Source organism: Erigeron canadensis, chromosome 2 (genome assembly GCF_010389155.1).
Source record: "Erigeron canadensis isolate Cc75 chromosome 2, C_canadensis_v1, whole genome shotgun sequence".
In the NCBI taxonomy this organism is placed as follows: domain Eukaryota; kingdom Viridiplantae; phylum Streptophyta; class Magnoliopsida; order Asterales; family Asteraceae; genus Erigeron; species Erigeron canadensis.
In genome coordinates, this window is record NC_057762.1 from 36589749 (window position 1) to 36645027 (window position 55279).

At 31.3% G+C, this 55279-nt stretch overlaps 6 protein-coding genes and 2 non-coding genes across 9 annotated transcripts; 4 read left to right on the top strand and 4 right to left on the bottom strand.

The window, feature by feature from the left end:
- Positions 1-6435: 6435 nt before the first annotated feature.
- On the top strand, positions 6436-7872 carry LOC122587408 (transcription factor AS1-like). The gene has a single exon (XM_043759570.1). The coding sequence runs from the start codon at positions 6553-6555 to the stop codon at positions 7747-7749; it is 1197 nt and encodes a 398-aa protein (XP_043615505.1). The 5' UTR covers positions 6436-6552; the 3' UTR covers positions 7750-7872.
- Positions 7873-22663: 14791 nt separating this feature from the next.
- On the top strand, positions 22664-25883 carry LOC122588192. Its single transcript, XM_043760316.1, has 4 exons — positions 22664-22668; positions 23968-24594; positions 24995-25173; positions 25288-25883. The coding sequence occupies exons 1-4, from the start codon at positions 22664-22666 to the stop codon at positions 25881-25883; spliced, it is 1407 nt and encodes a 468-aa protein (XP_043616251.1).
- A 1062-nt stretch (positions 25884-26945) lies between these two features.
- LOC122588635 (multidrug resistance protein 2-like) lies at positions 26946-29610 on the top strand. The gene is made up of 4 exons (XM_043760791.1): positions 26946-27312; positions 27479-28105; positions 28196-28368; positions 28874-29610. Exons 1-4 carry the CDS (start codon positions 27239-27241, stop codon positions 29488-29490), a joined length of 1491 nt encoding a protein of 496 aa, XP_043616726.1. The 5' UTR covers positions 26946-27238; the 3' UTR covers positions 29491-29610.
- A 301-nt stretch (positions 29611-29911) lies between these two features.
- On the bottom strand, positions 29912-33330 carry LOC122587177 (multidrug resistance protein 2-like). Its single transcript, XM_043759271.1, has 4 exons — positions 33046-33330; positions 31398-31979; positions 31157-31329; positions 29912-30667 (listed from the first exon to the last, which is right to left on the bottom strand). Exons 1-4 carry the CDS (start codon positions 33051-33053, stop codon positions 30069-30071), a joined length of 1362 nt encoding a protein of 453 aa, XP_043615206.1. The 5' UTR covers positions 33054-33330; the 3' UTR covers positions 29912-30068.
- Positions 33331-37056: 3726 nt separating this feature from the next.
- On the bottom strand, positions 37057-37138 carry TRNAS-AGA. The gene has a single exon. It is a non-coding gene; the product is annotated as a tRNA-Ser (tRNA).
- A 1074-nt stretch (positions 37139-38212) lies between these two features.
- TRNAS-AGA lies at positions 38213-38294 on the bottom strand. The gene has a single exon. It is a non-coding gene; the product is annotated as a tRNA-Ser (tRNA).
- A 3989-nt stretch (positions 38295-42283) lies between these two features.
- Positions 42284-47595, top strand: LOC122586639 (G-box-binding factor 1-like). Of its 2 annotated transcripts, none has more exons than XM_043758622.1 (12): positions 42284-42582; positions 42733-42780; positions 45091-45225; positions 45306-45350; positions 45452-45538; positions 45615-45704; positions 45800-45972; positions 46082-46185; positions 46276-46472; positions 46621-46698; positions 46894-47019; positions 47206-47595. In XM_043758622.1, exons 3-12 carry the CDS (start codon positions 45169-45171, stop codon positions 47290-47292), a joined length of 1044 nt encoding a protein of 347 aa, XP_043614557.1. In that variant the 5' UTR covers positions 42284-42582; positions 42733-42780; positions 45091-45168; the 3' UTR covers positions 47293-47595. The 2 variants fall into 2 exon arrangements, with proteins under 2 accessions (XP_043614557.1, XP_043614558.1); XM_043758623.1 differs by having other exon boundaries at positions 46894-47041; positions 47206-47296.
- An 844-nt stretch (positions 47596-48439) lies between these two features.
- Positions 48440-50435, bottom strand: LOC122586638 (scarecrow-like protein 15). Its single transcript, XM_043758621.1, has one exon. It carries the CDS (start codon positions 50377-50379, stop codon positions 48841-48843), a length of 1539 nt encoding a protein of 512 aa, XP_043614556.1. The 5' UTR covers positions 50380-50435; the 3' UTR covers positions 48440-48840.
- Between the last annotated feature and the right edge of the window lie 4844 nt (positions 50436-55279).

The window sequence follows — 55279 nt, forward strand, 5'->3', positions numbered from 1 at the left end:
AAGAATATTGACAAATATTACTTTTGATTTTACCACATTCTTAGAAACCAAATTTGAGGAATTTTGTAATAAATTTAAAAGGTTTTGGTAGTGACAATTCAAAATGGTGTTAACTTTAAGTAATTGATTGCATAAAAAAATGTATTTTAAGAGGCAGGGATACAATGTCAATATTTGACAAATTGACAATTTTTTGCTTGTTTTTAAGCCAATCGGAGTCCGTTGCTTGTCGAGCAAAAAACTTGTCAATTTTTACCAAATCTTGCCAATTTGTAGGGTGTGGTGGCAATTATTCCTAAAGGGGGCCAATGTTAGTTTTAAGAAATTCAAAAAAAGAAAAGAAAAGAAAAGAAGCTAACAAAATATTTGCCAAAAAGCTCGCAATGTTCACTATAATCGGTCAAAAAGAACCGCTATTACTTGCCAAAAAGGAGCCAATACTTCTTGCTAAATACTTGCCAATGGAGGGAGTGCAATGAAGCCAAATTGCCAATTCTTGATGCTATTTGTCGATACTATTTGTCGGCTGATACACCGACTGATACACCCTTGCCTATAAGTAATCTAAATGTGAAGGCATTTCGCAACCATTATACCTTTGCAGGGGAAGTATGATGGGTACCAAATGATACACCGGATCAAGCTAGTGTTCCTACCAATCTACACTTTTTTTTCATAGTTGGTATTTTATGTATAAAGTAAAACATTTTATGTATTTTTTTTACAAGTGCGAATCGAAAATCATAATTTAGGACATGTATCTAATCTAATAACGTATATATTAGTGATAATCTATCAAATATTATAGATAAGGATAATGATAAATAGACCTAACTGTTATACCTAAAAGCAAGGGTGTAAATGAGTCAAACCTGCTCGCAAATTATTCGAATTCAATTCGAAAAAAGCTTGTTTCGAGACGAGCCTAAACGAGCTCGAGTCGAATTCGAGTTTAAATATTGACTCGTTTACTAATCGAGCTCGAACTTCGAATACATAACTCGAATAAGCTTGCGAGCCTAAACGAGCTTTTATATATAATATAATAATATAGTAATATATATGCATATTAGTTAATATATTATAGACTAACGAGCTTTTTTCACGAACTTTTGATAATTGAGCATAGTTAACTTACCGAGCTCAAGCCCGATCTTGAACTTGTAGAGTTTTTTTGATAAACGAGCCGATCTCGAGTCGAGCTCGAGCTTTTTTAACACATCGCGATCCGAGCTCGAGCATAAACAATAAGGTTCAATCGAGCTCGAGCTTCTAAAACGAATTCGAGCTCGACTCGGCTCGTTTACACCCCCAGCTAAAAGTATGTCTATGGATAAAATCATGATATATTGCATAACAAGTGATAAGGATTAAGAGAGATAAAACACAATACATATGCCAAACAGTTAATCCATTGGACATATTTTTAGGTATATTTTTTAGACATATCAATCATTTATTGATGATTAATTGTCAATAATTTGTGTCATGTAAACGTTACAAGTTATATCTTTGGGAAGAACTTCTCAAAGCCACATTAATTCATCTGCTACGACTCATGGCTGATAAAATGAGTCGTAAAAAAAATATATAATTCAAATTCAATTCTCAATAACCAACATGATAAAAAAAAATTAAAAATGGTTGATACATTTATATAAAAATTTGATGTAGATATTACCAACCTTATAAAAATGCATATCAAAACAAATACAAAAGTTTTAATACAAAAGTTTTAAAATAGTCAGCACATCAAATATACTCATAATGTTAGTTTATCTTGTTAATTACAACAAACTATTTAAAGTAATTATTTTATACTTTTCGATCATTTATATATGTAATGTAGTAGAATTTATAGATAGAATTTCTATTTGAACAATAAAGTAAGCAGGTCGTAGTATTTGGCGATTTGGAAGAGCAGTCGTCTGTGTGTGGTGTCGTATCAAACTCCCCAAGGTCTCAACCAACGCCATCCAATCCGATAATCTCTGGTTCCTTCTTTTTCCCACTTCTTTCTTCAATATTTTACCCTCCCATCCCATTAAACGTGTGATGCTAAATTTATTTTTGTATTCGATCATATATTTATTCTTGTACATTTAATAGCTAGCATAATTAGCCTTTTTTTAAAAAAAAATAATGATATGTGAATTTTGTAAGTCTTTTTTTTTTAAGGAATTCTATCTCCTTGACTAATAGCTTAAAAATCATCTTAATAATAAATGGTATGAGACATCCTTCATGAAAGGGGTCTTCCGACATATAGCGCCAAGTAAGCAAGGAAGCATTTCAACAAAAATGGTGGTATGAGGCATCTTGACACATAGGTTCTTGTCATGTGTCAAGACCAAATGATTTTTATTTATTTTTTACTCTTTATTTTTATATACACTTTTATTTACACACTTTTAGTTATATACTTTTTCCTATACTTTTAAAATAACATAAAGTAAATAAAAGTTCATTAAAATCCATTACATAAAAACTAAATAACATAAACTAAAAAAGCACATAATTAAACTAAGGAAGTACATAATTAAAAAACACATAAAAACTAACACAATTTTTAAAAAAAACTACTAGTTGTCATAATACTTTTGTCGAATTTTCTTTTTCATGTCCTCCATTATAGTTCGTTCGGGTTCCTCAAAATAACTAAAATATTTCTCCAACATCTTCAACAGATCCCTTTTATCCCATTTCACTTTAAGTAACAATCTTCTTTCACCCACGTTAGTAATTACTTGATTCCATTAAACCATGTAACTCGTTAGTAACTTTCTCAAATACCTCCATGGAGTCGATACGTCGTGCCAAACCCGAAGCCGACCCCGATGCAGCTGCCTTTTTGGCCGCGTCTCGACCTATCGGTTGAATATACCGATCCTCAACCTCCTCATCCTCGTTTAAATTAATGTTCACCCTAGCGTTGGACCTTTCACTTTGTGGATCAACGGATGATGAAGTTATTGACCTTTTGGCGGTTGGTTCACCGCGTGTTGTCTTTCCATCAAACTCGACAATAATATGGATCCTTGAACTTTTCTTAACGAGTTCCCAAATATCTTTGTACAGGAACGGTTTGAGCATTGTTCCTTTGTACTCGGCCAAAACTCTTTCCAAAATTTAAGCATCGTTATTCCCACTTTGATAGTTGTTTTTGTCTTTGTGATGAGCGTAAATTTGGTTGAACACATAAACTTGGGTCTTTATCTTTCGCCATTTCGAGCCGATCTAGTCTTGGTCACGGTAGTCATTTCCTTTATTTTCAAGAATGCGAAATTTTTAGGTAATTTTTCGCCAATAAGTTTTGTCCTTTTGATAGTTTGCTAAAAAAATTAAAATAAATCCGGGTTACACAAAATACTAATAAACAAAAAAACATATAAACAATTTTAAACAAAAAAAAATAGAAAACATGTTATTTAAAAAAAACAGAAATCTAAAAATAATATAAAAAAATGGTTTTAAACAAAAAAAAAGGAAAACAGGAAAAAAAAAACAGAAAACGTTTTTTTTACAGAAAAAAATAAAAAACATAAAACGTTTTTTTTTTAAGGAAAACCGGGAAAAAAAACGAAATAGTATATAGAAAAGTACTAAACTTAAGGTCCTCCGTCACCTCGAGCCGAGTTTTGGCTAAGCTAAGTTGTTCTTCTTGTGTCCAAGGGATGGGCGTCGCTTTCGCCCTCGGTTCGTCGGGTCCTTTCTTTTTATGATTTCGTTTTTTTTTTGTAATGGACCACATTGCTCTTCTTGTACTTGTGTCTCTTGTACTAATTCAATATCCGACGAGTGTGGTCTGGGTGATGGAGTCTTGACCATCCTTTGTCATTCTAAATAAAAGTGTACAAAAATATATGAGTATATAAATAAATAAAAGTGTACAAAAGATATAAAGGTATATAAGTAAATAAAAGTGTACTAAACATTTGTTGTGGACTATTATAGAATTGTGGAACGGGTTGTCTTTGTCCAAAACCGTACATATCTGGTTGCATTGGCATCGGTTGCATCGACATTGTTTGCATTTGAGTCATGTACGTCATAACCCTCGGACTATTCAAGATGTTTGGATCGTTAACATCGGGTGAAGCTTGGGTGTTTGAACGTGGAAACCCATAGTTAAAATTGTTGGGATACATGGTAAAAAAAAATTAAAAAATGATAAGAAAGTATATAAAAGAATAGAAGAGAAGTAAGTGTCGTAAGAATTGTGGAGTGAAAATGGGGTTTAAAAAGAGGTAAAAGGTAACTATTAAAATTATTTTTTTTTACGGGGAATTCAATCCTAACGAGTATAAGACCATTGGGAAAGGGAAAAATGGACTTGGTGGTGAACGGTTAACCGTGAAGAGCAAAAAAGAAATTTGGAACGCCCTACGGGACAATGTTCATCGCGTCCTAGACACGTTTTGGGGGGGGGGGGGGATCCGGCGTTTGAACGCCTCATACCACTCGGTCTAACTATTAGATGATGATACGTGAAAAAATTATGAGACAAGATTACAAAAGATAATTAGTGAATATTATATGTTACCTTCTTATAATTTAAAAAAAAAATTTAGGCTAATATTTAAAAATGTTTATCATTTTCCTTTTTTTTAAATTTGATCTTTTAATTAGTCTACATGTTATCTTGTGATAAGTAAGATTTTTAAGTTATCCTTTCAAAAAGAATTATCATTTTCCTTAACTTATATGTACATGTATGATGATTGTAAGTTATTTGTATGGATAACCTATACCTATAACTATAGGCATATAAGTTAGGATTCCTTCAAATTATACCAACTTATTTGGTTAATTACTTGTATTCTTATAGATACATTATCAGCCCTTAATGATCAAAATTTAAATATCAAATTTAAATCTTGATCCTTAGTATTAATTAAATGGCTGAGGTTATCCTAACTTAACAATCTAACTTGAGACAATTTGCGAAAATCTTCATCTTAACTAGGTTAGGGATTAATCACAAGAAGACAAACGTACTTTTTCATTTGTACACAGTTGCCCATTATATTTTTTTATTGATGAGATTTACCCACAAACTTTTTTTGTACACGGTTGACCCATAGTTGACCGGTTTACCGGTTATAGTCGGTTAATGAAGCTTACATGGATTCACAATGACATGTTTAATCTTTGTATGATTAATGTACTTTTTCTTTTGTATGTGGTTGGTCATTGAACTTTTTGAATTGATGTGTATTACCAACAAACTCTTGAAATTTATACATAGTGACCAAAATCTTCAAAACTGGTTATTTCTAATACTGAAATATTCAAAATTGTTTCTCTAAAAATAAAACCCATAAATTTTAATTAAAAAAAAAAGCAAAAGATTTTTCTAAAAACAATTCCAACAATTATATACATGTTGGTAGAAAACGTTTGATTCAGAAATTTGTCCCATTTGGTTAACAATCTGGTAGATAATCAGAAATTTGTCAAACAAATAGCTGACTAATTCGGTATTTACATTGTCAATTTCAAACTCACATTCCTAACTCAGATAAAAAATATCTTATACACTCACCTTTGTTAGCCTGCAAGAATTCAAATATCTCGCCGGAAAACTCAAAATCGACATTTCCTCTCTCGTTTCTTCGAATTGAAACTCAAAATTTGTACCAAAACACTCAAAATTGGTAATAATATGAAGTAAATTTGATATTAGAACATGGATATTAAAATATGATCAATAAACATTCGAATAGTATGTCGAATTTATCGTTAACACTACATTCTCGAGTTTATAATTGAAAGAAAAGAATTGATAAGATTGGATAGGAGAGGAGAGGGAAAGAAAGTATATAGATATAATGCATTCTTGAGTTTAATAAAAAGTGAAAGAAATGAAAAGAAAAGAAAGAGTTAATTACATTCTTGAGTTTTATTGGAAAGAAAGGAAAAGAAAAAAAGATATAATTTTAAAAATATAGCCTTTTTGGAAGAAATATTAGATGTGAAGTGAAGGGTGAAGTGGTAATTATATATATATATTCTTTCCTTTCTAGCCAAATCATGTCAAATTGACAAGAAAATTTTTAGTCTTAAAACATCTAATTTTTTCCTATCATCTCCTATCCTTTGTTTTATAATATAAATTCAAGAATGAAGATTTGATGGAGTTTCTTACTTTTTCTTTTCTTAATCTACGGGAAAAAAACTGTAAGAATAGAGTGTAAAAGAAAGAAAGAAAAAGAAAAACAGTAAAAGGCTCAATGAATGTAGCAAAAACAAGAATAGAGGTAGGAGGGAGTGAAAAATATGAAGTGACTAAACCAGCGCGTGCATGTCGATTAGAAAAGTCCCCTCCTATCATCTGATCCATGTCTTGTCACTATCCCCCCCTTCCCCACCACCATCTTTCTTTCAGCTTTTATATCTCCGATCCCCATTTCCCCTCCTCCCCTTACCATTACACACATTTTCCACATATATATATATATATATCTTTCTTACTACCTTCTTATTCATTCTCATTATTTCTCTCATACCACTACCTGATCATCACCTAATTAACATGGTGTTCCAAAAGAAATGAAGGAGCGTCAACGATGGCAGCCTGAAGAAGACGCCCTTCTCCGTGCTTACGTCAGCCAATACGGCCCAACCCAATGGAATCTCATCTCTCAACGCATGTCCAAACCCTTAGACCGTGATCCTAAATCCTGTCTCGAACGTTGGAAAAACTACTTAAAACCCGGTATCAAAAAGGGATCCTTGACCCCACATGAACAATCTCTAGTCATCTCTTTACAAGCTAAATACGGTAACAAGTGGAAAAAAATCGCTTCTGAAGTCCCCGGTCGAACCGCCAAACGTCTCGGCAAGTGGTGGGAGGTTTTTAAAGAAAAACAGCTCAAAAAAAACAACGCCGCCGCCGCATCCGGTGGAGGTGGTTCGGTTTCAAACACATTAGTCCCGCCGCCGTTGGCTGTCGCATCTGTCGTCTCGGGTTGTTGTTCTTCTCCCGAAAAAGCGGTTCAAGGTACTTACGACCATATTCTAGATACTTTTGCTGAGAAATACGTTCAGCCGTATTTGAATCCCGCAATGTCTAACATCAATTCCCCGATTTTATCTCTTGGTTCCGGATCCGGTTCGGGTCATGTACCCGATCCGAATGTGACGTTGCCTGGACCAGTGGCGTTGCCACCATGGATGAATATGAATGGTGCTGGTGGAAGTACTATGACGATGACGTCATCGTCTTCTTCAAAGTCAACAACGCCATCTCCTTCTGTTAGTCTGACGTTATCTCCGTCTGAACCGGTGGTGTTGGACCCGGTTCATACTGACCATCCGGTTCATTCCCGGTTTTTCCCGGTTCAGCAAGTGGGAACTTTGGTTCATTATTGTAAAGAGGTTGAGGAAGCTAAGCAGAACTGGGTTCAGCATAAGAAAGAGGCAACGTGGCGGTTGAACCGGTTGGAGCAACAATTAGAGGCCGAGAAAAACCGAAAGAGGAAAGAAAAGATGGATGAAATTGAAGCGAAAATTCGGAGTTTAAGAGAGGAAGAAACGACGTCGTTAATGAGGATGGAAAGTGAGTATAGAGAACAATTGAGTGCTTTACAAAGAGATGCAGAAGGAAAAGAAGTGAAGTTGATGGAGGCTTGGAGTAATAAGCAAATGAAGTTGAGTAAAGTTGTTGAACAAATTAATGGTGGCTTAATTCAACATCAACACATGATTAGTGGAACTAATCATAATCATCATCATGGGTTAAGTTAAGATTAAGATGAATAATGGTGGATTACGATCCATTTTAGTATGCAGAAATTTGAGTTTAAGTGTGTTTTTATGAGATGTAATGAATGCATGGATAATTAATCTTATAATTTTGTTTTTTCTTAATTTGATTGATCCATGATATTATGCATTGACTATATAATACTCAAATATAGATTATTAATAATCCATGATATAAAAAATTGGTTGACTAAATGTAAAATATTAGTTTTCCCACTGCTTTAGTGTGTGGAATTATCTCTCTTTTGAGTGAAAGTCACACAAATTTTGATATATTTTTTATATTGCATTAATCAAAATTATGACATGTTTGACAAATGAGAAGTTAATTTTTTTCAAGTTCAAATGATTACATATACATCATCATCTATTATATGTTGCCCATCTATACGAAAATTTTATGTTTGTGAAAGGGGGAATGCTAGAATTCATTCAGCACGATACCAGAAACATGTTGGTTATTCTAAAACAAAGATTTTCATTGGAAAGCCTAATTCGATTCATTACTACGCAACTTTTTTTCATGACAGTAAATTTTGAAATGTGTCATACATAGTCATGATGTTACTCGTTTTTGTTATGAGATGCATAACAACCAACACTTTTCAAAGGTCTCATAAGTTCTTAAAAGTAACTAAATGCAATAATAAAATAAAATATACTATAATGTATTTAATTGCAATTGTTATTTAAGGTATAGAGAGTGGGGATGGGATACATTGGAGTAAGTGTAAATGATGGTATGCAGTGTGGTGTCAAGAACTGTTTGATCATTTTTGTGACAACAATAACACCTACCACTTTTAATTTAAGCCTTTTTCTCTTTTATATGTTTTTCTTCTCAATTTTACTCCTTTTACTTTTTTTTTACCTTTTCCAGTTTTGCAGGCAGGAGCGAGTGAATAAGTGATGCACAGATCACCTGTTTTTTCCATTGGTGGTAGGGTCGGGGGTATTTTGGACTTCTACGCTTAACATATTCGGCCCACTTGGCCTTAGATATCATCTCGTGAAAAATAATAGTGAAAATGGTTAATTATCAATTCTCCTAAAAAAATTGTGACATGTGAAAAATCTAGAGGTGAGATAGGAAAGAAGATTTGTGGATTATATGTGTTAGCAAGTAGATATATTATGAGGATTGGTTAGAAGTATTTATCATTTTTCAAAATAATATGTTGGTGTAATATTGTAATATCTCTATATAACTAAAACTAAGAGATGATATGTTTTTGTTATGTAATAATTATCTTTTATTTGTCATCTAAGGTTTTTGTTTAAGTGTCATTTTATTATATACATCATTTTTGTAAGAGTTAAAGATAAACAATAATTAAGAATTTTGGTAAAAAAATGAGATCATTGTCAATTATACAACTAAAGTTATTTTTTTCTTTAATAAAGTGTTATTAGATTTGTTATTTGTATGATTTCTTTTAAGGGTTTTATTTAAAAAAAAAAAAATTGTTTAGTTATTTTTCTAGTGATGAATTTACAAATTCAAAATCATTTACCATTTCTTTCTATATAACTTATGTGACATTCCTCTTATTCTGGTAAGTAAAATTTTTACTATGTAGCGTTTAGTTGTCAAGACAATTTCTTTTAAGTTATACATGTAGCTATACGTGTAATACAAAATTTCAAGAAATTTAATAATCATTCTACTAAAATAATTTTTAATAATCTATAAGTATTAAAAGTAACCTATATTATCTACTAATTATTATATTTCTTCTTAATTATTATAATATTATCGTTCAAATAACGGGTTTAATTCGTACATGATGATAATTAAATAAGATATAGTTTTTGGTAATGACTCTCAAGTTTGGTTTAAAGAAACCAGAAAGCTTTCTAATGTATCATTTGCCTTTTTTATATGAAATACTTTAATAAATCCATATTTTTATAAATAGTTAAGTTATAATTAGTTAATAATAACTTATATGTATTTTAACTTATGATAACTAAATAATTATAAAGAAAAAAAATAGATATAAGTTCAATAAATATGAAAAAAAATAAACTAATCTAGTACGTAGAGGGATAAAATAGATGATTCACGTATTGTATTTTTTTAAAAATTCAACAAGTAATAAAAAAAAATGTCTTTTAAATATGGGTAATATCTAGTTATCTACAACAACTTTTTGCCATTCACAACAAATATACACATTATACTGCATAGTGTACAACTGTATAAACCAACCATTATTGTAAATAACTAAAAATTGTTGTAAATTTATCACTTCTCTTTGAACACATGTTCAATTAAGAATGTCTGAAATTGCTTTTTCTTTTAAAAGCTCTATTTGTTTATTGTAGAGCTTTTTAAACATTTAAGTAATATAAATACTTTTTAAAAATTGTTTATCTACTAATTGTACGTGTTTATTTTATAAAAAATGCTTATATGTAAAATAAAATAAATTTTAAACACCTAAAATGGCAATCATACATAGCAGGAGAGAAACTAAAGATATTCCCATATTTAAAGATTACGAGTATGGTGCTCGCGCAATACGACAGTGGTAGTGGGCACGACTGTCTAGTTTTGTCGGTGACGGTATTATTTTTGGTGGTGGCGGTGTCAAGTCTCAAATGGTGTAGGTTGAGTGGAATATTTAAAAATATAAGGACTTAAAGTATTAATTATAAAAATAAATGTTAAAGGCAATTCTGATACTTAGAAATTACTAAAAATAAAAAAAATCTTTTGCTTTATAAGGGAGTAGAAATATGGAATCTATTGTCATCACTCATAAAGTCATAAGTGATTTGGAATAGGTATAATTACTTAGATAATATATATGGGGTAGAATATACATATAGAGATTTAAAATTATCAAGTTGGCTGGTTAAATGGAAGAGAACAATTGAAATATGTCATGTCGATAATGCATTTATACTTATGAAATGAAAGTTTACATAAAACTTATTAGTTGGAAGGGACCAAATACCATTACCATTACACACACCAACATAAGATTAATTATTGTCCTAGAGGAGATAGGGTCAAAAAAAAGAGGAGCATAAGCAGCTCGCTTGTTTTATTCATTACTAGTTTTCAGGATCATGCTTTGCACGGGTAGACTCTAAAAATATATAAAAAAAAAATTATGTCAAAATGATTATAAAAATAAAATAAATAAAAGTTGAACCGCAAAGTAAAACCATAAACTATTAAAAGAAAAAAAAAACACTAACAATCAATTCATGAAATAAAAACAAAAAGAAAATTTGAAATTTAATAAGCCTAATACACTAATCCTTAGGAGATAAAATAAGTATACAAAACAATTAAAAGGGATAATCACCCAAATAAAAGTTGAACCGCAAAGTAAAACCATAAACCATCCGTTTTGCCTTTTTTATAAATCGCTCTTATGGTTTAGTTCGTAGTTTTAAACTTTTATCAAACCGGTTAAACCAAACCGGACCAATTAGTTATATTAATGGCATGTTTAATATATATACTAATTATTATAATTTATAAATAATAAATTATTAGTTAACTTGAAAATATTCAAATGCTAATCTTAACTTTTTCAAAAATACTCGGTGTCTATTGCTGTTTAGATATGTTATGGGATAGCCAGAATAAATCATTTTCACATTTTATTTTCAGTTGTTTATTTATTTTCAATTATTATTTTCAAAACACTTTGTGTTTCAGGTATGTGTGAAACATTTGCAATTTGGTATTTTTAAAAGCTTTTATATATTGATTGTCAAAAGTATGACAACCGTTGAACCGGACCAAACCAGACCGGTAAAATGGTTTTGGTTGGTTTGGTCTGACATAACACTCTAGACGGATTGGTTTGAAAAATCGTTAAACCATGAGATTTTTAGCAAAAATCGGTCAAACCGGACCACGCACATTCCTAGTAAAGATACATACTTAAAGAAATATTTTTGATAAGGACGACATAAAAATTACAAGAACATATATACAAAGTGGCAAGAAGGACATGATAAATTGCAACAACTTACTTTAATGAGATATTTTTAGCATGTTCTTAAGAATATGGCGTATAGAGTTACATGTGTCATTTAATATGCTTGAATCTTGCTTATATTTGTGTGATTGTGTGTTTATTTGTCGTGCTTTATGACATGTCTATTGGACGTGCTTATTATGTGTGTTGGAGACTTGGACTAAGGCAGGTACCGTAAGGCCGGACTTTGAGACATGAATCATTGAGACTTTGGACATAATATGGCGTAACTCTGCTCGTTTATATTGAACAAATGCTTGTTTAGACTTAAAAGAATCGACAAATCACTTTTATTTATGACTAGACTTTTTGACTAAAATCTATGAACTCACCAACCATTGTGTTGACACGTTTTAGTATACTTTTCAGGTACTCAGACAAATCAGGGATAAAGCTTCCATGCTAGAAAAAAGTTGTCTTTTCCCGGATGAAATGCAAATTGGATTCATGGAACTAGAGAAGGTTTTCCCATTCCTTAGCCGGAAAAATATCCAATAAATTTTTAGATGCAGTAATGTTAAGAACTCTGGACTTTCTATATTAATTAAACAAACTACCCTCATTTTTTTTCAATTTTCTACCTTTAAAATACAAAAAATACATTTATTTTTCACCACATTCATAACTCACACATTAAATCTATCAAATATATCCCTGAAATATTTTCCAACCATATTTATCTAAATTATCTATTTCCTTTATTCATTAATCTAAATATTTTCAGCTAATATCTTTATAATACTTTTAATAAAAGATATATCTTTAACTATAAAATAGATACACTATTATTTACATCGATTACTTTTACCAAATAACCACATTTTATATTATATTCTATTTTGAGCGGGAGTTTTAGTCCAAGAAAGGTTGTGAGTAGTGCCATATATGAAAATAGACCCTTCTTTTAGTTAGAGGATAAATGTGGTGGGGTTATAGGTATTTTGGAAGAAAAAAAATCCCCTGCATTTTGATTTTCGTTTTCATATATATATATATATATGAGATATGTTACCCGGGCGTTATCACCGGGAGACATTATATTTATTGTGTTCCGTACTATGTAAAAATTATTACATGTTTTTAGAAATATTATATAGCTCAAAACCTGAGTTGATATTGATTTTTTAATGAGTAAGCAATTATAAATTAGAAAAAATCGACAGTGTAACTTTATAACAGATTAATATATTATATAGATTCCAAAAGATAATAAGTATGAAAGTAGAATATTTAAAATAAAAAAACAAATTAATAATACAAACATAATTAAATCTAATTTTCTAAATCATTGAAAATAGAAAGTGAAACAAAAATAATTCATAATAATAAAACATCAACCAAAATAACATTGAAACTAATAAGTATTGCAAACAAAATTTTCGGAGATGGTTAAGTGTATATATTCTAAACATGCACCATACTTTTATGTGTATATATACTATGTAATAGTTCACTTCTAATAAGATTAGATAATCTTAAAAATGTTACAAGCTTAAAAAATAATAATATACAATTAAAATAAGTGATCTTTTGTAAACATATTGGAAGCAATTTAAAATATCAAAACATAATTTGTAATTAAGAATATAAGATGGGTTCAAAAGAAAATGAAGGTGGCCCATTAAGAAAATGAAAACAGGCCCAAAGAAAGAAATTGACCCGTTACTATTATTTACACGCATTTCCGTACCTTTCTTTTTAATATATATATATATATATATATATATTAATAAGTGATCTTTTGTAAACAAATTGGAAGCAATTTAAAAGATCAAAACATAATTTGTAATTAAGAACACAAGATGGGTCCAAAAGAAAATGAAGTGACCCATTAAGAAAATGAAAACGGACCCAAAGAAATAAATTGGCCCGTTACTATTATTTACACGCATTTCCTTACATTTCTTTTTAATATATATATTAATATGTTAGATTATATTCCTTCGTAATACGCGAGATAATCAACTTTTTGTAATAATATAATTAATAATTAAAAATATTTTGATCGAAGTTATATAAATGACATTTCTATTTATATCGAAATTGGTTAATTAGTATCTAAAGTTAACATATTATCTCTTTATACACTATCAAAGATCAAATTACTAACTTCATACTATAATACGTATATATTTTTATCTTTACTTTTATGTAAACAAACCTCTCATCTTTTTTTAAACTTTTCTATCTTTAAAATATTTAAAATGTCCTTACTAATGTAATTAAAATTAACCATGCGCCTATTGAATACCAAATTTCTCTCTAGATAAGAAAAAAGTGTACTTCCTAATAAAGATACGGGATAAGGAGCATTTTATGGTAATTTATAATAATTAAGAGGGGATTTTTTTATCTAATTATATAAAATATAAATATTACTATTGTCATTCAACAACGATAGTAATTAAATATATTTTAATGGTTTTAAATTAAAGATGAAATTCACCTTATTAGCACATTTTGACTATTTCATTTGTAGAAGTAATAGTTCTATTAATTTATTTTAAAAGGTTTAATCGATATATAGAGGCTTTTAGACTATGTTTTTATAATTAATTTTTTAGATCTTTTGAATTTTGGATGGTACAAAACAATTATATAGTTTGTATTTAAAGTATCAAATTCTTAACAAAGCTCAACTATAAAATATACCAATTTACCAATAAATTTTTAGATGCAACAATGTTAGGAACTCTGGACTTTCTATATTCTATTATAAAACAAATTACTCTCATTTTTTTTCAACTTTCGACCTTTAAAATACCAAAAATACCTTTATTTTTCACCACATTCATAACTCACACACTAAATCTATTAAATATATCCCTGAAACATTTTCCAACCATATTTATCTAAACTATCTGTCTCATTTATTCATTAATTTAAATATTTTTAACTAATATTTTTATAATACTTTAAATAAAGTTATTTACAAAATATATATATATTTAACCATATAATAATTACATTATCATTTACATCGATTACTTTTAGCTAATAACCACATTTTATATTATATTTATTTGGACTATAATATTTTGGGTTTCTCTTTCCTCTTTCTCTTTATCTCTCTCAACTCTTTGCTCTCGTCAACGACTCTTTCTTCTGGAACTTAGATTAGAGATTGAGCCTATGTTTTTGAGATCCAGATCGAGTATTTGAGACTTTGAGATCGAGATTATTCTCATCCGGTTAAGGCTTCTACTCCAGTGGATCTAACCATATTTTTTTCACTTTTGGGCCAGAGGTCCATTCCACTTCGGTGGATCTGGAAACAGCCTCTCTACGACTCTACCTATGAGTAAATGTAAGGTATATTTACATCATATCTCCCCCGTACCATGACTTATTCCGGAATTGGGTTCGTTTTCATTGGTACCACCACCGTCACCATCACCACCCGTTACTGTCACCGCCGCCGCATTGCGTGGGTATCCATCTCGTTTTTAAATATATTAATTTAATGTCCATGTAGGTGATATCAAATTATATTATCATCATAAAAATTTTATTTGGTAAACCAAAATTAATGATATGGAAATCAAATACACTACAAATCCGTAAAGTTGATCTAAAATGTTTTGCAATATATATATATATATATATATATATATACTAGGTTTTTTACCCGCATGTTGTGCGGTTTTAAAGTTTTTAATATTGAGATTGATAACCAATAAAATTAGTTTAGTTAACATAAATTTAATGTAATAGATAAATATATGTTAAAAAAAATACAATATGAAAAATATTAAAAAATATAATTAAGATGAATAATATTAAAAAGTAATTTACCTATGAAGTTAGAATAGGAAACCTATCTAAGCACAAGAAACGAATTGTGTAGATGTTTTTGTTTTTATATTTTTTAAATATTATTTAAGTAACAATTCATTTGTAATTATGGATTAGGGATATAAATATAAATAGTCTTCATTTTTGGTTAGTATGTGATTTAATACAAGATTAGATAATTTTCTATAATTTATTTCTTAAAAATATAGTTAAAATTAATTGAGATTAAAATTTTGTTGCCAAATCTTTTAAAATCTATCTAATTTTATTTTCTTATGTATTATAAATATTATAAAAAAACGTGAAGATGCCACATAAGCTAAAATCCTATGTGGCACGTAAGCTAAAATCCTATGTGGCAATGTTTGAACATAGCCTTGGTTTTGAGGAGTGCTTTAAAAAGCTTCATTAACTATTATTTTAATATATATATAGATAGATAGATATATATATAAAGTTAATATAAAATTTCTTTAAGGAAAGGACAAAAAAGCTAATGGTATAGTTATGAACTTATCACACATATTATAATGATTATAAGTATAAAATAAAAATGAATATAATATAATAATCATATTATTACTAAAGAATTACTATTACTAAATATATAACAAATGTAAATAAACATAAAACATCACGGAAAGTAAAAATGGATATGTAAACAAATAATACATTAAATCTTTATGAAATCTAATTTTCAAAAAAAAAAAAAAAAAAAAAATCTTTATGAAATCTAAGGAGAAATCTAGATTTTGTCTTTACGGTAAATACTTTTTAGGTAAGAAGAAATTGTATTTTCCTAATAAAGATACGGGCTAAGGGGTACTTTATGGTAACTTATAATAATAAGAGGATATTTTTTCATAAATTATATAAAATATAAGTATTAATATTGTTATTGATAAAAAATGAAATAATTAAATATTATCTAATGGTACTAAATCAAATGTGAAATCTATCCAAAAGTTTCTATTTGTATACGAATGAATTTAGTATCTTGTTATATATATATTGGTATATATATATATATATATATATATATATTACAAATATCCAATCGGTTTATAATTACCTAAAAAGGTAAGAATGCAAAAAATGATTTTCATACGGATATCAATATGACAATACGTTATTGGTACATCGTGTAATTGACAAGAATAAATGAAAGAAAAACAGAGGCAAATTGCCATACAAGTAAAGTATTGTTGTCAAAGGTAAAGTATATTCACGTCCAAAATTTTATGAAACCTATTTACTAAAAGAAAAGTAAAAATGAAATATGGCTATAAAAGGAAATCTGAAAAAAAGGGTAAATAACCAAACAATCTACCAATATATATAACAAAGTCTTAATTTTTTTTATATAAAAAACAAGGACAGTTAGATACTTAGATGAGTTCAAAGTTTTAATTATAACCCTTCTATCTATAAACCCTTATAAAGAGAATTGAATTTAGAACTTTAATAATTTTTTACAATATCCCTAAATTACCCCTAACCCTAAAATAAGTAACACACGTTCACTTCACACTACTTCTTTGTTTCTCTTTCTTTTATACTATCACTTTCCAGTGTGACAGTGTTCATCATCACCGATACCCCGACCATCATCTTCCATATCCATCACCACCACACTTAACCATCGCTTTTTAAATGGTACCGCTGCAACGCGTGGGCACCTATCTAATAGATCAAAATAGTTGTATCATTAACAAATTTATTATTTAGTTAACACAACATTAGTCCTTATACTTTATACAATTAGTCAAATATAATAATATGTATTTAATAAAGTTAAAATATAATATATTAGATACATATAAATTTGGAAATAGTTTATTCAAAAAATATATTAATGGAAGTTTAAAACAAAAAAGAAGTTACGTATGTATGAATTTTTGAGAAACAATTACAAATTATGGGCATTTTAATACATTTACATGTTCACATCTACCTTTTCATCAATTTTTCCTAAAAATTTAATTAGTTATTAAATTAGGTATACATCAAAATTTAATTAATAATTCATATATTTCCTAATAATTTAATTAATTATTAAATTAGGTATTCTTATTTATAGAAGTTTGATTAGTTTGCTTAGAAAAGAATATGAATTCTTAAACTCAAATTTGAAAAACTAATATTTGTGGAACAATATTTGAGATTCTTGATCGAATAAAAAAATGAGATAGAAATTGACATTAGTTAGCGAATTGTCGTATGATAAAGCAATAACTAAAGAATTATTAAGTTACAAAAGAATTACAAAATTCATCGCTGACTTTTGCCAATATAATATAATAACAAACAAATACTGGATTTATGATAATAACCAATTTAAAAAGTTTAAAACATTTAAAATATATATATATTATTGAACGACATATTATTCTACTCTTACTTTACACAAATGCGTGGATGAAACCCAAGACTCTACAAAATCCCCCTTAATAATCCACGTCCAGTCGTCCATTAATGTGAAAATTGAAACCTGAACCTTGTTGGATCCTTTTAAGGTCAAAAACATTATCACTGGTTCATTTGAGTCAAAGTTTTAATTGATCACAACCCTATCAACATAACCAAATGCTAATTAAGTGAGACCGAACATTTTAACAGTTAATATTTAGTTAGGAAAATTATATTATTAGTATTATATTATATATAAAGATCAAAATTAAAAGATATTTACCCGCGTATTACGCGAGACAATAATCTAGTAAAATATAGAGTACACAATTGTAAAGTTCTATGATAGTATATGTAATCAGACAATTGCACAAGTTATAAATTATAATGAGAAAAGCTAAAAAAAAATTAAAGAACACACATACAAAAACACAGATATAATATTAAAAATCTAATATGTATAACTATTCACATATAAACATATGTAATATTAAGTATAGCTTAATACGACCGTTTTTAAAAGAAAAAAAATATAAATTGATATGTTTATTTGTGAATTAATTTGTTCACATATAACTTTCACACATACAAATTTAATCAAGTTATAATTTGAAGATATTTATGGTTTTTACGATTTAAATTGTTCTTACATAAACCTTTTACTATATATAATGTATATGTGACTCATGATTTTTATTCAATAAAAGTGGTCGTTCAAAAAACATTAATTTGTACATAATAATTGTTCAAAAATAAAAAATAATATACATCACCACAATTAAATTAAAGTTCAAACACCTTAATGAATCGCGAATTAATTACTTGTTCTATTGCCGTGCGGAAGTTGAAGACAAATTACCATCGCCAATTGAACGGGACAAAAATTTTGGGTTGGCCAAATTGTCTCTAATCTCATGGACTCATTGACTCAACTAGATATGTAACATATACATGCTTTTAGACAACTGTTAGGGTGGGCCAGTGGGCCACGGCCTATCCAAGCCTGCACGTAGCTCCACACTGCTTGATAGTTGATATCATATTTTGGTAGTCTTAACGAATCATTTAAGAATATGTTTTTTAAAATAGCTCAATGGTTGAGTACCAACTTTACATTTTGCAGGTCTCGAGTTTGAAACATAGGAAAGACATTTAAAAGGATCTCACAAAAAGTACTTTACTGAAACAAGTTTGAGTCATGTAGAGGGGGCAGGGTTTTACCATGAAACAACGTAAGTTTGATCATCTGTTGCAAGCAAATGATCTATATTCTATACTTTTCAAATAAAAAATAAAAAAAAATCAGACTAACATAATCACATAGGTATTCTATACGGAGTGACCCATTGGCGAAGGATCACCCTTTAGCTGGTCAATCCAGTTGCAGCCCTTAGCCGCCCTTGGTCCGGGAAAAATCCAATAACATGTCTGCCAGTAGATACGACAACAAAATATTTGTAAAACCCGTTTATCTCATAACGCATGTCTTTATGATACAAAGTCTCCTATCTTTCAGTAATTCATATCAAAAGCATTTAACTTTAATACTAGTCACTTAGATATTTGGTGTAATACGAGGAGAAAAGTTTTACTTAGGTATACATTTTAGAAAGCATTTTAATGTTAACATATAAATGATTCATCAAAAAATTAACTATGGTGCATCATCATTTTAAACATGCTTTACATTTGTTTAGTAATATTTCTTTCTACACTTTTAAGTCAAAGAGAAGTTTCTGTTGTACGGTCACCCTTGTGGCCTTGTATATCACAAGCAATATATTTAGTTTTCGATAAACTACTGTATTAAACTGGTGGAAATTTGAAATGGAGAAACGTTAAACAGAGAGTGGTTGGACATTAAACGACGAATAAGCTTAGGCCCATACTGATTTGGGCCTCAATATTTCACTTGCATAGTCTATTCACATCTCAATACTCTGTAAGTCTCGATCACATCATTATATGGTACACATTGGTACTCGTAGTACTCGTAATATTTAAGCAAGGAAAGGTTTTGGATTCGATATATAGAAACAGAATTACATTTGTCTCTCGTGTATACATATGGCTTTTAAACTTTTAGAAATGTTTTTTACATAATACCATTTATCCTTCCTTTATAAAACAAACTCCCTCCCCTCATTAATTTTAAGAACCTGAAATGATAAATTTACCCTCTTTATAAAACAAACTCCCTCCCCTCATTAATTTTAAGAACCTGAAATGATAAATTTACCCTCATCTTAATACATTTTTATTTTTATTTTATGGATTGTGATTAAAATGCTCTTAAAAAAAATCAACATTTATCTCTCCCTCCCACAAAAACACATAGCAAAAACCCTAACTCAAAATTCGTTTCCCTCCTCCCCCCTTTCATATCCCACGCAAACGTCTCCGACCGTAATGAAATTACCTTTACATTAATAACCACACCAACCGCCGCTGCATTGTGCGGACATCAATAGTCTTTAAATATATATAAAAAAAACTTAATTCATAATTAGAAAAGTATGAAACTTTATATAAAGTGTAACTTTTAATTAGAACTATTAGATCAAATGATAATGTCATATATCATTTTTAACATTTTTAGATTCAATTTTATTTTAATAAATTTAAATGATTATTATTTTTTTATTTAACTGTGTAGACATTAATAATGTTATTAATGATAAAATTATGAAAACTAATATCTTTATATATGACATCATTTTTCGTCTTTAAAATTATTTTTTGATTTTTTTACAATAAAATTTTCTTTTTTTATGTAATATGTTTTTATTATATTATATTTTTGTATAGGACCACTAATATATATATATATATATATATATATATATTTTAGCGCTTATATCTGGTTAAATATTTATAAACTTATGATATTATAAAAATTTAACATGTCAATAATTATATATGTTTTCTAGCGTATTACGCGGGTAATAATCTAGTAACTATCATATTTCTGATACTTTTTTAAATAATAGTTGTTCGTCACTTAGGATATCCAAAACTTCTTTTTTTTTTTTTTTTTTATCATTTTTTCGTATCCATATCATATTTAGCCTTATTACATTCATATTATATTGATTTTGCTTTTATGTAATAATATAAATCAGAGATATAATGTTGTTTACAAGTTTGCCATCATATGTATTTATAAGATAAACTTAAAAGTGCAATGTTTTGTGATCTTGAAATTAGAAAATGGATGAAGAAATTAAGGTTTAAGTTGGAATCATTCTCTTATAAATCGATCCTTTATGTAAAAGATACAGGAGACAAAAATTGAAAGTAAATTGTATGTAAGTCAAATAAAATAGTCATTATTATTATATGAACAATAGGACAAAAACTAAGTTATTCGTATTATTTTAATAAGCCCTTTAAACAATGAGCTAAGTATGCAACATAAAATATTACTTGATTTTATGTTTGATCGTACATTATATGTATCACTTATCATGGAGCCCCAATACATCTTCTCGATCTAACTAGCACGGTATCCGCGTAATGCAGCGGTGATAGCCGTGATAGCGGTTGATGATGTCGGCAATGGGTGGTCATGGTGGCGATTATTGATGGTGGTGTCAATGTCGAATGGTGCAGGTTGATGTAACTGTAAAGGCGATGATGGAAATATTTAGAAGATAAAAGACCCATATTGTAAATTAATTTATTAAGGACAAAATGGTTATTTCACAACTCTTTTTTTCAACAAAGAATGTATAATTTTTATATAGTAATATAGAAGTATAAATGTAGTACATTATATTTGGAGCTTGTTAGCATAGTATTACTAGTACAAAACTTCCTTCTTCGACATTCTCCAAATTAATAATAGAGTTAGTTACTTAAACGATACCTAATATTTGCTCGATATTGCTAGTTTATACCTAACATTTAATTATTACTTAGATCATACCTAACTTTGTAAAAAGTCGACTCGGACCATACTTGGACCAAACTGTCGTTAGTTGACAGTCAAAAACCCCCCATCCTTTGACTCTACTTTCTTTTTTCTCTTTCTTTAAACTAAGGATGTTATGCAAAAAAACATGGTGGCCGGAAACTTCAACAATTCACCGGAAAACGTAGAAATTACCAATTAGATCATGCATTTGGTATGAAAATGATCTAATAATTAGAGTCCGCACAAACATTGACCAACAGTTTTCTGATTTGAAGTTTCTCGGAAAACTCACAAACACGCATGAGAATCTAATGGTTAATTAACGGCGGTTTGGTCCAGGTATAGTCCAAGTGATCCGAGTTATAACTAAACGTAAAGTATAAAAACAACAATATCGAGCAAAACTATTTAAGTAATTAACCTTTAAAAGTATGTTTACTTATTTGAATGATAAAAAACTACGAGTACTATCGAAAAACAAAAAACAGAACAATAAGTTGACACACTCACGTGGATCCTGTTTCAAACTAATACGAGTAACAGATCTTCGAACATCCAAAAAGTCAAACATCAAAAATCAAAGTCTAACCAAATACCCATAAATCTCAATTTCTTTCCTATATAAAATTCCATCACCAACTTCTATTTATGGCATCCATTTCCGATGGATATTTTTAGCACATGGTTTATGCTATGAGAATACCACATAGCATTCATTAATCTATATCTACTATCTTGTTTATCAAACATATCAAATCTATACTTCTGTACAATGAGGTGCGTATCGGTTATCTACGGTTATAATATTGTCTTTTTTTTATATATTTTTTTTGTATGTTCATCTATTTCCATCTTCTTTAGTTCTAGTTGTTTGATTAGCGTATAGAGGCCAGATTAATCTACGTTAAATTCTTGGTGACATTTGTTTTTTCTAACGTCAACTGGTTAGTGATATATGGTTTATTATTACCTCCTTGATTAGAAGTTATGAATAAATAGATTTGTCTTCTATTCTAATGTAGACTTCTATTAAACATGAAAGTGAGCTATATATTTAGAGAATGTGAATCAAACAGAAAACTGGGGTAATTGTGTGTTTGTTGGTCCCAAGCTCAAAGTTTTCGTAGATAACATTACCGTGGTATAAAGAAGAAAGAAAAATGATTACTCGACTTTACTCGAAAACTATTTTGAAGTAGTATCAACTATATATTGAAGGTTCGGTTTGGGTCAAAACTTTGGCCCATACCTAACCATCACTCCTATCAAAAGTAGTATGGGCGAGTTGAATGCTAACAAGGAATTGTATTCATAATTTTTTTTCCAAAGATACACTGTTGCCCGTTGCCGTGAAGGTTAAAACGTCAATTAACTTATACAATTTTATAATAACTAGGTATATATTGTCTACACGTTACATCAAGGTTGAAGTTTATTATTTAACTCGTTTTTGACTTTATTACATTGTTTGGTGAAGATTATAATTTTTTAGAAAAGAATTAGAAAACACAACGAGGTATTAATAAAAATCTTTATATTAAAATTAATTTGCTTATGGAATGTGGTGATTAAGTTTAAAAAATATTAACCGAATAGTTAAGGAAGAAAAGAAAACAAATATGATCAAGAAATTTAGTAGCAACCATATGCCGTGTAATTAATGGATTAGAAATGTTTTTAGGCCTATGAGTAAGACATATGTATTATTCCTTTTAAGAACATTTGGAGTATTATGTGTAAATTGTGAGAATAATTTAAGCTTTTCCAATCTTTATAATGTAAAGCATACTATAAATAAAAGATCATAAACTCGTTTATAGATTGGTTTTTAGGAAGACAAAATTACAATTGTTTGCTAATTGACAGTATGCCTTGGTTGTTAATACCGAGTTAGGGTTGTGTAAACTCATGTATAGATCAGTTAGAATTTTACTAATAGACAAAACTACAATTCACTTGTTTGCTAATTGACAATGAGGAATAATTTGGCCCTTTGAATTACACTCTGAAATAATTGCAAATTAGACCCGAGACTCTGGTGCATACGCCTTAAACGTTACATTTGGATGATCACAGGCCACGAAGAGTTTTTGGGATTTCTGTTTCTTTGATTATAATTAACTTAGCCTCTATAATGGAGCATGCTGACGAGAATCTTCTTCCATCTGTATATAAAGAAGTAAGTGAAACGTTTAAGGCTGGACCAACTAATCTGGGCTACTTAACGTTTATAAGAAACTTCGTTCAAGGTCTAGCATCTCCATTGGCTGGAATCTTGGTACTAACCTATCCCCGACCCATTATTCTTACAATGGGCACACTTTGTTGGGCATTATCTACATTTGCTGTTGGTGGTAGTCGCTATTATATCCAAGTTGCTTTTTTACGGGCTATTAATGGATTTGGATTAGCAATTGTTATTCCAGCTTTACAATCGTTTATAGCTGATACTTATAGTGATAACGTGAGGGGGACAGGGTTTGGATTTTTGAATCTTGTTGGATTGATTGGTGGCATGGGTGGTGGTGTGGTGGCTACTGTCATGGCTGGTCATGAGTTTTGGGGGGTAGCCGGATGGCGTTGTGCTTTCTTTCTGATGGCCGGGTTGAGTTGCTTGATTGGAGTTCTTGTGTTCTTTTTCGTTGTTGATCCAAAAAGGCTAACTACAGTTGATGGTGACACAAAAGAAATTTACTCTGAAAGGTATCAAAGTTTCTTAAAAATATTTATGCAAATGTCATAATATAACAATATAAATGCCTAATAAAATTGATTATTAGGAGGATATATTAGGAGTATTAATCATTTTCCAGAAAGTATTTGAAATCTATTCATGCCCATATGAATAGTTATAGCTTTATTTGACCTGCCCCCTGTCCCATTTTGACAAGTTATAATGGTAAAAATTGTGAAAACAAGGCTTTATATGGTCAAATTAACCTATAATGACCTAAATGAACATAGAAAAGGACTCGCTAGTCGCTGCCAAATATCAGGAGTTCGTTGGATACCCTTATTTTGATGTTCTAACATTACCCCAAATATTTATTAGTAGTGTTCTAGTCATTTAGCTATGAATATGTTCTAATTGTTTCTATTATAGGAATGCATTGCTAGAACAAGAGCATGAGTCTGGTTATGGTTCTATTTGGGTTGAATCATGGAAAGCCATGAAACTCGTGATAAAAGTTAAAACATTTCAGATTATTGTCCTACAGGGTGTTGTTGGTTCATTCCCATGGACTGCCATGGTATTTTTCACTATGTGGTTCGAACTAATTGGTGAGTCTGTATGTACCCTTTTTTGGTCACTAAAGTGGTGCATGATTTTGTAACTTAAAAGTACACTAATATAAACTTGATAACTTAATAAGTTATTTTTCTTTAAATTTTAAGGTTTTGATAACCAAAAGGCTGCAGCTCTTGTGAGTCTTTTCGGGATAGGAACTGCTTTTGGTTCACTTCTAGGAGGGATTATAGCGGACCAGTTGTCAAAGATGTACCCTTATTCGGGCCGAGTTATGTGTGCACAATTCAGTGCAATCATGGGGATCCCTTTAACCTGGTTTCTCTTGCTAGCAATCCCACAATCAGTCGATAATTACTTCATATATGCAGTCACACTTCTTTTTATGGGCCTTACAATAAGCTGGAATGGGCCTGCTTGCAACGCACCAATGTTTGCAGAAGTTGTCCCAACCAAACACCGAACCATGATCTATGCGTTTGATCGTGCATTTGAAGTGTCATTTTCATCCTTTGCTGCTCCCATTGTGGGGATCCTAGCAGAGAAGATTTACGGGTATGACTTGGAAACTGTAGACCCCATATCTGAGTCCAGCAGCAATGCGTTAGCGTTGTCAAAAGGGCTTTTTGTGATGATGGTTCTTCCGTTTGGTATATGTTGCTTGCTGTACACCCCTTTGTATTGGGTTTTCAAGCTTGATAATCAAAATGTAAGAATGAGTTCTATAAAAGGAGAAGTGATCTAAACCCTTATGTTGTTTTGAATGATATGTAAAATGATGTACATATATATATGTAACATAGTTGTGTCGAATGGACTCATTTTATGTTATGTATTTAGGTTAAACATAGATGAATATATTGTTTGTATTATTAATATTTATATTGTACTATAAAAATATAAAATAACGAGTTGGATACCGACTAGTTTATAGTTTTATGTTTCATACGAAAACTTATATGTAAAAGTATTTAGCCGAATATTATAGTGGACTAAAAATAAGCCTCAATGTAGCTCAGGTTATAAGTGATACGAGTAATTGACTAATTGTTATCATGAGGTTGGGTAAGGTATTATAAAACAAATATTAATGTAAGACAAATAAAATAAAATTTTAACCCTTAAATTATGGTTAAATTGATGCATTAAGATTCACGAAGTAATTGCTGTATGATGATTTTCATGATGCACAATGATTTTCACTAAAGAAAAACATATTGTTGTATTTGTTTTACTTTAATACTTATTTTATTTTACCTAAAACCATGTTATCATATATACTTTTGCCTGTTTATTTAAATGCGTCTCAAACAAGCACACAGTCGTATTTTAGCTATTGAGTTAAAAAAATAATTGGGAATGTCTTAACCCGGATATCATAAGTGGACATCATCTCATCTTAAACAAATTTTAAATTAAGAGAAAATAATAGTTTTTTTAAATTAAAAAATGAAGTGATTAAACTAAAATTTTTTATAATGTATTCTAAATAAAAGTAAAGATTATTTATCTTATTACATGATTTTATTTTCTACCTAATTATCAAAAAAACAAAGTTATGTTACTTACCAATTACCATATCATTTTGTTTTTCCTAAAAATAAAAATTCACTTTTAAAAATGTAAAAGGACAAACTCACAAAAGAAAAGAATATATTGGAATTATACCCACGTGGATTGTTTAGATCTACAATACAATATAGATTAGATTATAGATCTCCTCGGCTTAATCAACCCAAACCCAACGAAACAATAAGACAAAAGTCAACGATCAAATTAGTTTCAATCAAAAATCAAAAAGGAAATTATAACATGTTATTTTTTCTTTTTCATTAATAAATTACAAATCTTAAACAAGATTCATTAAAGTTCTTAAGCGCAATCAACTTCGTAATTAACCGGTTATACATTCCTAGATAGATAGATAATCCTTCCCGGGTCAACCACCAAAAACTGCCACCAAATCCCATCAATCTTTTTTCCAAATAAACTGGAAAAATATATACACATACACATTATATATAAATATCTTCCTAAAAATATAAATGGTTAATATTTGGTGGCCTTAATTTCAATCTCAGCTTTTGTTATGAGATAGAGATGAGAATACGTCCTAACGTTGTGAATCAATCTCAGCTTTTGTTACCTAAACCCACCAATCTGCATAACATGAAGTAAGTTGTTTTATTCATATTTATATGGCTTTATATATCTTGTTCCTTTTATTTTTATGATTACTATTTAGTTAGTTTCAGTTGCATTATTATAAAATATTTGTATGTAGTGTTTTTATTAGTAACTCATACAAAATTTACGAATATGAATTTTTGATGATGTTAGGACACGAAAACTTTTTGGGGTTTCGCTTTCTTTGATTATTATCAATTTGGCTGCTATAATGGAGAGAGCAGATGAGAATCTGCTTCCATCGGTATATAAAGAAGTTAGCGAAACGTTTAATGCTGGACCGTCTGATTTAGGGTACTTAACGTTTATACGAAACTTTGTTCAAGGATTAGCTTCTCCAATGGCTGGAATATTGGTGTTAACGTATGACCGCCCCACTGTTCTTGCAATGGGGACGCTTTGTTGGGCGTTATCAACAGGGGCAGTTGGTGGTAGTCATTATTTTAGTCAAGTTGCGTTTTGGCGGGCTGTAAATGGATTTGGGTTAGCTATTGTGATTCCTGCATTGCAGTCGTTTATAGCTGATACTTATAGTGATAGTGTCAGGGGGATGGGGTTTGGTTTTTTGAGTCTTGTTGGGATGGTAGGTGGTATAGGTGGTGGTGTGGTGGCTACCGTTATGGCTGGTCATGAGTTTTTTGGGGTACCTGGATGGCGGTGTGCTTTTGTTTTGATGGCGGGGTTAAGTTGCTTAATTGGGTTTCTAGTGTTTTTGTTTGTTGTTGATCCTAGAAGGTTAACTAGCGTTGATCGTGATGTGGGAGAGAGTTACGCTGAAAGGTAACTAAATCTTTCTTGGATTCTTTTTGGTAATGTTTATGCCTTTAGCCCTTTAGGTGTGAAATAATTATTTTTCTTTTTTCGCTTTAGGAATGAATTGTTGGATAGGGGACGTGATTCTGTATCTGTTTGGGCTGAGTCATGGGCTGCCATGCAAGCTGTGATGAAAATCCAAACGTTTCAGATCATTGTCTTGCAAGGTCTTGTTGGTTCGCTCCCATGGACCGCCATGGTGTTTTTCACCATGTGGTTCCAACTCATTGGTGAGCATGTATGCTCTTTTCTTCGTTATTATATGAAATTTTGAGCTTATGTTAGTATGACTTGACTAGAGGTAGCAATTGTGGTCCATTTACCATGAATGGGTCTGGGTTCGGTTATTACTTCTAATCAGTGAAACAAGTAAAATGGATCTTATTTTCTTTACAGGAGAATGGACAAACAGATCGAGAGAAAAAAAAAGATATTCTGATGCACACAAGATATAACCTTTTAAATCATCCTCTTCAAATCATTTGATTATTAGTACAGTTACTGTAATATATTTGTGGCCTTTGATATATTAAAATTGGACAACAGTTTAAGTCAACATAGCCCAGCCCATACAAAACTAACCCCTTTTTACCCAAACGGCCAAACCATTTGACCAATACCCAACCCATCCATGTTAACAACTTTTACCAGAACCTACATCTAAGCTTGGTCCTGTTTCAGTACCTACCATCTTACAAGATGGCATTTTATTTTTATTGTTCTTTTGATTTTTAGGTTTTGATCACCAGAAGGCTGCAACTCTTTTGAGCCTTTTCGGGGCAGGGTGTTCATTCGGTTCACTATTGGGTGGGATCATAGCAGATCGATTGTCTCAGATCTACCCTCATTCTGGTCGAATCATGTGTGCCCAGTTTAGTGCCATCATGGGGATCCCATACACTTGGTTTCTTCTACGAGTAATACCACAATCAGTAGATAGCTACCTAATATTTGCAGTCACACTTCTTTTTATGGGCCTTACAATAAGCTGGAATGGAACTGCATGCAATGCACCCATGTTTGCAGAAGTGGTTCCTGCCAAACATCGAACCATGATATATGCGTTTGACCGTGCCCTGGAAGGGTCATTTGCATCCTTTGCTGCACCTATTGTTGGGATCCTAGCAGAGAAAGTGTATGGGTATGACGTGAAATCTGTGCAAACAACCATTGGGTCTACGAGAGAAGCACTAGCACTGTCGAAAGCACTTTTCTCAATGATGGCGATTCCTTTTGGGATGTGTTGCTTGTTCTACACCCCGTTGTATCAGGTTTTTAGACGGGATCGTGACAGTGTGAGAATGGCTACCCTAAAAGAAGAAGAAATGATCCGAGTCACCAATTTGTTTTGATTAGAATGTGTACTAATAGCGTGAATGTATCATAACTATAACACAAACATATAGACAGTTGAGTTCAGTGTTTATTTTGACAAAATATATGAATACGAATGTAGTTCCCATTTTTTTTTATATAAACAAAGTGATTTGTAACTTTAATTCAAAGTTTTTTAAAGTTAACAAGGTAAAATCTAAAAACCTACAAAGTGATTTATCAACTGTATAGCCACAAAGTGATTTATCAACTGTATAGCCGCTAACAATACGTCGTTTGGCTGTCTAGTGACTGACTCAAAAACATGATTAGACATCTATTGATCCGTTTGTGCAGTTAGCATTAGATGCTGGGCAATTTAAGATCAAAAATTAGAACTTGTGTATGAGTGAAAATTACAAAGATGGAAAAACAAAAGAAACAAAATGCATAGAAACATAATTTAACTTCTGAGAGCCTTACTATGAAACTTGATCATGAGGTATTACAAATTGTTCTCATCTAAATGTAATTGGCCATTTTCAATGTTCATGTTACATCGTTACAGTTTTAGTAGACTCACTAGTGTAACATACAGTTTAACTAGAATGGTTAATCAAATCATTTCTTCTTCTTTTTGAGTAGCCAGTCGCACACTGTCTCGATCATGCTTAAAAACCCGATACAGTGGAGTATAGAACAAGCAACACATTCCAAATGGAATCGCCATCATTGAGAAAAGTGCTTTGGACAATGCTAATGCTTCTCTTGTGGACCCTGCTGTTGGGTTCACTGATTTGGTGTCATACCCATAAACTTTCTCCGCTAGGATCCCAACAATTGGTGCAGCAAAGGACGAAAAGGAGCCTTCCATTGCACGATCAAATGCATAGATCATGGTCCGGTGTTTGGCAGGAACTACTTCTGCGAACATTGGCGCGTTACATGCCGTCCCGTTCCAGCTTATTGTCAGGCCCATTAGGAAAAGTGTGACCGCAAAAATGTGGTAGTTGTCTACTGATTGTGGGATTATCCGTAGTAGAAGCCATGTGTATGGGATCCCCATGATTGCACTAAATTGTGCGCACATTATTCGACCAGAATGAGGGTATTTTTGAGACATCCGATCTGCTATGATCCCCCCCACCAGGGATCCAAAAGAACAGCCCATCCCAAAAAGGCCGAAAAGTATTGCAACCTTTTGGTGATCAAAGCCTAGAAAAGAAAAAGAAAAAAACAGAGATATAGGTCCTGAAGATTAGAAGGAAATTTTCAATTAAACAACTGTTTATCATTTATGGGAAATGATGCCTGCTACCACAAGCAGAGAACTCCCTGCTTTTCCCTCACAATCAATCCACCATAATTCCCTAATTTTTTTTTATTAATGGTAGACAACTGTGTACACATTGAAATACGGCGGATCAGTATGTACAATTTTTTCATATTATCAGTTTATCAAACATATTTAACACATCAATGCTTTTGAAATATAAAAATGGATGTAAAATTGTTTGTCATAGATCAGTTACACACGCTTAAAAAATGACTTATTTTGACCTGACTCCTGCCTGTTAACCAAACCGTCTGACCTACCCATATTATAACCTCTACTTTGAACCTGACCACAGGTAGATGATTTCGACAAGCATTTATGCACATTAAGAGGCATAAAATAATACTGAAAAACACGTACATGCTCACCAATTAGTTGGAACCACAGAGTGAAAAATACCATGGCAGTCCATGGGAGTGAACCAACAAGACCCTGCAATACGATGATCTGAAACGTCTTGACTTTCATCACACCTTTCATGGCTATCCACGACTCGGCCCATATTGAACCAGCTTCAGAAGTCCGGTCCAAGAGTTCATTTCTAAATAAAAAAGGAAGTTAAAACATCTGAATGATAAAAGACAGAAAATCTACTAAAAAACTTGGTACCTTTTAGGATCAATGACGAACATGAATACAAGACACCCAATTAGGCAACTTGATGCAGAAATCAAAATGAATGCACAACGCCATCCAGGTACCCCCCAAAACTCATGACCAGCCATAACTGTAGCAAGCGCACCACCACCTATACCGCCCACCTTTCCAACAAGACTCAATAGCCCAAACCCCGTCCCCCTCACACTATCGCTGTAGCTATCAGCTATAAATGACTGGAGTGAAGGTATCACAATCGCCAAACCAAATCCATTTACACCCTGCCAAAAAGCAACCTGACTGAAATATTGACTGCCACCCATAATACCTGTTGATAACGCCCAACAAAGCGTGCCCATCGCAAGCACAGTAGGACGATCATAAGTTAAAACCAATATTCCAGCCAATGGAGATGCCAACCCTCGAACGAAGTTTCTCATAAACATTAGGTAGCCTAAATCAGATGGTCCAGCATTGAATGCTTCACTCAATTCTTTATACACAGATGGAAGAAGATTTTCATCGGCTCGCTCCACTATAGCAGCCAAGTTAATGATAATAAGAGAAAGAGAAATCCCAAAAAAAGTTTGTGACCTGTCATCATCAGATTTCAAACAAGAAATCCATGTTAATAATAAAAACAATACGAATCATTCACTTAAAGCTTATCATAAGTGAAAACTTGAATCATATTCAGCATTTGGTTTAACAGACATGAGCCTAGCACGTAAAGCATGTATAACAGATATCAATCCTACCCGCATAACCACTTTTTTTTAACAAATAAAACTGCCTGCCCTTAGCCAACTCCAGTAAAAAAGTCTTCGGTATCTTGAGAACTATTTTTCTAACATATGTCCCAAAGGTATTCGTTAAAGCACATTCAATGACGTAACGATTCAATTAGATACGAAATCAATCCTCTTAATATGATAAGAATAAGATTTCCTTAATGTGTATTAAAGGTTACTTTCTTTAAATTCAGAATGTTTAATCAAGATTGATTACTCTACTGGTCAGTTGAGCTGACCCATATTGGCCCGTAACAGAAAAGTACTTTAAAACAGCATTATTACTCAAACCCGATTTACCTGTTACACAATCTAATAAGCGATCCGTCCTATTTGCCACCTCTAACTTTATCTTTTGCATTCAACTTATCTGCTTTTTTTTTTTTCCTGAAGCAGCTCAACTTGTTGTGTTAATTGTGACTTCGTATAGTAGGTGACCCATACAAATATTGACCCGACATGACACTAGGGAGTTAAACCTGTCCTAATTAATTAGGCGTGTGAGAACCTCTTAAAGTTTTCGACTTTATAGAGGTTCTGGCCTTACCAGGGGCCTAAAGTAACATGTAACTGGGAATATACATTTAGTCCTAACTTGGAAAGGAATATGTTGTGTCTGTGTGTGTAAAAATATCTATATATACAGTATCATTTTGTTAAACTTAACAACTACAGGAAACATATAAGCATTCAACACATAATTTGTTTCGTATCCAATAAAAGATGCAAATAAAAAGATAAACAACCTTAACATATAGCATATGGAATTCATTTCAAAGATAGTTGACTTGAAAATGTAAAGAAAGCAGCAACAGAATTAAAAGAACAATTAATATATATATATATATATTTATATATATGATACTCACTTCATCATGTCACGCAGGCAGGCAGATTGATTCAAGAAAAGATTGTTTAGATAATGATTGATGATCTAAACATTTCGTATCTCACTCTCCGTCCCAATATTATTATAATTGAAAAAAGCACACACACACGCACACTTGTTGTTATAGTTTGGAAACGTGAGATGGAAAAACGGCGACAACTGGTTACTAAATTTGCGTTGGACAATTTGATTGGGTATTCATTGACAATTAATTTCTCAGTTCATGTTTTGACTACTCAACTTGCAAGTGCCATACAAAACTTAGAGAGGAATCTATCTATATACGGAGTATCTTATTATTATTATTATAAAATCCTTATATCGAAGCACTCCACGTGACTAATTTGATTTAAAATGAATTACACTAGTACGTAATTTACATGAATTATCACTTTATATATCAAACTTTAATTTTGTGCATTGATTTTCAAATTCAATGTGTTGTATGTATCTGAGTATATATGTAGCAGTTATATTAATTGTTACTTATAAGTTTTTAATTGGTCAACTATATATAGTATACAACATATAAAAGTTCATTACATACAATACATAAAATTAAAATTCAATATAAATTATGACAATTCATGTAAAGTTATTTAAATTTTAAAATATTAATCCCTATTTAAAAGGAATTGGTTGATATACTGCATTGATACTTGTGAAAAATCAATGGTTAACTTCTATTTTTAAATCTCTTTCGTAAGAATCACATTCTCTCAAGACACAAACCCCCACGACCTCATGGTGGTCAACTCATCTAAGAGTTGGTAATCAATCTTATTATATACATGAAGAGAGTATGAAAAAATAATTAATCTTCTTAATAATTTACTAAATATTTTTCTAAATCATCAAAATATGATATGCAAATTTCATTATCTTTTCTTATTTTATCTTATATTTTGTCACATGTTATAATTTTGAAGTTAATAATAGTATCTAACTTTAACATAAACATGAGATGTTTTTACTTTTACCCCAAATCAAAAGATTGATTTAAAACAACCAGATGTTATCTTAGAGTCGGTTTTTTTCACCAAATGTAAATATTATTAGGTTTGAATTTATTAATTTTCAAAACATCTACTATATAATTTTTGCAATTTGAATTGAGACTTATATAATATTAAATTTCCAATTTAACAAAATCTCTACATATTGTTACTAGAAAATGTGCCATTGATGTACATTAGCCCAGGGGCGGATTTAGCTTAGAGGCAGTGTGGATAACTGCCCTCACTTCGATTTTGGTAATATATAATTTTAAAAATTTTTTTTAGAAATATAATTGGATATTTATCACTATAATGCATGGAAGCATATTTTATATAGTTAAATATTTATTGTTAAAGGCATAACGGGTTTCTATGGTGTTTGTGTTACAGAGATAAGATTACAGGGATAAGGGAGAGAGATGACATATTTTCAAAACATATCTTACATTTTAGCATTTGTTTCTTTTAAACTTTTAACGGGGTGTTTGGTTTGTAAAATATTTTTGAAGTAATTGGAATATATTAAAGGAATTAGAATTTGAAGGAATTAGATTTTGAAAAAGTTTTAAAACTTGTCATGTGTTTGATTGACAGAATTCAACGGAATTTAACTAAGTAATCTGAATTGAAATTATAGAAAATGACAAAATTACCCTTTATTACATTTTTATGATATCTTAATAAAATATAAATAATAACAATTATGATAACAATAAAACTTTAATTATAATAATAATATAATAGTTAAATACAAATTAAAATAATAAAATTTATATTAAAATAAAAAAATCATAATAATTTAATAATTATAATAATTGTTATTATATTAACTAAAATAAAAATACAAATACAAATTAATAAATAAAAATGTTAATAAAAATAAATAAAATAATAATGATGATAAATAACTATAAAAAATATTAATAATGATAAAATATAATTAATAAATTTTAATAACAATAAAATATTTATATTTATATTACTAAATATAATTAAATAAATAATATCATGATAAAAAATTAATATAAATATAAATAAAATAAATAAAAATGTTAATAATAATAATATAATAATGTTAATGATAAATAATTAAAAATAATAAGTATTAACAATAATAATTACAACAATAATAATAATATACTTACTAACTAATAATAAAAATGATAACATTAATAAAAGTATTAAAAAAAGTAATAAAAATAATAGTAAAAAAATAAAAGTTTTAATCTTTATAATAAAATGATAATTAATATTATATAATAATATTTAAATAAAAACAATATTAAAAATAATTAAAAAAACTAATTAATAAAATTAATAATAATAAAATTACTTAATAATAATAATAATAATAATAATAATAATAATAATAATAATAATAATAATGATATTTTAGTCAAGCATATGAATTCCAATGTAATTCAAAACTTTCCTTTGCATATATGAGGAATTTCAAATTCCATGATTTAAGGAATTTGGTGGAATGTTTTAAATTCAATTCCATCAAATATCCAACCAAACATATTAAAAGAATTAAATTCAAATTCAATTCCAGTGAATTCCAATGATTCCTTCCAACCAAACATCCCTTAAATAGTTGAATGAAGTAGTGATATTGACCTCGTGACTTTTCCGACCGACCCTTAAATGTTTTATGTATGGTTTTTGTTTTAAGAGAAAATATTAAAGTAATAACAATAATTCAACACCTTACCCTTTCTTTCTTTTTTAAAGCCACTATTTTCAAAATCTTGTTACTTGATATCGAACGCTAATTTTTTAATTTTAATAGTTTTTCTTAAAAATACAAAAATGGACATGAAAATCAACTTCTAGCTTGAGTATGTCCCAAACATACAAAGAATAATTTGGTATCTCTATACAATTTTAGTAGAGATATCTTCGAGCTACCCATTTTAGTCATCAAAAATCTAAATTCTCCCTAAGTATAACATACAACTTCTAAATTCGCCCTAAGTAGCCGAATTTGTTTTAAGTTGTTTAGCGAGAACACGTACTACGTCTAAAAGTTGAAGGTGGTAGCGTATGACGTCCATGATAGTTGTGTAATAAATGGAGTTACCAGGTATTATGTTATAAAGTTGATTTTTTTAATTCAAGTTTTTTGTTGTTACATTTATCCATATGTTTACATTAAAGTAGAATAATAGTTGTAACTATATATGAGTATTATTTACTAGTTGGGTATTCACATAGTGCAACGGTCCTTAATATTTCATGGAAGAACCGGTTGTTAATATAGTTTAGCAATTTTGTTGTTAAGACGCCCAAGATTTATGTATCTAAAAACCGAAACAAATGTCAGGAATGGATCCTTCCCGTGTAGAAACTGCTCCCGTTTGATAATGTTATAGAAGTGTTTAGTGACATCTACCAAAAAAAAAACTTTTTTAAATATGTAAACTTGATAACCTTTTAGTAAATATGTGAATGTGCAGATGAAGGGAGTGTTATACACTTTTGAATAACTTTAAAAACTTTGAACCAATATAATGGAGATGCCTTCGACTTTGCGGACACCGACGAGACTTTCAGTCGACTCTCAAGTCTTTTGTTTTATCTATAGCCCATGTTTCCTATATATCAAAAGTTAGCTTTTTCGTCAAGTTCATAACTTAATATAAGTTAAAAAAGATTGAGAGATGATATTTCTACTAAAGTTTATTTTGGTTTTCATACTACAAATGATTATTTTAGGACTCAACATAGATCAATTGTACCTCTTTAGACTAAAGTTATTTTCAATGAGCAGATTTAGTATCAATTATTTTCTTTGTATAAATTGTATTGTATGTAAACATTACAAACCAAGGGTGAAGTGTTGAACCAATATATAAAGTATTAAGTTTATATTAGTTCAACTTCAAAGGAGCAAATTAGCTAAGACTAAAAAAAATAACCACGTGATTCACAAGATAAAACAGGTGGTACCAGGTAGGAGCCTAGGATTATACATAAAAGTAAATTTGCGTCGTGGACGGCAGGATTCGAACCTGCGCGGGCAAAGCCCACATGATTTCTAGTCATGCCCGATAACCACTCCGGCACGTCCACATTTTTGTTTGACTTCTTAAGTCCTCATTATAGAAGGCATATCCAGTATCACTTTAGAATATCATGTTGTTCAAACAAAAAGAACCGAAACTGAACAATATATAAGATCACAATATCTAAGCCCACTTGATCATAGATGATTATTTACTAGTAATATTTATTAGTGAACAAGCTAAGAAATCATAATTGCAAATTTATATCAAATATAAAACAAATTAGCATGAAGTTTGTAAGTAAGAAACAAGTCATGCTATTTTCATTAAAAACATTCAAGTAAACATACCCATTACTTTCAAGTTACAACTTCATTTGAGGTATCAGACTATCGTACCTTAAAATCTAAAAGCATACGAGATGAAGCTTGATAAGCTGGGTGTCTGGGTCTTCAGTAAATAGGAATTCCAGTGGCCACCATATACTAAAGGTTATCAGCATTCACTAATCCATATCCAAAGATAATTACTACAAAATTAAAAAAATATACTATAACTAATAACTAAACTGGCCCTTAGAAGTACATATATTGCATTCTATGTCAATGCACTTTGTGTGAAGAACACTTACATTAGAAAAAAAAAAGAACCTAAAAAACTATACCTCTGGCAACTAATTAACCTGTTTCGAATGTTCTAGATCAAGAATGTCATGACTAAGAAACACAAAGTGATTGGCATATTTTATGCATCTTTGCATCTATTTATTTCCCTGTTTCTGCAAAGAATAAAAGTTGACGTATTTGATTTTAAAGCAACTATATGAAATGCATCTCGTACCATAAGCTGCACCGTCCCATCCAAGAACCAAATGTACGTAAGAATGTTACACATCCCCGCAACATATAAATTTCCCTGCGTCTCGAATCAATTGTATCTTTGATCTTTAGCATAGAAATATTATCAATGAGCTGATTTAGTATCAATTATTTTCCTTGGATCCATTGGATCGTAGGTAAACATTGCAAACCAAGGGTGAGGTGTTGAACCGATGTATAACTTTATATATTAGTTCAAAAGAGCAAATTAACTAAGACAAAAAATAATAACCACGTGATTTATGAAATATATGAATATCTGTCGTGGACGGCAGGATTCGAACCTGCGCGGGCAGAGCCCACATGATTTCTAGTCATGCCCGATAACCACTCCGGCACGTCCACCTCTTTGTTTGACTTTCTTAATTTCTCATATATAACCATAAGCAAAGATGAATACATAGTTACTTATTACGAGTAGTATTGAAGTTCCATATATAGCCAGATTGAGATTACTATTTATATTTCTTTTATGAAAGATATATATGGTTCAATATAAAAGCATTATATATCCTTAGATCAATAGTTATTATATAATTAAAACTTGAAAGAGTATAAATATATAGATGTCATATATCTTTGGGTATCGGTAATATTTATTTTGCACCATTAACATTTTATTGATAGAAGCTGAAGTACTAGTATCTGGAAGACTATGAAGAACAATCATGTTCATAGTTAATCCAGCGCTAATTCCAAACAATATACCCCAATCTAAACTTTCACCAGTGGTTCTCTTTCCTTGTTTCATTGATGTCTTCCTTATCTCATCAATGACGAACAACACACAAGCACTGTCAAGTTTTCATATTCACTTAGCACGTGTCTGGACGCCCTGAACTTAACCTTGCTAAGTTTAAGTTGTAACTCCACGTGGTCGAGTATAGCTCGACCACCTGGACGGGCTATCCAAAAGAGCAAGTTCCAATCATTATAATTAATTTCGTCTAGCTAGCTGGGAAAATGCATACACCAACACTTCCTCTCTATATTATCTGAGACCATCTTTAGGAAAATGCATACACCACATGTCATCGGGTCTGTTTGGCAAGGGGATTTTAGGGGCCTTTAAAGGCTTAAAAGCCCTTAGCTTTTAAAAAATAAGCTCCTTTGAAAAATATAGCCTTGTTTGGTAATACATAAGAAATCAAAAGCCCTAACCCCGAAAAACTCCTAAAAGCCCCAAAAGGTCTTTAAAATAAAAGCTCGTAGGAAGAGAGTTGAAAAAAAAAACCTCAACCCCTAGTCCCAGCCTCAAGCCCTTAACTACAACTCCAAGCTTTTGTACCAAACATACCCATCATCTCATAATTAGAAGGATTATTAGGCTATTTGGTTAGAATGATTGATCATTTCCCTAATGGTATTATAGAGTACAAGAAATAAGTTTGTAAAAGACTAAAAGTGAATTGTGAATGTTCTTATAGCCTCTTCATTACTGAATCATCTCGAATACCACTAAGTTGTTATAGTAATTGAATCAAGTTGAGATTGAAATCTGAATCACTTCATGAATTATTAATTTCTATCAAAGAAACTAAAAAGGAATTTGCATATCAAATTTGAGCCCATGTTTTTCCTTCTTTTTAAAGGATGTGATTGAATGACACAAGAATGTAGGCATATAGCTATGGGAAGTTGGGAACTGGCATGGGAATTGGGAAGGAAGGTTCAGAAGATATTGAAAGGAATAATGTTCGTCGGTGTCTTCGGAAAGCTAAGAATGTAAACATGTTCGAAAAGACCAAAGACACCGTTTTTCAAGAGGTTAAGACGTTGGACTATCTTTGATGTAAAAGTAGATCTCAAAATCATGCGATTAATTTGAGTGCTTGGTTCGATTTCAATTTTGTGTAACTCGTGTATTTGACTACTCGTTTGGAGAGTCGGTTTTGTGTGAATAATAGATATCTTTTTTTATATATATAAAAAAAGCACCTTTGGGCCGGGTAATCACTTCATGAATTATTAGGGGACTTCTTAGATTTTTAGCGTGTCACATCATTTTTTTTTTCTCTAAGAATATCTTAGACTGAAAGTAGTGAGGTGGAAATAAGGGCGAACTGTTTTGGGTAGAATTTTTACTACTAGGATCCTGATAATATTTACACCTTGGGCTTGTAGAAATATTGTTTAATAGTCCGATATTGTTTAAAGGATCCTTAGTATTATCTTAATTAAGAATCTTAACTATATTATCTTATTATTTCAATACAACAGGATCTTGAGATCATTAAGATTAATGTCATTACAAACGAACATATATCTAGTACGAAATATATTGTGTGCAGGACTGAAATATAAGAATTAAATAATATTTACGATATGAAGAAACAAGCTTCAACGGATATTTTACCACTTCAACCACAAGAATCGGGACTGATATATGTTTTATCATGTGAGGAAAAGCTCTCAACGGTCATCTACACCAATTCTTCAGTGTGGAGAGCAAGTCCAAGAAGATTCCAAATATTTCGGATATTTAGTTCAACGTCTAGCTCTATATAGATGAGTACATCTTCAGCAGAAAGGGGAGACAAACACACAACTGAAATGACTAATTAATCAATACAAAGCAACGTCACTACTTGTTAATCTTTTTTTTTTCTTTTGATCATTGTATTATAATCCTAAACAATAAATACTAAAAGAACATAGGTAGGATCGATTGAATCCTCCCGGGGTTTTTTACCTAAGATTTGTTAATTGAATCAATGGTTTTTCCTCGTCAACAAAATTCTGGTGTTATTATCTTTGCTCTTATTTTCGGGATCATAACATTGATCTTTAGTATTTTATCTTTATCTTCAACTAATTTCTTGCTTTATTACTGTATTTCTATCTCAAAGACTTTCTTAAACTCTTTTTTCCCAAAACTCATATTTTGCATTACTATATTTAATAAAAAAAAATTTTTTGTTCGAAGATCTTAAACATCTGACCTCACTTACAAATATTAGGTCAGAAAATTATCTTAAATCCTTTTACAAAGTTATCTTAGGTAATTTTTGTCCGAAACACTAACCATGCTTGGATCGCCGCCATGTCGCCGGGAACACCACCCCCGCTAGGCGATCCGCGTTTTAAGCGACTTCTACGGGTTGCTTCAATTGCGTTTGACCGACACGAGGTTCCATACAAACACCCGTTGATTTTTACTCTTTTATAACAATATATCCATTTTAATAATGTATATATATAAGATATATATATATATATATATATATATATAGATATTGTGTGTGGACACAAAAAAATGAAATACAAAAACTAACCGCCGGAAAAAATGGAGTATGACCGGATGTGTACAACGGTTGAATATATTGTATTTCAGATCAATTTCTAGGTATAATTAATTGGTTGTTTTTGTTTTTTCTTTTTAAACCTGCACTTTTAAAATCTTTAAAATCTACCCTCCATACCAAGTATATTCTATATACAAATATATAAAATCTTATTATTATTTATTATAATTATTATTAATATTTAAAGTAAAATGTATTTTCAACTTTAATATAAAATGTATTTTCAATAATAAACTTAAAAAAAAAACTTTAAATTAAACCATTAGTCCACCCCACCATTTAGGCAACTCCATTCTCACTTTTTTTTTTCAGGCAACCGATGACAACCCTCGGTTGTCACATGTCGTTCTCTGGTGCAAGTAGTCCAACCCCCGACAACTTTACTCCTCTTAGCGTAAGAACCTCTTCTGCCTATAAACTCATTTCTTACCCACTTTTTCCCTTATTATATTACTATGTATTTCATATTTAACAAAACACATATATTAATAAACACTTTTATTCATATTTAAAAAATCTTACATTACATTAATCAATAAAAATAAAATACGTCTAAAACATTAAAGACTATTCGTCGTCATCATTGTCTTAGTTGTCATGATATCATTATTGGTTTTGTTGAAGTGAAACCAGTTCATCAAAGGTTTATGATAGCTCATAACGATTTTAAGTTCTTTTCATAATGTCTCTAAGATCTTTATTTAGCAAACCAGACGAAATGGTTGTTGAGAAAACTTAATTGCCTCCATAGCTTGCTTTCTGAGTCGAGCAGTTGACATTTTCTTCGATTTGTCTTCGACTCTTCTTGTTTTCCTTTCGCTAATCTTCAACTTCCTTTCGAAGGCCGTTGAAGTGACTAATTCATGGAAATTGGGAAGATCTGAGAGCGTCGTCACCACTATCACCGCAACATTGTTTGAGTACTGTAGTGATAAGTATTATTAATTAATTAATATTAAGAAAATAAAATACAATATAATATAAATTTAATTTATAAGGTGTTGAGATGTGTAAAATAAATGAGTCATCATGTGATAGGTATGGGTGTCTCACGTGTCCATCTTTTTCTCTCTCTAACCCTACCCCCATCCTCCCCAACCACCGTACCGCCATTTTCTCCCACCACTTTTCTCCCTCTCTCTCCCGGCGGTCCAATTACCTGAATTTCTATACTTAGTTAAACTCAACAACTCATTAAGTTAACTCATTCACAACTTCATCTGCCTGATCTCCTTAATATCCATCATAATTTCCTATTTTCTGTACAAAACAGCCCGAATTTAGCGGATATCAGCCGTACCTGCAATTTTAGTTTAATTCTCCGGCAGGTCTTTTTTTCTCTCTTTCTCTCTATATATATATGTATCCATATATTTATTATTTGTATTTATATTCACATGTAGACATACTACTATTGAGTATAATTTTTTTTCTGTACGGAATTGCCCAAATTAACTGGATTTCATCCGTACATGTAGGACTTCTGTCTGTAAAACCTCCAATCTCCTAATTTTTCGCTACAACAGGTTAGACTTTCTTTCTCTATATATACACACACATCTGTATCTATAGCTATATACTCTATCAAATATACAGATGTAGATTCTATATTTACAGTGCTAGAATTATGCAGTTAATCTAGCTGAAGCTATAAGATAGTGTGAACCTATTCTAGTTAATTACTGATGGTATTAGACATAGATCTAATTGATATATTTGTTAATTATTTTATCTAATAGTTCTGAGTTAATTTCTTAAATAGCTTTTGAATTTTGATTCAGATATGTAGGGAACATAAGTAGGATTAAAAAAAATGGTCCAGAAATGACATTTTTAACAGTTTTAGTCTATTTATAAATATGGTTAGACGAAGTTATTTAGCTTAAGTTAACATTTTTAAAGCAGCTATTAATACAATTTGGAGATGTACTTGATATGCTAAAAAGGAGATATTAAAGCTGACTAAAAGCCAAGTTGTACATTAAGATTAAGGCAGAATACGTGAGTAGACTGGAGTAGGAATGGGTTTCGATTTTTATTTTTTTGTTTTTTTCCTTTTTCATATTTTATTGGAATTTCCTTACCAAAGGATATATAGAGCCAAAAGACTGGGTTGTGGAACATTTTTAATTATATTTTATAAACTGCAGTATCTATTTATTATATAAGGCAGTGTATTAGGATATTAAGATACTTTTTTAGCTGAGCATAGCATAGTTTAATAACAGATTTTCATAAATTATAAGACAACAAAGATGATTTTATATTGTTTTTCATGAGATATTTTTATGATATATATATGGAAAATGATAAACCCTCTTAACCAAATAGCCTAATAATCCTCCTAAAACATTAAGAAGGTGACATATGGTATCCACTAATTCTCTTTTCTAATCTTGTTCCCTGATTTTTCCACATATCATCATCTCATAGTTAGGAGGATTTTTAGGCTATTTGGTTAGGATGATTAATACATGGCTATTTGGTAACTTATTCTTGTGATATTCATTTATGTGGCATTGTACCATTGATGGAAATAGATGGCACAAAATGGCTTTGATGTGGTCCAAAATTTAAGATTGTAGTCCTTGAGAAAATGTGGGGCGTACACTATGAGAGTTGTGTAGCAGTGGGGCTGATTTTGGAAGAATTTGATTCTTAGAGTATTAGACTCTATTCGTTATCAGGGTTATTTTCCTAAAAACAACGACCTACTTTTCAAATGTTAGAATTGTGGTGTTTGACCAAGGAGACAGTAAAAGCTGGTTCCGGTTACACATGTGGGCAACTTCTTTTCCTTTCAAATGAGTATGATTAAAGTTTATATCGTGTAATGATACTTACCGTGTGACGATGTGCCCATGTTTTGCTAACGTGGCAAATGCTTTGTTGAGATGTATGACATTTATTGCCAAAATTAATCAAAGGACGGCTTAAAATTGCAGTTTACATTTTCTTCCATATATATTTGTATTTTTTTCAGCATGTGATGACCATGACAGTACATGATACGATATAAGCTTTAGATACAGTCATTTGAAGAAAAAAAAAAAAGTTCTCTAAGTTTGTCACCGGAGTTAACTTTTAATGGCTTGTGAGCCCAAAAAATAGTACATCTTCCAATTGGGACAATTGAAAAAGTAAGTTATTGTTTTAGACTTATGACCCTTGTTATTGTTACCTCTGTGTTGTTATGGACGATATATTGGCGAGTATTTGTTATAAACAAAAAGAGAGAAAAGAATGATTAAAAAAAAAATACATACTCTGTCTAATTTTCTGTTCAGGAATAATAATTAGTTATACACTATATGTATAGTATATATATATGTTTCAATGTATGTATGTATCAGCTATGACTTTCTAATTACTAGTAGAACTTATCCAAACTTTGAATTTGTGTTAGTTTTGCAACATCAAGTTTTATTTGATTTTTAAATATAAAAATATAAGGCTACATTTCAGAATGTAATTTACTAGTCTTACTACTTTTGAACATAAAGATGCACAATTTAAAACATGGGCAGTAAATGAATATATCAAAATATGTATCAGCTATGACTTTGTTTTATACAAGGTTTATGAACTTAATAACTTTAACAGTTTGGTGATGTATTGGACTGTACTAATTTTTTAATGGTTGATTATACATATGTCTGAAAACTTAGAGCTGACATGTCTTACTGCTATGGCTGAAAATTCAACCATTTGGTGGATTTGCAGGACTTTACTCTTATTCTTTGACGCACTTTTTTATATTTATATGAGCTCCTAGCAATGGTTAATGACTGTAAGATTTGCCAGTAATCCACTTCCAATATGTTTTATATCTCCAGGTGTGTTGGCTTATCTTACTAGGAATTATAAAGTCTGGTAATTGTTGGCTGCACAGTAATATCTTAACCAGTAGTTTCATGGGCTCTGGGGAACAAAGCTCACCTGCCAAGCATTCCAAACCTACCTCAACTCAGGTTTTCCCACTTTTTCGTCTGTGCAGAATATGAAGTCTTCTGTGTATATTATACAAGTAATCTCACTGTCTTATCTATAGGAAACACCACCTCCTTCGTACCATGATTGGCAAAGCTCTATGCAGGTATGAGTTAGTGAGTTTTGAATTTATTGTTTGCAGATGTGACATAAAAGGTGTTACATGCTGAGATACATCCTTATAATAGTTACGACGTTTGTGTTTAGGCTTATTATGGCTCTGGGGCTGCTCCACCTTTCTTTCCCTCGGCTGTTGCCTCCCCAACTCCTCACCCTTATATGTGGGGAGGCCAGGTAATGATCTATACACGCATGTAAAATATCAAGATGTTTTATGTTGTGATAATTGATTTTATGTAAAATATTTCAGCATCCTATGATGCCACCTTATGGGACACCGGTTCCATACCCTGCTTTATATCCACCGGCAGGAGTTTATGGTCATCCAAGTATGCCTATGGTAAACAGGATTCCCCTAGTGTTTATGCTTTTAAATTGACATCATGTAAAGTGCATCTTATATCTGATTCTCATACTTAAATCCTATCCTTGCAGACCCCCGGCACTATGCCGCCAAATGCTGAAATGGAAGGTAAGGCCCCTAATGGGAAACACAAGATCAACAAAAAATCCAAGGGCAATTCGGTAAATGCCAATCCCACTGGTGCTAGGACCAGAGAGAATGGAAAGGCAGCATCAAGTTCAGGGAATGATGGTGCCACCCAAAGGTTTTTGCTAAATTGATTTGTAAAATGAGCTGTCTTTCAGTGATTATGGTATATTATAAGATATATTGTTTATTATGACATGCTGAATTTAAATTTTGAACACAAACAGTGCTGAAAGTGGAAACGATGGTTCATCAGATGCAAGCGATGAGGATGACCAACAGGGATATTCTGGAGGCAAGAAAGGAAGCTTCCATCAAATGCTTGCAGATGGTGATTCTACACACTTTTACCTTAGTTTTGCATACATGATTGAGAATTTACTTTAAGCTAAAGTTTTTTTTTTTTTTTGATTTTATGCAGCAAGTGCACGGAATAACGATACCGAGCCAAATGTCCCTGGGAATACTGTCGTTTCTATGCCTGCTACCAATCTTAATATGGGGATGGACCTGTGGAACCCATCTGCTGGAACTGGATCTATGAAAATGCAACCAAATCATTCTGGTGTCCCACAATCAGCGGGTCCACCACCAATGATGGCCGACCAGTGGGTTCAGGTATACAAGAGATTACTTACAGTTTATCACCTATGTGTAAGCATTCCATTTTTAGATGTTCCAGAGATTAGTTTTCCAGTGCAGGTGGTTAACTTACCAAAAACTTAGTTATTTGCTACGTTTATTGATTAAACTCTACTGTCAACAGGATGAACGGGAACTGAAGAGACAGAAGAGGAAGCAATCTAATAGAGAGTCGGCTAGAAGATCAAGGCTGCGCAAGCAGGTAATATTTTATTTTTATCAGGTCAAGGATCAGTCAAAGCAATCCATACAATCTAGAGATCATTTACTCTATATAATTTAAATCCTTTTTGTTAAAGTGATGGCGATAGAAGTGATGCAAAATGGAACAAATTTAAATAATTGTGTACTGGCAGTATCATAAGTAATGTACATGTCTACACGATGTTTTCTCCAGGCTGAGTGTGAAGAGCTACAGGCAAGAGTGGAGACATTAAATAATGAGAATCACTCACTCAGGGATGAGTTGCAGAAGCTCTCCAGTGAATGTGGAAAGCTTACTTCTGAAAATAATTCAATAAAGGTTTATGCCACTAATACACACCGTAATCACCGTATTTAATAAAGCTTAATGTCACTTTCTTTTCCATATTCACCACGCCAATTGCCACGTTTCCATATTCACCACGCCAATTGCCACGTGGTAAATTAGAAATGCTATGAGATGCCTACAATTATTCTGACCTTATGATATATGTTTGTTGGACAGGATGAATTAGTTAGGTTATTTGGACCTGAGGCTGTGTCGAATCTCGATGCACATCTTCAATCTCAGACGAACGAAGGTGATAGTTGACAACATCACATCAAAGTAACTTTTACACTTATACGATTAGATCGACAATCATTTTCGAGCCTTCAAAAGAAATTGACTTTACCATTGATCGAGGAAGTGCAACATGCTCTCATACACACATACTTTTTGTTAACCCGGGTAATTGTAGTATGTCAAAGTTTATATATATATAATCTATGGTCTTGATGCTTGTTATTGTAGAAGGATAGAAATTAGGTGAGAATTATTGGCCCTCATTTCAATGCGTGTTTGTTTGTGGTCATTTTGGTCTAATAAATATTTCACTAAATTGTTGTATTGACCTATTTATGTCCATCCGTTGCATACTTGCATGTGAACTCCCATATCATGGCAGTTTTATTTTTGTAATTATAAAAAACATAAGGTGGTCTGGATTTGGGAATTCAATAGAAGATATATGAAGACCTGTTTCCATATGGCTGCATCAAGTTGGTTCTTGTATGCTCATTGCTCCTATCAGTTGCTCGGGCCCATCTTCTAGCTAAAATCAGAAAGGGAATGACATTATCATATGCCAATCTACTGTATAGAGTGTTAAAAAGCTTCATGTAGTTAGGTTACTCACAATACTAATATCCTTTATTGGAGGCTTGGAGCCTTGGAGCAGTGGGTCTATTGGGCTTTATTGGAGCGTAGTTTCCCAGATCTTTAGTTTTATTGGACATGTCCAGATATACACAAGATATGTTGGTTATATCACGTCACATGAGTAAATCTCTACAGAAATCGATGTAAAAAATAAGAAGGCAAGAATGCATTCTCTGTAACTGTTATTGAATCACTTAATAGGCTGTAGAAACTGCAATTTTTGTACATCCAGTTTAATCTAAATCAATTTAATTCAATGAATAGCTGAAACATCTATAGCCAAACTTATAGCGTGAATCAATTTGACTATTTGAGTAGCGTTACCTATCTCCTGCTAGTTGCATGTTTTCAAGAATTGCCACACCCACAACAGACTCATGATTTTTGAAACAACCTACACTGGTTTCCTGAACATATATATATATATATATATACTTTCATAAGTTACTATTTCACTTCGAATCCCTGTTTTCTATAGTTATACAATCTGGGAAATACATTTCGTTTGCGCAAACTCATTCAAGACAACAAACTCATATACATGGCTAATGGCTTTGCAAGCTCAAAGTTACATTAAGTTATCAAACTCGAGTATGGATCATAGAAGTCAGACACCCGATTTGTAGAGTTAATCTAGCTCCTCATCATGGTTTCAAAAATACGATATTGATCAAGGATGTTTTACATGTTCACATATATATAATGATCTAACAGTAGTGTTTTGACTGTTTTCCACCACCTTTTACGAGAAATGTCAAGTAAAATTCCAAACAATCATTGTTGGTCATGCTATTCAACTAACATTAGACCTAAAACATCTTTCCTTATATCCCTATACATTTCCGATGGCATGTATTATTAATTCTTTCGAATACATATAGTAGCAAATACTGTTATTGAACATACATTTGTAGCATTTCATACGTTTTGGTGGACCTGTTAACAAGTCCATGCTGACGTGGCAACGAGCGGTGTATTATGCCAGCAAAGTACCATCTCCGCCTGTCGTTTTACCACGTGGAATCCCCTAACTTGTACCCTTCGTAACAGACACTCGGCTTGAAAATCCGCAAACTGACTGAACCCTACGGGCCGCATCCCACCCCTACCAAACACCTCCCTCCAGGCCGGCACATTGCGACCCGCCACATCCTCCACCACCGCAATTATCTTCGGCAACAACACAAACATTTCTATACTACTCACCCAATCCCCGTTGCCGTTTGCCGCCTCCAACGACTCAATTACCGTCGCATACAATTCCAAACCGTCGCACACTGTTTGCCTTAAAAACGAAGATCCGGATACATTCACTTCCCCATCCACATACACCACAACATCTGGTGAAACTCGTCGGATATTGTTAACAAAACCCGATCCGATCCGCCTAAAAATCGTCGGCGTAACAACAACTGCCGTCTTCTCTCCGTTCACGAATTTAACCGCTTTAAACGACACCAACTCAAACGCTCGAATCGAAACAAACTCGATCTCAAACCGTAACTTCAAATCAACACAAAACTGAATCAAATTCTCTCTAATCAATCTCGATTCCAATTCATACTCTTCCTTCACTACCGCGGTGATCCTCACTGCCGGCGAACCGACTTTCCTAGCCTCCGCTTTTTCCGAAACCGCTTTTAAAAAAGACGCCCACTGGCCTCCAAACCCGATATCGAAATCGATGACGTGGATGATCATCGCACCGTCCACGGCATCAAGTATAGCTTGATTAGCAGTAAAGCTAGCAAACAAAGGAATAGGAGATACACTAGAAAACATCTTATACGCTTTAATAACTTGTACAACTTCATAAGACGTACAACTCTTTAACCTACGATTAGTCATCAAAGAATCGGAGTCAGTAAGTAGAGACTGAAAGGCTTCTTTGAAATAAAAAGCCGCTCGCTGTAACGGTTTGCCGTTTGGCGAAGAGCCGAGTATTTGATTCAGGCGTGCGAGTATCACATGCGCTAATTGAAACGACTGCGTTTCACAGCACTCAGCGAGACGAGTCAGCTCGTCTCTATAATCAAACTCGTTAATTGTATCATCATCGGCAATTAATAAATTATCGAAAGGAGGGGGGTATTGATAAATATTTGGATCGAATTCGGGGTAAAAAAAGGGAGGGAGGTCAGGTAAATCATCATTATTATTATTGGATTTGTAATCACAATTAGAAGAATCATGATCAATAAGGCCTAATTCTTTCATTAGAGAATCAGAATCCCAACATTCTTCTGCTTCGTTATTCATTCCATTTTGATAACTACTAATATTAATAATATCAGTCGTACTCGTATTCTGATGATGCAATAATAATGCTGAGTTGAATTCGGTAGATGAATCGGCAGTGACAGAACTGGAAGGACTGCAACGAATATCGAGAACAGATTTTGGTTCGTAATTACGAGTGCTAGTAGTAGTGTTGATTATATTGCTATTTTCTTGGGAGGGAATGAAAGGAAGTTTCATTACTTAATTTTGTAAGTATATATGTTGTATTGTAGGGTGGGTTGCTTTTTTTTCTTTTGGAATTGATTTTTTAGGGGGTGATTGATATATTGTGAACATTATAAAGGTTTGAAATGTGGAAAAAGTGGTGGTGGTGGGGACAGATCGAGATGTAATGGCTTCCAATGGTGGAAGGACGAGCAGAGATAAGCTTGAGAGTTGATAGTGGACAAGACAGCTGAGGACACGAGTAATTGACTTGCATGGAGGAGAAATTCTGGTCCAAGGCATTATTGTCAAAATTGATAGTGAAATACGAGTTTTGCGTCCCCCTTTGATACTGATATGGCCGTTGTATTGACGGAAAATCATTTTATTAATGACTTTATAAGTAAAGATATTTAAATTAACAATCTAGAAAAAAAATTTGGGCTTATCAACTTATTTGTTAAAAGATACAGTATATTTTATAATGTAATTACATAGATAAGATAATCCATTATTAACATTCTCTAGCTAGTGTATTAAACTAACCTTTAAATTATATGCTACTTTCTTTCGATTCCAAGAGACAAAAAAAACTCTATCATGTAAATCATATATAAAAGGAATTGAATATGATCGGTAGATACATATAAAAGTTTTATACGAGTACATAGACAGGTATGATGTATTTCTTGTTTGTGAATTTGAAATTTAAATCTTTCATGTTAGTAATTGTATAAAAATGATAAGTCTAATGTTGACAAGAAAATAAATAAATACATAACAAACTCTATTGTGAATTGATGAATCACGTATATTTCTCTTGTCTATCACCAATTCAAAATCATTCCGTAACCCAGACCTAGGGTTGATGCCCTACAAATTTTCTCGCAATACGTACCTTGAAAAGGCAAGGTAGCATCCTATGTAATAATTAAGGTGATAAATAGGTAAAGATTTTAGGGATAAGGTAAATTTTGCAAGTTTGGTCACTATTCTTCTTTCTATTATTAGAATTAACACTTTCAAAGATTGTCACGTACTTTCCCCATCTATCCTTAGCACGTAAAAAACTGCTTTATTGTATACTAGCTTTGTGTCCGCGTTTTGTTGCGGCTTAGGGGAAAAAACGATAGAAGGTAGTTTTTTTTTATTTTTATGTGTGATAGATATAGATTTGGGAGATAGAATTGAGGGTGTAAAGTTTTCGTAAGGGTAGTTTAGTCCAACTGTTGATTGGGTAAAGAAAAATATATTAAATTGAGGGACATTTTAGACCTATTAGGTTCTTAATTACTTAAAGCTAATTCTCTTTATAAGGGAACATAGATATTAAACAAACTATTTCTATTACAAATTGATAGTTACTTTTTTTGAATTTAGGTTTGAATTCATGTCTATTCATATACCCAATTCCAATCTTATAAGAAATCAATTATGAGAATACCCATGTGTTGCTGATCAAATGACGAAATAAAAAATAAATTCAGGAAACTCTCCTGAATACAAAATTTCCTTATTCCTAAAAGTATGTCGAAGACACATCTATTTTGTAGGGATGAGTACAATTTAAGCCTTTGTTTAAGAATTCAATTTTCGCTATCCAAAAAAATAAAAATAAAAAATACTACAGTTTATTAGAATTCAATTTTGCGCTATTTCGCTTGATTTCAATAACATGAAACAAAAGTCTACCTTTGCTAATTAACAGGTTTTTTTTTTTAACAATAATTTGACCTTAGTGACATGTCTCTTCATATATACCTAACTCCAATTCCAGAGAAAATTGGGAAAACTATTCGCTCACACCAAAATTTGAACCAAAATCCTCTTAGCTCCATCATATATCAATCTATCTATTGATCATTGGTTGGTAATTAACAGGTTAACAGTGATTAAACAGATTAAATAAGTTAAGTATGACACGTCGACTGTTAACCAACATATGGGGACCCATAAGTCGCCTTTGTATGCAATGCATGAGGAAAGCAGTAGTCCCCTAAAGAAAAGAAGAAAAAAGAGGAAACAAAAGTAGTCCACAAGTTTATAAAAGTTAGATGACGAATATATTCTTCCGTCACTGCCAAGTAAAATACAAAACACTCTATTATGGAGTATTTGTTAAAAGATATAAATGTACATATAAATACTTAGTCCTCTACTGTAAAACTTTTTCTTCATCTTTTTCACTGTCACATTAGTTTTTCTCTCTTCTAAATTATCTCTTCTTCACTCACTACCAACCTTACTACTTCCCCATCTCTTTCTTAACTTTTATTTATTTATATTTTATATTATATTTACCCAAAAATATAATTACCATAAAAATCCTAAACTTTTATTATTATATTAGGTTTGTGGGCCCGTTCTCTTGGTGACCGTTGCTTAATTAAAAAAAACATTTATTCTGATTTTTGAAATTAACGGCAACTAGGGGTTTTTTTTGTAATTTTTTTTCATACCCCTATTTATTTTCAACTTAACACAACCATTTAAAATCACAACAACTTCTTTTAGTTCATTTTTATCTTCCTCAAACCATTACATTTAAAAATGTCGACACAAAAGGTGGACTAAATCATAAAATCTTTGTTTATCGAGGTCTTGGATGTTGAGGCACCCTAGATGTGAAATGAATAATCCAAGCGAAAACACTTGGAACAACATTACTGAAATGTTCAACAGCAACACGACTGAAGGTCCACGGAGCAAACATCAACTGATAGGTCACTTCACCAAAATTCGGAAGGAATGTAAGCAGTTTGAGGCAATCTGTGCGAGGTTGAATGCACAGGGGAGGACCGTCTCCGATGAGTTGCTTTATGCAACGGTGCAACAGGAGTAATAGGAGAAGTATGGAAGGGACTTCAAATACTAGCATTGTTTCAGGGAGCTTATCATGATTACTTTTTAATCGAGTTGCTTTATGAAGTGTGTTTTGGTATTTTTAATTATGTGTTGTCTTTTAGGTAATGTAATGTGTCTGTGTAATAATAAAATGTGTTTGTTTAATTTGATAATGGTAGTTTAAATAAGGTGGATTTATTTTTATATACAAATAGCCGCTATTAAGAAAGAAAAAAAGGAAAAGTCAAACACACACACACAAACTTTTTTCCTCACTCGAAGATGGGGGAAGAGTAAATCAAGAAAGAGCTAGAAAGAGCTCCATGCCAACCCAGGAAGAGAAGAGGCATGCCACGCCGAGCTACACGCCGAGACGTTGGCAGAGGCCTTAGTGCACATTTGGTTTGTTTTTTTTTTCCCACAAGCACATACTGACATACATAATGCAAAAGTCTAATTAAAGTTTAAAAATTAGAGTAAGAGCAACAAAAAAAGATTTGTGAGATTGACTGTTATTATAATTTGTCAACTTTCAAATTAATTGAAAAGTATATCAACAAGACAACCAGGTATTAGAAAGTCCAAGCCTTATATACGCCGCCAAGTTAACTCTCAACTTTTCTCTCAGATTATGTACCCGCCCATTCTTTAACAAGAGGCATTCTCAGTTTCATCAGGATCTTGAGTTTGATCTTTAAGAATGTCAATTATTGGAGTTTTTTCTTTAAAATACTAACAATGACACATGATCAATATCTCGTTGTTTATAGTACGTGCAATACTTCACTATTATATATTATATTTTGATCCTAATAAAAAAAAATTGTAACAAATGATTGGGATATTTATAATTAAATTTTAAAATATATATGTAATAATAAACTAAATGAGTTAGTTATATAAATAGAAAATCTACTAAATTCAAAATAAAATTTTAATTATAAATTTTCAATACATGATGTATAATAGTTTTATTAAACAAGTTTTGGATAACTCAAAATTTTAAGTTCAGTTAGTTGTAGTCGGTAGAAGTATATTGTATATTTTGTATTTTGTTCATTTTAAATTTATATGATGTAAATATTTTTAAATTTTTTTTATAAAAGAATTGAAGTGTAGAAAATATATAATTCATGAGACTGTATTCATTGAAATGGTGATGTAGAAACCACAGATACACCTGGATAGGTTTTTGTTCTTCTAATGAAATTAAAGCACCTAGACTAGTAGTTTTAAATTGGTAATAAACCATGAATATACACATACATGTATAAACCAGAACCAGAGTATGTAGTACTCGTATTGACTAGTATCTACTATTCACAAGTTAGTGAGTAACTATTTTTAAGATTGAAATAGAGATACGTGTCCATACGTCCATACTCCATGTTTTTTACTGATCTAAAGAATGCAATGTATTTACTCCCACCTTTACGATGGTAATTAAATACTCGTATTAAATAAATAGTAATTAATTGATTATATACGTACATTTTTATGTATTAATAATGGTGGATATGACTTTGGTGTAACTTTTTTGCTTTTGGTCTTGTTTTAAATCTTTCTCAACTTTACAATAATAATTATTATAATATAATATATAGGCTATAAAGTAAAGTGATCCCACTTTCTAAAGATGTTTTTCACGACTTTTATTGCAATCTAAAAGTAAAAATAAAAGTGACTTCGGTTGCTTTTGCATTTCTATGAATCTGACTGTCGTTATTGTGTTAAAAAGAAAAAAGAAAAAAAAAAAGAACTTTATGTTAACATTGTGAACTGATTCATTATTATTAGATTCATTTTTCAAGTACAATACTTCAATTCATTCGGGAAGTTAAATTTCCTTGTGTTCTTTTAACGATGTAGATACCAAATTCGAAGTTAATTAGAATATTCAAGATATTTATTCAGAAATTCTCCACTAATGATTATGATTTTTATGTCTATTCAGTATAGAAAGCATACAATTTGTATAAGATCTTGTTCTAGTTCGATGTTTAGCTTTGTCAACTACTTGTGAGTAATAAAACACAATTAAGCTAATAATATATTCTTATTCAAGGATTTGATATATACCTTGAAATCT

Coding starts and splice junctions, on each gene's coding strand:
- LOC122586639 (XM_043758622.1), top strand. CDS start 45,169: ATGGGCTCTGGGGAACAAAGCTCACCTGCCAAGCATTCCAAACCTACC. Junction 45,226..45,305: donor CCAAACCTACCTCAACTCAG/GTTTTCCCACTT, acceptor TCTTATCTATAG/GAAACACCACCTCCTTCGTA. Junction 46,699..46,893: donor GATCAAGGCTGCGCAAGCAG/GTAATATTTTAT, acceptor TGTTTTCTCCAG/GCTGAGTGTGAAGAGCTACA.
- LOC122588635 (XM_043760791.1), top strand. CDS start 27,239: ATGAGAATACGTCCTAACGTTGTGAATCAATCTCAGCTTTTGTTACCT. Junction 27,313..27,478: donor ACCAATCTGCATAACATGAA/GTAAGTTGTTTT, acceptor TGATGATGTTAG/GACACGAAAACTTTTTGGGG. Junction 28,106..28,195: donor GGAGAGAGTTACGCTGAAAG/GTAACTAAATCT, acceptor TTTTCGCTTTAG/GAATGAATTGTTGGATAGGG.
- LOC122587177 (XM_043759271.1), bottom strand. Junction 31,330..31,397: donor TTCGTCATTGATCCTAAAAG/GTACCAAGTTTT, acceptor TTTTTTATTTAG/AAATGAACTCTTGGACCGGA. Junction 30,668..31,156: donor TCTGTGGTTCCAACTAATTG/GTGAGCATGTAC, acceptor TTTCTTTTCTAG/GCTTTGATCACCAAAAGGTT.
- LOC122587408 (XM_043759570.1), top strand. CDS start 6,553: ATGAAGGAGCGTCAACGATGGCAGCCTGAAGAAGACGCCCTTCTCCGT.
- LOC122586638 (XM_043758621.1), bottom strand. CDS start 50,379: ATGAAACTTCCTTTCATTCCCTCCCAAGAAAATAGCAATATAATCAAC.
- LOC122588192 (XM_043760316.1), top strand. Junction 24,595..24,994: donor AAAGAAATTTACTCTGAAAG/GTATCAAAGTTT, acceptor TTTCTATTATAG/GAATGCATTGCTAGAACAAG. Junction 25,174..25,287: donor TATGTGGTTCGAACTAATTG/GTGAGTCTGTAT, acceptor TTAAATTTTAAG/GTTTTGATAACCAAAAGGCT.